Source organism: Astatotilapia calliptera, chromosome 13 (genome assembly GCF_900246225.1).
Source record: "Astatotilapia calliptera chromosome 13, fAstCal1.2, whole genome shotgun sequence".
Classification (NCBI taxonomy): Eukaryota; Metazoa; Chordata; class Actinopteri; order Cichliformes; family Cichlidae; genus Astatotilapia; species Astatotilapia calliptera.
Genome location: NC_039314.1, coordinates 8743268 through 8815356, shown reverse-complemented (window position 1 = coordinate 8815356; position 72089 = coordinate 8743268). Strand labels below are relative to the sequence as shown.

Genomic DNA, 72089 nt, shown 5'->3' with positions numbered 1-72089 from the left:
ACTTTCTACCATAATACCTTGAACCCACAATCCATCAGCTGACTCCTGGTGAAATGCAGAATAGAGGTCATCTCTCAATGTGCAGCAAAAAAAAAAAACAAAAACAAAGGACAGCAGGTGAGGGCAGGAGGGTAGGGATGTAAGCTAGCATAATGCAACTGATGATATTAGCTTAAGCTGTTCAATGTCCAAAATCTCACTAACACCACGGTGCAGTAAATACACAATGTAACTGAAGAGTCAGTTGGCAAATCTATTCACACAGAAAACCAAATTATGTTATGAGTGCCTCGTAATTAGGTTTAATGTGATATTACGGCTCTTGTGCCAAAGACAAATTCAAATGAAAAAGCGCCAATTCTTTGACAACAGAATAAAACGGCAAATCAGCTAACGGCTCTTTTTTAGCATGTTACATGGCGGCACTCTAGACGTTTAACTACATTTGGCTGAAATATGGTAAACATTAATTCAAAAAATCAAGACATACCAAAAAACGTAGAGTTGGCTGCTCGACTTGACTGAGATGGATGCATTTTTTAAACCACGATCCAAAGCCCGCGAGATGAAATCACGCGTGGTTTCACGAGTTTAACGTTGCTATCTTATTGACTTACTTCACCTGAACATGATATGAACAATTTAATACACCCTTTCTGCATATCATGTAGTTTTTACACTATATAGTTACATTTATCTTTAAAACATGAGGCAATTGTGTTAAATACATGCGAGATGCTTACATAAATCCAAGAGATGGCCAGTCCCTTTTTTTCAGTGTAGGTTGATAATTATTTTTTCATCAAATGATGTGGCATCCTCTCGTTCTTAACACCTTGCCCAGCCCACATCAGTATAAATATGCAGCATGTTTTTTCCTTTGAGACCTGATGTGTTTTCAAATTGTTCCTATACTTTATTTGAGCAGTATATAACAAAAACTCATGTCTTTCCTTCATTCCATTTCTAGAGTGTAAGAAAACCACCTGTGTGAAATCTGAAATGCCCATGGTGTTATTCAAAATGTGCTCTGGCCAGTGTTGGGGAAGTTACTTTGAAAAAGTAATTACTTATAGTTACTAGTTACTTCTTCAAAAAAGTAACTGAGTTAGTAACTGAATTGCAAGATTCTAAAATTAATTAATTACTGGGAAAAATAAGTATTGCGTTACTTTAAAAAACGTTTAACCCTCTTTGGTCCAGGATATAATTGGCCATTTTTAACTACTTTTGATTTTCCCTCCACATTTTACCTTTAAAAACTATTTACTTTGCCTTGTTTGGTATCATCCTTTCAGCACACAAACTAACATGTCTGAGTTTACAGTTATGTTTTCATTTTGACATACTGTAGTAACACAATAGATCTAAAATCAGACAAAACACATAAAATCAGAGTAGAAAAAGTATAATTTTTTACTGTAACAACCACAAACATGTTTAATGAATCATATTTCATAACTTAAAATGCAAATATAAACAGTTTTTAAAATCTTATACACAAAGTTTGCAAAAAACAAAGTTATTTGCACCCATTTTATCTTTACCTTGTTTTTATAACCATTTCAAGCTATTTGCATAACAATCAGGTGTCCTGCTTAAATAAGATGCCACACAAATTATTTGTGCCACTCCAAAAATTTCTGTTCACTATAAAGAGAACATCACAGCCTGATACCTGCAGGTCTGACAGCAGCAGGTGTATCACTCCTGATCTCTACCTGGAACAGCAGTCGCCTCATTGTTCTCACACACACATACAAAACTATACAAAGAGCAACACCATTAACTACACACTCCAAACACGCTAAACGTAACAAATCTCTCACATCTCAAAACTCCACACTCTCTCTTTTTCTGCTTTCTTTCTCTCTTCTACTCCTAAAATTTCCCCCTCTTCCTAAACAACCAAATGTCATGTTGCCATATCATTTGTCATAGGTGGACATTGTACATTTTTCCACCAACACAAAAGGGCTGTTTTGGGGTTTTGTTTGTTTTTTAATTTTTTACTCATAAGCAGGGAGTGCCTCAGCGCTGTCCTTAGACAGTAAAAGTATTCAGAAAAAAACACACGTATATATTGTTTATCATGACTCTGGTTTTACGTGGCCTATCAACACTATTTGAAAACTGGTATATATCACCTTGTCGCTTTGTCATCTGAAGTGGTCATGTGATTGGCTTACTGTGGAGATTAGAAAATTATTTTACTGTTACTATTCATAACCATTATCATTACTATTGCGTTACTTATCATTTATCATTATCATTTCATCAAAGCATTTACTGAAGCTGGTGAAAGCATTTATTGAAGATGTTCTCACAGAAGAGACATCTGTGATTATGTAGAAAGTGTCACATCACTCATAACTGTCTAGTTCTTTACAGCAGGGTGTTGAGACAACGCCGGTCTCTGCGATTCTTTTGGTCCTGGTAGAGATCACGCTGAGATGTTTCCATGTTTTACACAATCCTTTTATTACCCATTATTCTTACAGATGCATCTGGAGATCAGCACACTGCATTCTTATGCAGTCCTATGCTAAATGCTGATCTAAAGAACTCCACACAACAGTTACAGTTATAACCTCTGGTCTCCTCCGCCTACAGTAACACCCCCATAATGGAAATACACTAGTACAGTGGCCAAGGGTGCTGACCCCCTACCCCCATCTCCTTTTATGGTAGTATGGACTTGATTTTTCAAGATGAGGAAGGGAAGCTGCAAAACAATTCAGCCAAAACGCAGGCTGGGTGTTTCTATGATGTTAACCTACAATTTTCTTCCAACTGCTGCTCGTGGTGAATTGATCCAGGTCCATTTCCCCACCTGCAAGTGACACACTGAGACAACTTGATCATTCACTGTCCTGGTCCGGAGTCTGTGGACTCCGTGTTTTATGTTTAGGTTTATTAACATTCTGTGGTTTTGTTTATTTTGGGTTGGTTGTGATTATCACTAGTGTTTGTGTCCTCTTTGCCCTCCTGTTCCACGTTTCAAGTTCCTATGTTCTGTCACCCCAGTCAGTGTTAAGTTTGCATCTGTGTTAGAGTTCAGTTGGTGTGTTTCCTCTTTATTTTGAAGGTCCGTGTCTGTTTTCAGTGTTTCTAATTTCACTTCCCCTTGTGTCGTAATGTCCAATTAATTCCAGTCGTGTCTCTCTCCTGTCTTAAAAACCCCGAAAGTAAGATTTTAGTTGTTCTTGACTGAGAAAAACAAAACTCTCTTCATATTATTATTACTTATTTTCATCAACCACACTCCTATTCTGTTTTTCTTTTGTGTCCACTGCGGGAGCTGGTGACCTGCAGCATCATCCGCTCCCCCAGTTGGAGACAATTCCCTTCTCAACTTCCACACTCTTTTTTTGTTTTGTTTTCGTTACTTTTTCTTTTTCATTTTTCCCCCCCCCTTTTTTTTTACCCCATTGTTTTAAACCCACACATTAACCCTCTTAACTCACTTCTCCAACCTCTCTTTTCTTTTCTCTCCAACTGCTCTCATCTAGTTCTAGTTAAATTCTCCATCCATACTTGATCACCTTTAAATCTCAGTTAATTTTTGTTATTTATTTTCATTACCATATCACTAATCTACTGTTTATTTTATTTATTTATTTATTTTAGTTCATCTTCTCTTTCTTATTTTATTACTATTATTGTTTCACCAATAATCCCCTGTAATCCGCTCTGTCTCCCCTTTTGCCCTTCAAGGAGCACACACACACCTCAATTTTGCTCCTCCACCTCCATTTTCCCCCTCAGGGCACTTACACACACCTCCTCCATTTTGGTCCTCAGGTAGCTTACACACACACATCTTTCCTTTGTCCTCAAAGGAGCACCCCCCTCCCCAACACACACACACACCTACACACCTGTTGTTCTTCAAATTCAGCCACATGCTACTGTCTGCCACATGTCCACAATCACACTTTGCAAACCTAAGTTTTCTTACACACAAACTCACAACAAAGTAGAATTTAGGGAGGACTATTTAACCAATCTACTCCCTCGGCCTCAAACCGTTTTAGTAGAATTCGGGGGTCCGGAATTTCCCAGGCCTCAAAACCTAGTTCCAGAAACGCCATCTGAGCCTATGAATTAGTCACCTCATAGGAGGGGCAGCCACATCCAAGGACAATGGAATTTAGAAAGTCCTGCTTTCCGGGACTCCAACCCTTACTTTTAGAGAAACCAGCTCTCTTCTACACACAACTCTTATCTAAATTTATGGACTTCTGCATTCAGGACACCTTTGGGTGAAATTTATCTTAATTTCCAATATGCAGATTTGATTAAACAGGTTCTGCTTACCTTGTTTTTTGCCGGCAATAAACCTCAGTGTCCATTCCGCTTCAGCCAAGGTCCAAATGGAGATCAACTACCAAGATCCGGGTCACGGCACCAAATTGTTGAGACAACGCCGGTCTCTGCCATTCTTTTAGTCCTGGTAGAGATAATGCTGAGATGTTTCCATGTTTTACACAATCCTTTTATTACCCATTATTCTTACAGATGCATCTGGAGATCAGCACACTGCATTCTTATGCAGTCCTAAAGGCTGATCTAAAGAACTCCACACAACAGTTACAGTTATAGTCTCTGGTCTCCTCCCCCTACAGTAAACACCCCCACAATGGAAATACACTAGTACAGTGGCCAAAGGTTGCTGACACCTTGACCCCCATCTCCTTCTATGGTAGTGCCCGTTTACCCTTTGTCTGCTCCTCACCCTCAGTAACTCTTTCTACTGTCCTGAGGGTGGGGGTTGATTGCCTCCTGCCCTGTACCTCAGTTCTTTGTTCCAATCCCAGGCCTTTTTTTCCCCTATTTTGTATTCTTACACTCATTAACCGCAATATTATAATTTTGCAAGCAATCACAAACTATATTCTCTTTAACTTTGATGTACATGTTAATTTTATGAATCATTTAAAAGTTGCTTCGTCTGATTTATTTCAATCCGTGTGTTTTGAGGAGGGCATACAAATCTCGACAGGTACAACACCTGTAGGTGCTCATTTTCAGTTTCGTTTGTTAAAAATGTGAAAATCCGCGTAGGCTATGTGAAAACGAAACCTATACATACACAAGCTAGCTGACTCAAAATCAGATGGTGATTGTGTAATAAACGTATGAACATGTATTTATAAGTTACACTTTTGTTTGAATCGTGCAGCTTATCACATTTGAGTTCCATGTGTGACTGAGGGACCCACTGCTGCACATCAGCAGTGTGTGAGGAAGAGGAGGAGGAAGAGCCAGCAGCAGCTGACAGATGGAGAGAATAGACAGACTGTTCCCTGTTTGTGAAGGACTGCTAGAAAAGTTTAAAATCACTAATTGTCTGTCCTGAATCAGTCTTATTAGGTAATGTTAAAATAATTTTACCATTCCAGTGTTTTCAGTGTGGGAGAAAGTACTCAGGGCCTTCAAGTTACACACTATGAAAGGCAGCAACAAGTTTAATATTCGAAACCTAAAGTATGTATCACAGCAGAATGGAGCTAAAAATAAAGTTTGTTTTTCAGTTCTATGAAGCTTTGAGTATTTTGGATTAGTAGCACTGCTGTGTTTGTTGCATCATATTACTGTAATTGTTTATATGCTTTATATATTCTGAGGTAAGTTGATCTATAGTGTTACATCATATTCTATAAGGATGTTATGTGTTTGTATACTTTCTGCCCAGTTTGACCCATTTAGCAGAAGTCAGCCTGTTTAAGGCTCTGATATCTATTCTTTATGACTTAAAGCAGTTATGACATGGTCTGATTTTCTCACCCAATAAAGGAATATTCAATATTTTCTCTTCATTTTATCAGACACAGTTATCACAGCTTGTACATTTTATTTTTACACATATATGTAAGCATTGAGCCAAATGTAATAATGCCAACAAATGAAACGAACAATATTTGTCTGTTATATATGATACATCTATATATACACTGTCAAAAATATTTGTCTTTGAGTGAAGATTAAGGTGATAGGAAATATAAATAAATGCAATTTGAATCTTTACTGAAGCTCAGTATTTGACACAGAGTTCAAGTTCACTGCTGTAATAACTAATAATGATTACTATAATATTGGCCTATATTATATTACATTACCAAAGTGAGATGACCTTAGTCTCATGAACAACATTAGCTAATTGTTATTTACTAACTAATCTTATATGACTGTTCAGTACAGAAATGAAGCCCAACAATCATGTTTTTACAGTCCTGTGGTCTCAGCCTCAGATACTCAACAAATCAAGTGATGCCATGACAAAAATGAATGAACAAAAAAACATTTTTTGTCCTTCATTTCTGTCACAATGCTGTATGAAACGTTACTCATGGTTAGTATGGTTGTTAGGCAACCTGAGCAGCACAACGAAGGCTAGACCGTCCCATTTACCAAGCTCTCGCAGAGTAGTGATAAAACTTACATTAAGTGGTTTACTCAGTTATAAAAGGTCCTCTTTGATTGCTGAGTTGTCTGGACACAACATAGGCATTTTTTAAATATATTTATTATTTATCAGAGGTTTCACTGCACAAGACATTACACATACACTGTGTTTTTTCTTGTTTTTAAACAGAAGCAAATTATTAACTCATTGCTGTCTGAGAAACCAGAAGACCGACCTGATGCCAGCGCCGTGAAGGCAGAGCTTGAAGAGTGGACTCAGATATTCAGCACACAAAAAGCATCTCGCCAGGAAAATCAAACTGTCTGATAGTTACAAGAGAAAAGTTTCAAAAGTCACAGAAGCCTTTACAAATCTGTCTTGTTGCATCTGCTTAATGAAATGATTTGATGTACCGTGTAATATTATGTTGGGTAACTGTTAACGTGCAAAGTTAATATATGGAAGAGGTCACATCATGATTCCCGGCTATTTCAGGGAAGTTTGTATTGGATTTGGAAATGAAATGTGAAATCATGATTTTAAAATCTAACTATTCAAATCAGTTTCCCGGTGTAGGTCGTCACTTTGTAACTGTTGTTAACCTGCTGCTGTCCTGAGGAGGAGGAACTGTGATGCTACGTGTACTTCTGATGGATTCATGTTGAATGTCAGAGATAAAAAAGCACACTCCATGTGGCTCAATTTTAGAAACTTTCCTAAATGTTTTCACTCATTTTTAACCCATGAAATACAGTTTAACATTTTTTTTTCTTCCATTTTTTTCTTTTGTTCATTTTAATCTGATTGATTGCAATATCAGTCAGCTACGTGTGACTTGGAACAGCAGGAGAAAGGTCATTAATTCTGTACTAGAGGGTTGAAATAATGAAAAGGTGTATAAGAAACTGAACTAGTAAATGTCTCTCATTTAACTCTGATTGTTCTTGCAGAAACACTTGGTATATAATAATTACCAAAGATTTTCATTTTTGGTATTTAAATAATGAGCAGAGTGGCAGCAAGAATCAACACAATCAACTCACCATTGCAGTGTTATTTTAATTCAGTCACACTGGAGGGTTTCCGACTATGAAGAGCTTGTTTAAGGTTGTACCACAGCATCTCAATCTGATTAAAGTCTGGACTTTGACTGGGACATAACAAAACTTTCCTGTTGTTATTTTATAAGCATTCAGAGGTGGATTTACTGGTGTGTTTTGGATGTGCTTGAGTTTTGAGGCACAAACTAATGGGGGACATTCTCCTTCAGGATTTACTGACAGAGAGCAGAATTCATGGTTCCATCAATAACAGTAAGTCGTCCTGGAGCAGCAGAGCAGCCCCAGACCATCACATGACCACCCAGGGATGGCTCTAAAGAAGGAAATCAAGTGGGGGTGGCAAAAGTAAAGCCATTTTTTTAAACACATGTGCAAGTGGTTACATATGGTTAAAATGATTCAAATGTAGTAAGTATACACGTTTTTCATATAAATATTGTCTATAACCTAATTATTTTCTGTAGCCCACATAATTATACATTTTAGTTACATAAAACATGCGAATTTTGATTTTATGTACTGTAGCCTGTATAATAAATAAGTATGTAGCCCAATAAGTATCCAATCCAGAAAGCTACACAACATGGGTGGTTCATTTATAAACACGAGTCTAACTTAAGTTTCACACTTTTTTTGTTAGCAAAAATCTAATTGTTACATGCTTAAATTTACACAAAATGTCAGGAATCTGCACTGGCATGAACAAAAATGTAAACCTAATTTTTCATGATTTGTTCACCCTCTGAGGTCCAAAACATAAATGGCCATTTTGGACTCCTTTTGATTTTATATTTGTATTACACCTTCAAATTGCTTTATTTATTTATTTTTTCCTCACCTTGCTTTGTGTTATTCTTTTCAGCACAACCTCACAAGTCTGAATTTTTCTTTTTGCTATGTCAGCTTAAATCAGTCATGTAATTTGGAGGTACAGCACACAGAGGGTTAATAAAACCTTGATTCTATTTCTGGAGTTTAACAACAAACATTTTTCCACCAACACAAAAGGGGTGTTTTTGTTTTGTTTTTTAATTTTTTGGTCATAAGCAGGGAGTGCTTGCTACCGCTGTCCTTAGTAAACGTGACGAAAGTATTCAGAAAAAAACACCATGTATATATATTTTATCATGACTTAATTTAAAAACTGGTATATGTCACCTTGTTGCTTTGTCATCTTGAATTGGTCATGTGATTGGCTTACCACGACTACTTTATTCTTCCTCAGTCAAACAGCAGTCAACAGAGGTGGAGGATAGCGGATATATTGTACAACAGATGTTAAAGATCGAATTGACAGGCAGGAGGAAAACAGGAAGACCATAGAGAAGATTCATGGATGTAGTGAGAGGCGACATGCAGAGGGTTGGTGTGATAGAAGAAGATGTTTCTGACAGGGGTATGATGGAGTCAGCTGATCTACTGTAGTCACCCCTAAAGGGCAACCAAAAGAAAAAAAACATTATAAATATAAATAAATGCAATTTGAATCTTTACTGAAGCTCAGTATTTGACACAGAGTTCAAGTTCACTGCTGTAATAACTAATAATGATTACTATAATATTGGCCATATTATATTTACATTACCAAAGTGAGATGACCTTAGTCTCATGAACAACATTGGCTAATTGTTATTTACTAACTAATCTTATATGACTGTTCAGTACAGAAATGAAGCCCAACAATCATGTTTTTACAGTCCTGTGGTCTCAGCCTCAGATACTCAACAAATCAAAGTGATGCCATGACAAAAATGAATGAACAAAAAAACATTTTTTGTCCTTCATTTCTGTCAAACAATGCTGTATGAAACGTTACTCATGGTTAGTATGGTTGTTAGGCAACCTGAGCAGCGCAACGAAGGCTAGACCGTCCCATTTCACAAGCCTCTCACCAGAGGTGGGACCAAGTCATTGTTTTGCAAGTCTCAAGTAAGTCTTAAGTCTTTATCCTCAAGTCACAAGTCAAGTCTCAAGTAATGTCAGGCAAGTCAGAGTCGAGTCTTAAGTCACTGGTGTAAAAGTCCGAGTAAAGTCACAAGTCTGAAATTTTGAATTTCAAGTCCTTTCGAGTCTTTAAAAAAAAAAACGAAAAAATAATGTTGCAGTTATGCTAAATGTAAATATTAGACCATGTAATTTTTAAATCTGTGTTTTTCTCAACACATGACAAAATAGTGAACTTGGAAAATATACACAAATTGTGAAATTGCACCTCTTTAAAATGCAGCTCAATTAAACCTAGCTCCAAGAATAATTTTCACCGACAGTTCTGAGATAAGCTGCATGTTATTCTTGGATGCGGTTGTAGGACCGGCTTTAAAATCGCATGACAAAAATATCATACACATTTAAAAAACTGCATCACCAACGTAGCCTGGACAACATTTGCTAGTTAGATGAAGTCAGCTATCTCATCGTAGCATATTTATATGCATATTTATAATTATACGCTTCTTGGAGTGAGCGCATACACTCATGAAAGTTTAGTAACTTCCAGTCACTGCAACAAGCCCAGGTACAGTTTACCGACGGATGGGTACAGGACCTTGAAATGCACCGTGTAGAACGAAAGACCATCGTACGTATCATAAGTTTACCAGTCTCACAAATCGTCGTCATAAATACACATTCGTTAACCGTTTATTAATATAACCTTTGAGCTCAATGGTAATTAATTAGTAGTGGAAATCATTTCTGGTACGCATCACAGAAATGTAGCAGTGACAATAATACTGTATGCTGTAATCGCACTGGGCAATTGGTGATACAAAAAACTGTTTTATCCTGTGAATAAAAGTACATGTTTTTGTCAATGTACCATAATAACAGAAGCGAAACACAATATTGTGTCAGGACAATTCACTATTTATGCACAATAAATAAAGGAGCATAGCGCGACAATTTCTGTTCAGCGCCAGACTTGCTTGTAACCTATATCACCAATTATTGTTAAGAAAAATGACGCATTAACTACTACAGCAGACTGACCTTTGTGGAAATGCTTGGAGCAGACTAACCTGTGAGCTGGAGTGTTCTGGGACGTTATAATTGGTCTTTGAATGGCTGCAATCCAGGCCATCCGTCGCCTCTTTGTTACTTCGGAAACATGGCTCGAACAATTTCTCTTCAACGACGTAATCCGATAACAACCGATCTCTTTACCCGTCGGCTTCCCGTGGCTGTCATGCGACCGGCTATTGCAGTTAATAATACAACAGCTTCTTGACATTTTTGTGTTTCTTTTTATCGCTGTGTAACTGATTTCAATTGAAAGCCTGCGTACGCTAGTACCTCTTGCCACGAGTTCCCAGAATCCTTTGCGATTTTACCCCTGAATGACGTCACATTTTCAATCTCTATATAATATGCATGTTAAATTTTATATTTGGGGTGAAATATCAAGTCTTTTCAAGTAAACCGGTTCAAGTCCAATTCAAGTCCCAGGTCATTGGTGTAAAAGTCCAAGTCAAGTCACAAGTCTTAGAACATTTTTTCAAGTCAAGTCTAAAGTCATAAAATTAATGACTCGAGTCTGACTCGAGTCCAAGTCATGTGACTCGAGTCCACACCTCTGCCTCTCATTCCGCACTTCCTGGTACACGCCGTAACTAGTGTAACGATGTAAAAGAATGGATATGGTTTTGTTGTTGTTAAATTCCTGTTAAACTTGGGATCGCAACCATGGGTTTATTTTGGAACTTTTATTTTGAAAATCCGCAGCGGAAGTCTGCTACTGGTAAACGGGCTACCCCCTAAGCCTATCGTTAGTAGCAATGAAGCTTTCGCTGTGGTAAGTTCCTCTCCGTCCGCTCTCACAGAGCATGAGTTTAAAACATATTTGAAAATCCTCATTGAAGCTAATATGACAGTGCACTAACTGCATGAACTGCCCATACGGTAGTATTTGAGTAGATTTCAGGTTTATGACCGTGTTTTGCAGTTAATAGATTAGACGGTAAGAAAAATGGACACGTGGAGCTAGCGGCTAACAGCTAGAGGAGGCTGTCGTGTCTAATAATTTTGAAACTTCTCTCAATAGTTTGGGCGGAATCCTGTTGCTGAAACCCATGGTTATTCATGTCCCATGTTATTGCAGGTATGTGTACTTTGAAACTAGAGCTGGGCGATATGAGATTTTTTCATATCACGATATGTTTTTTTCATTTCAGGCGATAACGATATCTATCACGATATAAGCCAAATAACTATATTTGTAAGATTTAAATGTGCCGTTGCTCACAAGTAAAATGTGAAATAATCAGCAGCTTGTTTTTATTTAAATATTTATTTCCCATAATAAGTTCAACAGGGTAGATGTACTTAAGGAACATGAGACTTTTTCAGATAGATAAAGGCAAATATTGCAAACTACACAAAAGGCAGCCGCTAAAGCGTTTAAGTTTCAAAATAGAACAAACGAAACAGACTAAATTGTCAATTCCACTTAGAAACAAAATATTAATTCTAAAAATAAATCTTAGTTTGTTTTACAGAAGAACAGACAAAACTGACTAACCTTTGTCAATATCAAATAAACTGAGAACTAAAAGGAAATTCTCAATCTCTCCTTGTTGTATAGCTGAGCTTTTCAAACAGTTTTAACAGTTACTTTAGTCTGACAAAAGCCGAATGACGAATTAGCGCTTCCAGTCAGAGACTGAGGCTACGTCCACACGTACACGGGTATTTTTGAAAACGGAGATTTTCCGTTTTCGTTTTAAAAATAATCCCGTCCGCACATAAAGGCAGAAATGAAGGAAAACGCTGCTATGAACATGCCAAAGCAGCAGGTGGCGCTAGATTCCTAACCGTGCAGAAATGTTGGCCAATCAGAAGTCTAGAAGCCTCGGTGGGAAAAAGTAAACAAAGCTGGGGCACAGAAGCAGAACCCAGTCGTATGTGTGGAGGGACAGTAACTGTGTGTATATGTAAGCATTTAAACACTGCAGAGAGTAGAATTAACAGTAACAGTATTGTAGAAATTCATTTCACCGAAACAATAACGTGGCGCACAGTGTGACGCATGCACCAGTTTATTGTATTTCCAGACTTGCTTTCGGCACAATTTACAGTGCACGCTACTCTGTTTTTTGTCAGACTTGAAATAGCCGAAATACCTTCACACTACGGAACTTCTATGGCTCTTCCATTCGACAATCTCTCCGGCGTTGGAACCATCATCTGTTTTCTCTTCGGTCACGCTCGGTTGATTTTTCTAGTCGGCACACTCATTTCCTCCATTACGCGCTGGCTCCATTACCCGCTGGCTGCTTCCCAAACAAACACACGTGCGGCTTGGCACTTGTGCTGTACGTAACAAGTCACGCGACGTGACGCTGCGGCTGTGATTGGTTCGGCTCTGCGCTACTTAATTTGGATTGGCTGACCTTTTTTTTTTTTTTTTTTTTTTTTTAAAGAGGACAAGAGCGGCGAGGTCTATCGCGATAGCTTAATTTCTCTATCGAGTAAAAGTTATATCGCGATACATATCGTTATCGTTCTATCGCCCAGCTCTATTTGAAACATGTATATGGTTGAGCTGCAGGCTAATTCTGTTTAAGACATATTGCTTATTAAGTTTGCCCAGTAGATGGCAGCATTGTTCCATTTACTATTGTACGTAAAAGGGAATTTTGGCTTTGGTTTATTTATATTTACATGAATGTGCATTTAAGTGAATTAATTTTTCTTTTGTTATCTAAACCACAACGCAGTAATGTTTCTGTTTTATTTTCCGTGATAAGTATTGTTGCCATTTTATTTTTCAATCAATATTTGTTTTTATTTATTTGGGAAAACTAAGAGTTCCACTATACGATCATAAGCCTATAGTTAGTAGCAATGAAGCTTTCGCTGTGTTTGGGCGGAATCCTGTTGCTGAAACCCATGGTTATTCATGTCCCATGTTATTGCAGGGGAATAAATCACGCCTGAGCTCTACCCACTTCGAGTCCAGAGAGTTTTATTCACACAGCGCTGGAAAGAGAAGCTGACCAGGGGTTACATTGGTGCCGTGAGCCGTCAATCGAGTGTTTGGACGGTGGACTCCTCTCAGCAACATGGGCCAGTTTCAGCGCTGCACGTTTGTGATTCATTGTTGTTCTTTCTGACACATTTTTTTTTTAAAAAGGAGCATATATAGCATTTTTGTTTTATTCTAGTTGTTGTGATGGACATCACAGAGGAGGGATCGAGTACTCCTAATGTTGTTGGTAGGGGTAGGGGGTTGTTATGTTCCCCTTTGCGTTTGCGTTATGACACTCCTGTTAGTGGGCGTGGTTTTGTTAGGGGGGATAGTCAGGGGATCCCAGGGCCCCAGTCCAGTGAAGGGGTTGTTGTCCCTCCCCCTAGCCATGTGTCACACACGTCTCAGAACAACAGTTCACCTTCTCCTAACCCAGATACTATTGCCACGGAGATTGTGAGTCAGATGGGGGATGTGATCCAACTGGTTGGTCAGAGAGTAGCGCAGAGTATCTTAACCCAGCTCAGCCCGTCTGCTAGTACCCCCTTACCTGCACCTACGGCCACACCTTTCCATGCTGTGTCATCTACATCTGCTGTTGATGCTGCGCCGGTGCAATTTGTGTCCCACAGGAAGCTTAAGGACCCACCATGCTTTAGAGGGGATGGTTCTGATCTCATTTCTGTGAGAGAGTGGGAGGATCTGATGAGAGCCTTTATAAAGCTGGGGAGTCTGAGACCCGAAGAACAGGCTGAGGAGATTCTTGTTCATTTGAGAGGCAAGGCTAAGGATGTGGTCCAGGTTGGCATTAGAAACAGTGTCGTAGATGTCACACGTGATCCTGAGGCTATTTTTGGAATCCTGAGGAGACACTTTGACTCTGCTCAGTGCTCACCTCTTCCACTGGCAGACTTCTACACCACTCTCCCAGAGAAAGGCGAAGGTGCATTCGATTACTGGCTTAGGCTGCACCGTGCTGTTGATCTTGCTGTTGAGCGCCTGAAGGAACGAGGACAGGCATTGGGTAGCCCCAGCACTGAGGTCACCCGAATGTTCATCAAAAACTGTCCCTCCCCTGAGCTTGCCATGATCTTTAGATCAAAGACAATTGATAAATGTACAGCCAATGAGGTCCAGGAAATCCTGTGTGAGTCCCACTCTGGAGGAACGTTGAACTCAAGCAGCACGACGGCCGAGAGAGTTGCAGTGAATACGCAGCAGATATCAACAGCGTTGCCTGTCCAGCCAACAGAGAAGCACATTCAGCCACAGTCGACAGATTCAGCTGCTTTGGAGCGGCTCATAGGCATGCTTGAGAAGGTTCTTCTGCAAAGATCCTTTCAGCCTGGTTTGACCACACGGCCTAACTCCAGACGTTCCAGGATTGAGGGCCTACATGATAAGCCCTGCTCCGTCTGTCATGATATGTCGCACACAGCTTTCATGCACTGCCGAGATCACAAACTCTGTTTTCTGTGCCACTCACCTGACCACACCAGGCGTGCCTGTCCTGGATCCTCGTCGTCTTCTGCCCCTCGACGGTCGGAAAACTAGTTGATCCACATTTGAGGGAGGAAAGTGTGGATCATCTGAGTGACTCTCCCACTTGCGACAGCGATGACTTGGGATCCATGTATGAATCTCTGTGCTCCACTTCGCCACCTGGTACGACAGTTGTCTTCCAAATGACGCAAAGAATTAAGAAATCTGACAGTTTGTTTTATACGACTGTGGGGACTGTGGGCGGAGTTTCACTGAGAGCCATGATCGACAGTGGCTCTATGTCGTGCTCTATTAGTGAGGCTACTGCTACGCGGCTTTTACAGTCCTGCCCTGATCTGAAGCTCGAACCAGCTAATGACATTGTTGTTGTTGGTGCTGGGGGCCACCAGTTCCAACCTAAAGCAGTTTGTGATTTGGAAGTGACTCTTTATGGTTTCAAGCTGCTCATCCCCACGCTGGTTATTCCAGGCCAAAGTGACGACATGATTATTGGCAGTAACGCTATTAAGTCGTTGATTCATGTAATGAAGAATACGGATGAGTATTGGAGGCTTGTATCTATTTCAGGTGATGTCACCAATGATGACTGTAGACAGTTTTTATCCATGCTTTCCAATGTTGAGCGTTGGCGAGGAGGGGCGGTGCCTGATAAGATTGGCACAGTGAAGTTGAGACAGCGTGTTACGCTGGAACCCCTTCAGGAACACCTTGTGTGGGGTAAATTACCTCCCTCTTCACCTCTATCAGCAGGCTGCACTGTTATTGTTGAGCCTACACAGTCACGGTGTAGACCCAGAGACATCCTGGTTGGCCGCTCCGTCTCATCATTGTGGGGTGACAAATGGGTTCCTCTCAAGGTGATTAACCCCAGCAACAAGCGTGTGATTCTGAGGAAGAACTGTAAAATCGCTGATGTCTACCTCTATGTCGCAGTTGAAGAGCTGTCTCCCCCTGAAAAGATCATGTCTAACAGCCACTCTTTTGAACAGGGTTCTGTTCCCATAAGGTCTGTTGAACAAAGGAAGGAACTCTTGCACAGACTAGGACTACAAGACTTGGACTTAGACAGTTGTGAGGTGTCTGACAGATGGAAAGATCAGCTTCTGCAGCTTGTGGAAAAGTATGAGTCTATCTTTTCTAAGGATAAAATGGACTGTGGAGAAGCTACCGATTTTGTCCACAAAATACACCTTGTGGATGAGAAGCCTTTTCGTTTGCCTTATCGCAGAGTACCGCCGAGTCAGTATGAGAAGCTAAGAACTGCTCTGAATGAGATGGAAGAAAGGGACATAATCCGGAAGTCGAACAGTGAGTATGCATCGCCGCTGGTCTTGGTGTGGAAGAAGGATGGCAGCCTGCGCATTTGCACTGATTTCAGATGGCTCAATGCAAAGACTGTTAAAGACGCGCACCCGCTGCCACACCAAGCCGACGCCCTGGCTGCTCTCAGTGGAAATGTTCTCTTTTCAACAATGGATTTGACCTCTGGATTTTACAATGTGCCTCTCTACGAGCCTCACAAGAAATACACAGCATTCTCCTCGCCCTTTGGTCTCCATGAGTACAACCGGATGCCTCAGGGCCTGTCGAACAGTCCGGCGACATTCATGAGAATGATGATGTCGATCTTTGGTGACGAGAATTTCAGCAGCTTGCTTTGTTACTTGGACGACTTGATGGTGTTTGCGCCTGACGAGGCAACTGCCCTTCAGCGTCTTGAGATGGTCTTCTCTCGGTTGAGGAGTCACAACCTTAAGCTGGCCCCTAAGAAATGCCATCTTCTTAAGAGGTCAGTTAGATTTCTTGGACATGTCATTTGTGCGGATGGTGTGAGAACTGATCCGGACAAGGTTAACACCATTACCAACATCAGGGAAGAACAGCTTATGGAGAGCGATGGTGTGACTCCCTCCCAGAAGAAGATCCGGTCCTTCTTAGGAATGATCCTCTATTACCAACATTTCATCCCTGATTGTTCTGCGAAGGCCAAGCCCTTGTTCAGGTTACTTTCGGGACGACAGGCAATTCCCCATGGGAGGAAAGGAAAGAAGCTCAGGAAGCAACCCTCTGCCAAACCATCTCTGACACCAAGTGACTGGACATCAGCATGTCGCACATCATTTCAAATGCTCAAGATGGAACTAGTTAATGTTGTCACCCTGGCTCATCCCAACTTTAGTGAGCCTTTCATCCTGGCGGTTGATGCCTCCTTTGATGGCATCGGGGCAGTACTCTCACAGGTTTCTCCTGGCGAGACAGTGGCTCGACCTGTTGCCTTTGCCAGCAAGACATTGTCACGGTCTCAGATGAACTACCCAGCGCACAGACTAGAGTTCTTGGCGCTTAAATGGGCCGTGTGTGACAAGTTCAGCCACTGGCTGAAAGGAAGGCACTTCACTGCTTGGACAGACAATAACCCCTTGTCCTACATCTTGACAAAGCCACGTTTAGATGCTTGTGAGCAGAGATGGGTGGCGAAGCTCGCGGCATATGATTTTGATCTAAAGTATGTGCCAGGGGTTAGAAATACAGTTGCTGATGCTTTGAGCCGTGAACCATTTGTCGAGTCATGTATTGGTCATCGTTTGCTGAAAGAACCTTATGTTGCCCTGCTAGATGAGGTCAACGGGGTTGTGAGAGGTACTGTGCAGGATGCTTTTCGGCTGACTAACAACTGCCACATTGTTCAAGACACAGAGCCAGACTCACCAGACTCTGTTTCTGAGTGCGACCTTCAGAGCAAGAGGGGTTCGATCGATGCTGATGAGGTGTCAGCTGTGCTGAGTGCGCAGTGTGACCATGGTTTGACCAATGTCAACCCACCTTTATCACAGCTCCCTGAGGTGGACCCGGTCGTTCCTCTTCCCCAAAGCCAGCTCTCGAGCCTTCAGCAACAAGATCAGGCAATAAACAGAGTCCTTTTCTATGTGCGAAGAAAAAGGAAGGCTACGAGGCGAGAAGCAGCTTCAGAACCAGGTGGTGTTGGTGGACTTCTCAGGCAGTGGAAGAAGCTTAAAGTACAGAACGGCATCCTGTACAGGGTGATAAGGCATCACCGCTTGAGTAGAAAGATTTTTCAGTTTGTTGTTCCTGATAGCCTGAAGGTTCAAGTCCTCCTCAGCCTTCATGATAATGCAGGCCATCAGGGCCAGGCACGAACACTTTCCCTCGCCCGTGAGAGGTTTTTCTGGGTCGGGATGGAGAGAGACATAACCAACCATGTTCGACAGTGTGAGAGATGTGTGGTTGGAAAAACACCTGAACCTCATGCCTGTGCACCACTAGAGAACATCCAGACGTCAGAGCCGATGGAGCTAGTGTGCATAGACTTTTGGACTGCTGAGCTCAGCGATAATAAGAAAGTGGATGTCCTGGTCGTAACCGATCATTTCTCCAAGATGGCACATGCCTTCCCCTGCCGAAACCAGTCTGCAAAACATGTCGCACGCAGGTTGTGGGATGATTTCTTTTGTGTTTATGGCTTTCCCAAGAGGATTCATTCGGATCAGGGATCAAACTTTGAGAGCAGACTGTTGAAGGACCTCTTAGAGATGGCAGGTGTGCAGAAATCGCATACTACGCCATATCATCCTATGGGCAATGGGGTCACTGAACGGTTCAACAGGACACTTGGGAATATGCTGAGGACTCTCCCTTCTACAGCCAAGGCTAGGTGGCCTCAGATGTTACGCACTCTCACGTTCTGCTACAATTGCACAGTGCATGAGACGACTGGTTTGGCCCCCTTTTATGTCATGTTTGGGCGAGTCCCACGCCTCCCTGTTGACATGATGTTCCAACATGTGCTGCAAAATGATGATGTGATCAGCCACCATGAGTTTGTCTCACGGTTGCGGAAAGACCTGTTTGATGCCTCACAGATTGCCCAGAACCACGCTTTTCACGAGCAAGCGCGCCATGCCAGACTCTACAACCGCAAAGTCAAAGGCTCACCTCTGGCTGTAGGTGATAGAGTGTTGTTGGCCAGTCGTGGTGAAAGGGGAAAAAGAAAGTTAGCCGACAAGTGGGATCCCACGCCTTATGATGTTGTGTCAGTTAGGTCTGGGATCAATGTGTACAGGATAAGAGAGAGCCACACAGGCAAGGAAAGAGTTGTACACAGGAACCTCCTTCTCCCTGTTAACTTCCTGGGCTTAGGTGTGGAAGGGAGTCTGGCCTCCCGTGCTGACTTGGACGGAGGGAACCCGAACAGTGGAGATGACCAAGGGTCTGTGAGGTCAACACAGATGGATCGTCATGACAGGACACTGGACTGGCTGCTGAAAACGCCAGAGATACAGGGTCTCGCTAATGAGCCGGTGGAAGTTGAAGGTTCCCTCGACGTGGGACACCATTCTCTCTGCGTTGTGGACCCCAGCAGTGGCTCTATCGCAGCGGAGGACCCACCCCCTGAAGTTAATGCTGAAGTGTTTGAAAACTCCATTAGTGAATTCCCCTTGCCTGCTCCCGTGATCAGTGATGCTGCTCTCCGTCAAGGCTCTGAACCTGTTGCCGTGGCTCCTGTGGTTCCCATGGCTGATGTTGACTTAGATCTTGCTATTTGCACACAGCCTCAGACTATTCAGGCGGGCATGGATGGGCTAGCTATCACTAGGTATGGGAGAAGTGTTAGGCCTCCCAAGAGACTGATTTGTGAGATGGCAGCGCAGAAAGTTGAGGAAACTTCTTCTGTTTCAGGGTCAGTTTTTGCATTTCTGACTAGTATGTTTTAGCTCTGAGGGAATTGACTTGGTTTCATGTATCTTTCGACTTATTTTTTTGTGTGGTCCAGGATGTGATTTGGAGTATTATTTCGGGTGCTCTTATATGTGATGTTAAGGAGGTGTAGATGGCATCTTCTCTAGTCTGTTGAAGGTATTGGGCTTGGTACCACCCAATGTCTCGACACTTTTATATAAAACGATTCTGTATCGACAATGATTAATATTAGTGTATCGATTTTACCCCGAAGCACCTGCTGTTCATAGTTCTTTTGTTTCTGGCCCTTGATACTCCCTTGAACTGGTTTGGAGTTTAACAGAATTTAAGGGGGGTGTATGTAACGATGTAAAAGAATGGATATGGTTTTGTTGTTGTTAAATTCCTGTTAAACTTGGGATCGCAACCATGGGTTTATTTTGGAACTTTTATTTTGAAAATCCGCAGCGGAAGTCTGCTACTGGTAAACGGGCTACCCCCTAAGCCTATCGTTAGTAGCAATGAAGCTTTCGCTGTGGTAAGTTCCTCTCCGTCCGCTCTCACAGAGCATGAGTTTAAAACATATTTGAAAATCCTCATTGAAGCTAATATGACAGTGCACTAACTGCATGAACTGCCCATACGGTAGTATTTGAGTAGATTTCAGGTTTATGACCGTGTTTTGCAGTTAATAGATTAGACGGTAAGAAAAATGGACACGTGGAGCTAGCGGCTAACAGCTAGAGGAGGCTGTCGTGTCTAATAATTTTGAAACTTCTCTCAATAGTTTGGGCGGAATCCTGTTGCTGAAACCCATGGTTATTCATGTCCCATGTTATTGCAGGTATGTGTACTTTGAAACATGTATATGGTTGAGCTGCAGGCTAATTCTGTTTAAGACATATTGCTTATTAAGTTTGCCCAGTAGATGGCAGCATTGTTCCATTTACTATTGTACGTAAAAGGGAATTTTGGCTTTGGTTTATTTATATTTACATGAATGTGCATTTAAGTGAATTAATTTTTCTTTTGTTATCTAAACCACAACGCAGTAATGTTTCTATTTTATTTTCCGTGATAAGTATTGTTGCCATTTTATTTTTCAATCAATATTTGTTTTTATTTATTTGGGAAAACTAAGAGTTCCACTATACGATCATAAGCCTATAGTTAGTAGCAATGAAGCTTTCGCTGTGTTTGGGCGGAATCCTGTTGCTGAAACCCATGGTTATTCATGTCCCATGTTATTGCAGGGGAATAAATCACGCCTGAGCTCTACCCACTTCGAGTCCAGAGAGTTTTATTCACACAGCGCTGGAAAGAGAAGCTGACCAGGGGTTACACTAGTACACGAACTGCGCTTACTCCAGAGCGTGAAGTCGCTGGATTGGGACACAGCCTTTGTGAAGAAACTGTAAGTTTGCTTTTTTCCTCCTTTAACAGTTTGACTCTTTGCTTCTGTGATGTCTGGACCAGATGTTCAGCTCTTAGTTCAGGATAAACTTTGATCACTGTTGTGTTTGAAGACAAATCCACATGATTATAAATTATTGATTGATTTGAATCAAACAGTTTTATTTTATTCGCGTGTTTGATTGATTACTTCATAAACAAACGGTGCCTTTTTATTTCTTGGAACGAAAACATTGTCTCACTATTAAATCACATACATCAGTGTCCAACTGTTTTCTGTCAGGCCTTTCAAAATAAAATGACATAAATGTTAGTTGTAATGTATTTGATTGCAATCGGGTTATAAATCATTGTGTTCCTGTTTGATTTGCATCAAAGAATCAGCCAACAAACTGGAGTAATAGCCTCTGAAAATCTGAAAACAAAGACAAAGTTGCTCCACACTGATAGGCCCAGATGAGGCACATCCTCATTTTTCAGGTGTGAGTCAGACAGTCAGACAGTTGAAACCATATCAACAACAATCTTTATTTATAGAGCACATTTAAAAACCAGCGGTATACCAAAGTGCTTAACATAAGAGACAGAGAAGTAACACGAGTATTATAAGGCCTTAGCAAAGTATCAAATATACTCACAGGTCAATGCCACTAATACACAGGGGTAATATAAAATGCATATCAAATAAAAACATAATTAAAGCGAAAGCCATAAAAAAAAAAATATATATATATAAGGAAAAATAGAGTAAGTCTAAGAGTCAGGTGCGAGCATTAACAAGCAGGAAAGGCGAGATTAAACAAATAGGTTTTTAACCGAGATTTAAAAGATTGGATGGAATCGGATGCCCGGATCACAATCGGAAGGTTATTCCACAACTCTGGTGCAGCCAGGGCAAACGCCCGGTCACCTCTAGACTTCAGCCGAGATCTAGGCTGCACCGAGAGTAACTGAGTAGATGATCTTAATGCTCTGGCAGGAACATACGATTTAAGGAGTTCATTAAGGTAGCTCGGTGCTGTGTTGTTGGTAATTTTTAAACGTAAGCAGCAGTATTTTAAATTGGATGCGGTATTTATGTCAAAACAACTTAGCTCTTATCATGTTCCTGAACCTCCTAAGCTGGCTCTCTGAGAGGGTGCTCAGGTTTTTTGAGAATACCAACACAGAGTGGAAAAATCCTCTCACTCCCTCTTCTCCCAGCTGGCTGGGTCACTTAAATACTCAGCACCAATCCATCTGTCAATCTCCTGCATCCTCCCCTCACTCGTAAACAAGACTTGAGATACTTAAATTCCTCCACTTGGGTAGTAACTCATTGGGTATTCCACCATTTTGGGTGCTGAATCTCATTTCCATAACAAATGAGAGGTGAAGGCCACCACCTGATGAAGCCAAAGGAACCACACTAACTGTGAAAAGCAGAGATGACATTCTGAGACCACCCAAGCGGAAACCTTCTGCCACTTGGCTACACCTAGAAATTCTGTCTATAAAAATTAAGAAGAGAATCAGTGACATAGGGCAACACTGATGGAGTCAATCACCCACTGGGAAATAGTCTGACTTTTTGCCAGCAATGCGGCAAAAAGGCCACAAAACACATGTAGACTGGTTGGTGAAACTCACATGCACCTAAGTATCCTTGAGAGAATAAAGAGCTGGTCCAGTGACTGGGACGAAAACTCCGTCTTTCCTCCTGTATCCACAGTCAACTGATACTCTCTTGTTCTTTCAGATGAAAATGCCCTCTCGTTTTTTACAGATAAATGATGGCGACGTCTGTTGCATCACAACTCCTGGAAATGCTGGAGAATCTGGGAGAGGAAGAGCTGAGAAGTTTCCACTTTTACCTGCAGAATGAATCTGTAGATGGTCTCCCAACCATCAGAAGGTGTCGTTTGGAGATTGCAGACAGGATAAAAACAGTAGATGTGATGATACAGAGTTATTCAGATGATGCACTGAAGGTGGCAAGGTCGATAATTATGATGATAAATGGTAAGTGAAAAAAAGACATGAAAACAACAAAATAAACACAGGTTTATTTTAATAAGCATGTTGAGAGTCAGGTTGTGTCAGTTTATGTTTTTAAATTTCTCACGTTTCTCCTGAATTAGAGGAAATGTCCTAAAGGTTTTTTTGTTTGTTTTTTGTTTAAGCCATGCAGGTTATTTCTAGTTTTATTTATTTTTCACCAATCCCAGTTACTCCCTTAATAAATAGCATGCCATTAATTTGTTAATTGTCCAGCCAAACTTTTAATACATTAAATAATAACATTTCTAAAAAGATTATCCTGTTATCCCTGTTTTACCTTCACCTCTCCAAAAACTGCATCAAGAAATTCACACTTTTGATTTCTGATATTTAAGAAATTCATCTTGCTTTTAATTTCATTTTCATAAACTGACTTTCTTAGAAAACATGCTATACCCAATGTTATGTTTTTACTTTGTCTAGTTTTTATTATTGAGCTTAAATAAAGTTATAAAACAGTTAGTTCAGTGGTTCTTAACCTGGGTTCGATCGAACCCTAGGGGTTCAGTGACTCAGTCTCAGGGGTTCGGCAGAGCCTCCGCCATGACATGCATGGCTCATTTTGTGCACCAGTAAAAAAAAATCACATTTTATTTTTCACTAAAGAGGGGTTCAGTGAATGCGCATATGAAGCTGGTGGGGTTCGGTACCTCCAACAAGGTTAAGAACCACTGAGTTAGTTACTACTGCAGTTCTCTGTGCTGTACATAGTTAGCAATTCAATTGAAATACCTTTTTTAGGTGTTGCCCACTGACTCAATATTTTTCTTTCTATTTTCTTTTTAAATTTAAAAATTAAGGAAGGGTGCTGAATAGCGGTCTCACTCAGGGCAGCAAAGTAACCCAGAAACGGTAAGTAAAGTTCAAAAATCCATTTTCTCTGTCACTCAATAAACTTCTCAGATGCAGACGTGGACAAAATCGTTGGTACCCTTCAGTCAAAGAAAGAAAAACTCATAATGGTCACAGAAATACCTTTAATCTGACAAAAGTAATAATAAATAAAAATTCTATAAATCTTAGCCAATGAAAGTCAGACATTGCTTTTCAACCATGCTTCAACTGAATTTGACAGGTACAACACCTGTACGTGCTCACTTTCAGTTTCATTTGTTATAAAATGTGAAAATCCGCGTAGGCTACGTGAAAACGAAACCTATACATACTCAAGCTAGCTGACTCAAAAGCAGTCACAGAGACAGGGAGGAAGAAGAAGACAAAATTTAATCTTGGGTGGTGAAGCGTTTTTGAGCCTTAACATGTGGAAATACATAAAGACTCAGCAGGGATGAACCGTTTCTGAGCAGACACGATATTTGTGCACCGCCAATTTAAGTTTGCCGATGCAAAGATTTTTCACTAGAAGTGACCAGAAAGGACAGTATGAGTAAATCAAATGAGTAAATCAGAGGGACAGGGCAAGGTTGAGATGGTTTGGACATGTACAGAGGAGGAGGATAGTGGATCTACAGTGGCTTGCAAAAGTATTCGCCCCCCTTGAACTTTTCCACATTTTGTCATATTACAGCCACAAACATGAATCTATTTTATTGGAATTCCATGTGAAAGACCAACACAAAGTGGTGTACACTTGAGAAGTGGAACGAAAATCATACAAGATTCCAAACATTTTTTACAAATAAATAACTGCAAAGTGGGGTGTGCGTAATTATTCAGCCCCCTTTGGTCTGAGTGCAGTCAGTTGCCCATAGACATTGCCTGATGAGTGCTAATGGCTAAATAGAGTGCGCCTGTGTTTAATCTAATGTCAGTACAAATACAGCTGCTCTGTGACGGCCTCAGAGGTTGTCTAAGAGAATAATAGGAGCAACAACACCATGAAGTCCAAAGAACACACCAGACAGGTCAGGGATAAAGTTATTGAGAAATTTAAAGCAGGCTTAGGCTACAAAAAGATTTCCCAAGCCTTGAACGTCCCACAGAGTACTGTTCAGGTGATCATTCAGAAATGGAAGGAGTATGGCACAACTGTAAACCTACCAAGACAAGGCCGTCCACCTAAACTCACAGGCCGAACAAGGAGAGCGCTGATCAGAAATGCAGCCAAGAGGCCCATGGTGACTCTGGACAAGCTGCAAAGATCTACAGCTCAGGTGGGAAAGCCATTGTTAACAGAAAACCATAAGAAGTTCCGTTTGCAGTTTGCCACAAGCCATGTGGGGGACACAGCAAACATGTGGAAGAAGGTGCTCTGGTCAGATGAGACCAAAATGGAACCTTTTGCGCAAAATGCAAAACGCTATGTGTGGCGGAAAACTAACACTGCACATCGCTCTGAACACACCATCCCCACTGTCAAATATGGTGGTGGCAGCATCATGCTCTGGGGGTGCTTCTCTTCAGCAGGAACAGGGAAGCTGGTCAGAGTTGATGGGAAGATGGATGGAGCCAAATACAGGGCAATCTTGGAAGAAAACCTCTTGGAGTCTGAAAAAGACTTGAGACTGGGGTGGAGGTTCACCTTCCAGCAGTACAACGACCCTAAACATAAAGCCAGGGCAACAATGGAATGGTTTAAAACAAAACATGTCCATGTGTTAGACTGGCCCAGTCAAAGTCCAGATCTAAATCCAATTGAGAATCCCTGGCAAGATCTGAAAACTGCTGTTCACAAACACTGTCCATCTAATCTGACTGAGCTGGAGCTGTTTTGCAAAGAAGAATGGGCAAGGATTTCAGTCTCTGGATGTGCAAAGCTGGTAGAGACATACCCTAAAGGACTGGCAGCTGTGACTGCAGCAAAAGGTGGTTCTACAAAGTATTGACTCAGGGGGCTGAATAATTACGCACACCCCACTTTTCAGTTATTTGAAAATTTGAAAGTTATTTGTAAAAAATGTTTGGAATTGTGATAAATTCGTTCCACTTCTCATGTGTACACCACTTTGTATTGATCTTTCACATGGAATTCCAATAAAACTGATTCATGTTTGTGGCTGTAATGTGACAAAAAGTTGGAAAGTTCAAGGGGGCCGAATACTTTTGCAAGCCACTGTACTGTACAACAGATGTTAAAGATCGAATTGACAGGCAGGAGGAAAACAGGAAGACCATAGAGAAGATTCATGGATGTAATGAGGGGCGACATGCAGAGGGTTGGTGTGATAGAAGAAGATGTTTCTGACAGGGGAAGATGGAGGCAGCCGATCTACTGTAGTGAGGGCAGCCAAAAGAATCAAAACATTTATGCAATCGAGATTCAGTTTTTCACACAACTAGATATATTGCTTCCCAAAGGCTGAAACTTGCAAAAGAACACCTCTGGGACATTATGTTTCAGTCGATCTGTTACCACCAGGTTGTGCCTCAAACTGTCCAGGAGCTCAGAGATCTGGTGACCTAGTCCACATGTGAGAGGAGAGCCCAGCATTAATATAATGACAGTATGAATAGCAGCATAATATAATGACAGTGACGGTATGGAATAGGTTCAATTGTTTTTGTGCTTATTTACTACGGTGATAGCTCTGGGAAAGAAGCTATCCCTGAATCTGTTTGTCCTGGTTTTATGTGACCTGTACCGTCGGCCTGACGGTAATAGTTCAAACAGTTGGTTGCTGGGGTGAGAGTGGTCCTTGATGATATTGCCAGCTCTGCTGAGGTACCGAGAGTTTGCAGTGACCTCCAGGCTGGGCAGAGAGCAGCCAGTGATCTTCTGGGCTGTGTTGATGACCCTCTGCAGTACTTTCCTGTCTGCAGCTGAGCACCCTGCATACCATGTTGTTATGCCGTACGTTAGGATGCTCTCTATGGTGGCTCTGTAAAATGTCACCAGCAGCCTCTCCTCCAGGTTGTTCCTCCTGAGCACTCTCAGAAAGTGGAGACGCTGCTGGGCCTTTTTAACCACCGCTGTAGTATTTGCAGTCCAGGAGAGGTCATCAGATATCTGCACGCCCAGAAACCTCATGGAGCGTACCCTCTCCACACAGCTCCCGTGAATGTAAAGTGGGGCCGGGTCTGCTCTGCCCTTCCTGAAGTCCAAGATAAGTTCTTTAGTTTTCGTGGTGTTCAGTTGGAGGTTGTTAACTGAACACCACTCAGTCAGTCTGTTGACCTCATCTCTGTAGTCCGACTCATCCCCCCTTGAGATGAGTCCAACCACTGTGGTGTCATCCGCGAACTTTATGATGGTGTTTGAGAGATGGGTAGGGGAGCAGTCGGATGTGTAGAGCGTAAACAGGAGGGGACTCAAAACACATCCTTGTGGAGACCCGGTGCTGAGTGTGATGGTGCTGGACCGGTGGGGGCCGAGTCTGACAGACTGTGGTCTATTTGTCAGGAAGTCCTTGATCCAGAGGCAGATGGGGGTGGAGAGTCCCAGGTGAGACAGTTTCTGGACCAGGATCTCCGGGATGATATGATTGAATGCTGAGCTGAAGTCCAGAAAGAGCATTCTCACATAGCTTCCTCGGTGCTCCAGGTGACTCAGCGCAGTGTGGAGCGCTATGGTGATAGCGTCCTCGGTGGAACGATTTGTCCTGTAGGCAAATTGGTGGGGGTCCAGAGTGGGAGGCAGACCGGCCCTGATGTGCTGACAGACCAGTCTCTCAAAGCACTTCATCACTACAGGCGTAAGTGCAACAGGCCTGTAGGAGCATGATGTTGTTCGTGCATAACAGCATACAAACTACTGAGTTCCATTTTGAGTCGCTGCAGTGAAACTTCAGTAAGTTCACTGGCGTGCTGCATTATTTTTTCACTTAAATTTTCTGCATATCTATGAAGTCAGCGCTCTGTAGGTTGATAATTTTTTTTTCATCAAATGATGTGGCATCCTCTCGTTCTTAACACCTTGCCCAGCCCACATCAGTATAAATATGCAGCATGTTTTTTCCCCTTTCAGACCTGGTGTATTTTCAAATTGTTCCTATACTTTATTTGAGCAGTATATAACAAAGCTCTCATGTCTTTACAGATTCAACCCGAGTCCAGTCACAGATGGTAAAGCCTACCCCAGTGGTGAGGGGAAGACCAAGAAGGAAGCAAAGCAAAATGCAACAAAAAATGCTCTGGAAAGCCCGTCTAAGCTTGGTCATCGGGATTCAGTGGAATCTGTAAGATAATGTTCATTTTTGCTCGAGAGAAATGAAAACCCAACCTGGGGCAATTGTCTCTCTGATGCATTTCTTGTTATCTTGACAGAGAAACAATGCAGCTTCAGTTCAGATGGTTCTTAGCTTTACAGAGACAGATTTCAAAGGCCTTGTTAACCACTATTGTCAGAAAACCAAACGTTCGTTGATGGAGGCGAGTGCGACAGGATGGTAGTCGTTAAAGACAACTTCTTTGGTACAGGAATGATGGTGGAGGCTTTGAGGCAACCACAACCTGGCTCAGTGATGTATTAAAGATGTCTGTGAAGACATCTGTGAGTTCTGCAGCACAGTCTCTCAGTGCTTGTCCAGGGATGTTACCAGGACCAGGGGCTTTGTGGGTATTGATCCCGCCAAGGGATCTCCTCATACTGTCTGGGGATAGTGTCACCACCCAGTTGTTGGAGGGGGGAGTCTTCTGTGCAGGGGCGGAGAGAGAGTCTTCTGCGCAGGGGTGTAGCTCTGTGCCTCAAAGCGAGCGAAGAATTGGTTTATTTTTGCCTAACTAGAACATGCTTGAGAGAAATGAAAAACCAACCTGGGGCAATTGTCTCTCTGATGTATTTCTTGGTATCTTGACAGAGAAACAATGCAGCAGAAGCTTCAGTTCAGACGGTTCCTAGCTCTGAGGACACCAGCTTTACAGAGACAGATTTCAAAAGTCTTGTCAACCGCTATTGTCAGAAAACCAAACGTTCCCATTCATATGTTGAAGTGAAGAAAGATGGCCAACAGACAATCTGTTCTTTACAAGTAATTAAAAGGACCAGCTTGGAGGGATAAACTTACTGATATTACTAGATGTGGTTGTATGCCCTAGTTCTTAAAGAGTATACAGCTGATCAGAGCAAATTTTATCCTTTTAATCGATGTATGCTTTTTATTCTTTAAGGAGGATGCCAAAGACAAGAACGTGGGAAATGGCCAGAATGAGATGCCAACTGTATCACGGTATTTTAAATAAGGAAAAAGAAATAGTACTAAGAAACTGCTATTCTGATTTAACTCATGTTTTTGTTGTATTATGTCCTGAGAGAAAGGTTTAAATCCATCCATCCATCGGCTTCCGCATATCCTTTTCAGGGTCGCGGGGGGCGCTGGAGCCTATCCCAGCTGTAATAGGGCAAGAGGCAGGGTACACCCTGGACAGGTCGCCAGTCTGTCGCAGGGCCAACACACAGGGACAGACAACCATTCGCACTCACATTCATTCGCACATTCACACCTAGTGACAATTTGGATTATCCAATTAACCTATCCCCACAAGCTGGTTTAGACTATGGTCTTAAATCTCCCTCGCTGCTCCATGATAGACAGAATCAAGCATTCTGAGCATTCTATATACTGTAAATCAAATCCCCATAATCAAGTACAAACATAAAGGTGAAAACAACAAGTCTATTTCTTGCCTCAAAAGATTAATAGGACTTTCAGATACTTACTCAGTCTGTACAGTTCTTGCTGTAGTGATATTATAACCCAGATTGTTTATATATAAAATTAATAACAGTAGCACTTTAACCTTCCATCAGTTCTTTTGTTACATTAAGGGAGGTAGCAAGTGATTTATTCTATCCTTACACACTGATAGTTGCAAGATAAATAACTTTGAAACCATTCAGTTTTTTCTAACAACACTGCACTGACAAGTCTTTACTTTAAAATTTCATAATAAATGGTGTCAAATACCTCATTTAGATCAATAAAAATAGCTTCACAATGTTGCCTGTTATGTACCAAAAAAGAAAAGTTTCAAATTATCTGGACCTCTTGATTTCCTAGAACCTAAAACTTTGAGGGTTTTGTGGACATCAGATGCTCGTTAAAGGAACCAAACATGTCAGCCTTGCCAGAAATGTGATTTTAGTCTTTGTCTATATGTGGGTGAGGTCTAGACCAGTCCTTCAAATTTTAAAAGGGTTATTGATATTATTTTAAATCTCCATTAGACAATGATCTGCTTTGGCTTTTATTTTGTTTTTCAAGTTAACAGATCATGCAGGGAAATTAATTAAATTCAAGTCAGTGCCGTTTAAAAAAATCCAGTTGATTTTTTTTCAATGCATTTGTTTTAAAACCACCAAAACAAAGGAAAAGAAGAAAATGAAAGTCTAATCTTAACTTGAATCCATAACAAAGGCCATTCGAGATAACCACTCATTCAAACCAGTTTGTAACTTGTTTTATTCATACAAAACTTTATGAATCTACAAAGAAAGATACATTTGAAGAAAAGGGAAAAAACATACCAGCAAATAGCTAGTGGCGTTGCTCTCAGTAAGAATCAATATTATGTATATAATTAGTACCTCATCAAAAGAACAAATAGAAGAAGAAAAACAGAGCTCAGCTGATACCTGTAAATCTTAGCCTAATCACAGATGTTATCAGTATCTGCAGTTTTTCAAAAAACAAATTGGCCAATGAGAGTATCAGTTGGGCTCCAACATATTTGTTGTGAACATCTGCTTAGAAAAACTCTTGCGAGGTTATCAGTACCTCTCCCTGCCTTTTGTCCATTTTAATTTGCAATTCATTGACTGGGGTTCATTTGCAACTCACAGCAAACTTATAATTAAATACACTTTACATAGTGATAAAAAACAAACAAACTAATAAATCATTCCTATGACTGACTATTTATTTTAAGAACTCTTAAACCTAGCTGAAAGGTAAATATAAGGAATAGATTACCATCACAAAGACTGATCAGGAATCAGAATCAGTAATCAGAAGGGTTTTATTGCCAAATGTTGAGCAGGTTTACAACATTAGGAAATTGCTGCGGTTGTCATGGCTCGGCTGTGTGGCAGGCAGGATGAGGACCCAATCGCAAAACTCACAGACTCAGGGGATGAACTCAAAAAGCAGCTTTATTGCTGACAAAAAGATAATAGGAGATACAAAACTAAACTGGGAAAAACTAACATAAAGCTCACCAGGAAACACAGGGGGAATCACACACAGCATGAGGGAGAACGCGACACAGAACTGAGGGAGACGCAGACATAAATACACAGAGGATTAACGAGGGAAGTGGGAGCACACGGGGAACACAGGTGACACTGATAATCATAACAAGACACGGCAGGAGTGAACGCAACACTAACGGGAGACGGGCAAAGTAAAACAGGAAGTACAGAGGTTCAAACAGGAGGAGAGAGAGCACGGGGAGAACGCAGACATAACGGGCTGGGGAAAACATAGAATAAAACACAAGGAGGGGAGACGAGGGCTCACAGATACATAGAGGGGCACACAGGGAATAAAAGTCACAAGGGGAAAACACACAAGGAACAAAATACAAAAATACATGAAAACTAAGAATACTGGGCCAACATAGCCCAGGACCATGACAGCGGTGCTTCAGTGCAAACATACTGTCATAAATGCTTAAATAGACATGAAAATAAAAATAAGAATTAAAAGAATTAAAAGCACATGACAGTGCAGTGTCATGTGTTTGTGGTGCGAACAGTCATACGGTTATTGTTCATGTGTCCAACAGCAGAGGGGAAGAAACTGTTCTTATGGCGAGAGGTTCTGGTGCGAATGGACCGGAGCCTCCTGCCTGAGGGCAGCAGGTCAAACAGACTGTGTGAGAAGGGTCAGCTGAGATCCGAGCTGCACGCCCCAGTGTCCTGGAGGTGTACAGGTCCTGCAGAGATGGGAGTCTGTAGCCAATCACCTTCTCAGCAGAGCGCACAACACGCTGCAGTCTCTGTTTGTCCCTGATAGTGGCTCCAGCGTACCACACGGATGATACAGAGCAACCTAAAGCTGGCTGGCTAAAAGTGCTTTGCTCTCAGAATGACTTGTAGTAGTGAGTAGTTGAAAGGTTGATGTGCACTGGATCACAGTTTAAGGCATATATTTCTATTTGTGATGAGGACTAAGGACAAAGCACTTCTTTTCCACAGTAAAACTGTCTCATGAAAAAGAAAAGGAAAAGACAGAGTTTTTCTAACCCCATCTTTGCACTAAATCATTCACTGAAAAGCTTTTATAATGCTATGATCATAATATAACTTGGATTAAAATAATTCAATTGATGAAAGATTTTAAAGATTTTTCTGGACACTTTCAACAATTTTAAAGAGATTTAGAGAGTTGCAGTCAGTTCCAGTTGAAGTCCCTCATGAGAAATATTTCCTGAAGACTGAATTTAGATTAGCACTTCATTAAAGAGGTTAGCACACCGTTGACAGCTGAGGGTGTTTTATACTAATCAACAACTAATGTAGATTTTTTTAAACTATCAAAACCTGAAATTGCTTACTCAGAGAGAGGCAAAATTTACATAGAATTTGTGTTTGACAAATATCGCAATCTCTATTGATAACACTATTGGTAATGCATTGGTTTAACAAGGTTTCAGGTTAAACATTAACATTAGCATCAGTAGAATGTGTCCACACATGAAGCAAACTTATTTGGAACATAAGCTATGTACATTCAAGTGAGGCCTTATCTAGATTTAAAATCCAGAGGAGTGTTAAACCTTTCACTAAAATTGGGGCCAGTATTTGGTTTAACATTCCCAGAAATAACAAGTAACAGAGCAGTTGAGCACCTCTGCTTAAAAGATTTTCTAGGACATTATTTTTTATTATTTAAATCTATGATAAAATCATGGCATCTGTGTGAAAGAAAAGTAAAATTCTCCTGAAGGACCATGACACAAATCATACGGGTCAAGTCCACAGAGGAGAATAGTATGGGGATAGGTAATAGAATAGACCTTTATTATCCCATGGATGATAAATTTGGGTGTTACACAGCTTTTATAGCAGGGGGAAATATAAAATATAAAAGGAAGACACAAAGTGGTCCTATATACATAATCAACTGAAGATCGTATATAATGTACAGAAATATATATAGAAAAAATTGTACGGAGATATGTATAAAATGTGCAGTGAACAAACAAGATGATGAGTAAGATAATCCAAAGGATGTTAAACTGTGTTATAGAGTCTGACAGCTGCTGGTAAGAATGACCTGCGGTAGCACTCATTCCTACACTGTGGGTGTAAAAGTCTACTGCTGAATGACTCAATGGTCTGAGTCCCATTAGCTGTACATGATCCATTTCATACGGTATTACAATTTAAGAGCACTGAAAAGGAGTCTCAGCCTTTGTGATGGCGTTAACTACAGATCCACAAAAGTAGCAAACGCAGGTCGGAAAGGAGCAATATCATTTATGTATTCTTTCGTGTTGGGTTTTGGGCCCGTCAGGCATTTTGCCAGTCCAATTCCATAAGGTGAGGAGGCATCATGGCCAAAAAGTCACTGTTGCACAGACCCCTGTGGTCATTTATGCAAGTCTACCTTTTTTGTATGAGAAAGGAGGATTTATCCTTCCTTTAGAAGGAAACATCCGAATTGGAAACAGTTGTTTCTTATGGAGCTACAGCTTGACATAGCTTGAGGTCAACTTGGAGAACTTTTTAGCTTCAGCAGCAATCTAATGACCACAGTCTAATTATCAGTTCAATGCAGGATTTTTAATTATTAGTCAAGGGTAAGTGTCAAGTAACCGTGCCGTGTAGAAAAACCTGCCAAAATCACTGGTAGTTTTCAGAAACATCGAAATCAGTCAGCACACACACAGACATGCTGCCATCTAGGATTTTGATTTCTGAAGTTTATAAGAGCTTTCTGTATTTGATCATTACGTTACATTGTTGCATAAATGTGTTGTTGCTGTCCACAGGTTTACTTTAGAATTTGAACCCTTGGATCATCTTGGTAAGGGGGCCTTTGGTTCTGTTTACAAAGTAAGACATAAACAGTTGAAGATAGAATATGCTGTGAAGGTCGGCTGCTATAAAGAGTTAAGTATGCCACAGTAGGATTCCAGCATTCAGTGTTATATGTACAGTACTTGTGCACTTTCTGTACTGACACTTTTCTTATTGTGTTTCAGAAAATCTCTTCGAGAGGTGAGAACATTATCAGACCTCTTCCACCGTAACATTGTTAGATATTACACGTTCTGGATGCAGGATACTGGATACGAGTGGGACCTTAGAGACAGTTATGACAGTTACGCCTCTTCACAGTGAGTCCTGTGGACCTACTTTTATATATTAACTTTTTGTTAAAAGGTTAAAGTTAAATATTTACATCACTTTTTCCTTTTCTTTTTTACATTTTTAGCACTGCAGATAACCCCGAGACAAAGTTCCTGTATATTCAGATGGAGTTATGTGCCAAAAACACACTGAGAGACTGGATTGATGAGAAGAATAAAGAGAGTGAACAAGACTCCAAGCGAAGAGAAGAAAGTCTGAGAATTGCTCAAGAAATAGTTTGTGGAGTCGAGTATATTCACTCCAAGAACCACATCCACAGAGACCTTAAGGTGAGACAATGCAGCGAATTTCAAGACAAAATAAAATTGTTCTGCTGAAATTAGAAGGTACTTCAAGTGTGTGACCCCTTAATGTGTCCTCTGGTTTACTATGACAAGGGTCTTTAGGCGCCCTGAGACACATAACAGACTTTTGTTGACTATTTTTAAATCTGCTTTTAGGGCATTCATGAAACTATCAAACAATAGATTGTGCAACATCATTGCTAATTTTTTGGTCCCTAGAAATGATCAAATAAATAAACATAAATATACCTCTTTGATAATTTTGCTCAAACATACCTCATGTTCTTCTTTTGAATGCAAAGCCTGCAAACATCATGTTTGGAGTGGAAGGAGAAGTGAAGATTGGGGACTTTGGTCTGGTCACCAGTGATGATGATGATGAAGAGAGAACAGTGTGCAAAGGAACTCCATCTTACATGGCTCCTGAACAAGTGAGATGGTCTATACTGACAATAATGTTTACTTCTTGTGTTTCATTGGTTAACAAATAGGATTTTATAATTGGCCTAAGTACTACATGTGAGCCTTTCACACTTAAAGCTCAGTCTCACCTCTCTTTAGTGCTGAGAGCTGTAAAATCATCAGCTTTTCTTCCCGCAGAATTTTATTTTACCCTCAAATTTAAGCAATTAAACTGAAAGATGAAAAGATTTTTTTAATTCAAGCATAACTGTAACATTTAGCACAGTGATTGAGAAAAATATGACATCACATACATTTGTCCTTTGTCTGTTTGTCTATCACAGAAGACTGAGAGGAAGTACGACAGAAAAGTGGACATGTTTGCTTTGGGGCTGATATTCTTTGAACTCCTTTGGAAACTTTCTACTGGCTATGAAAGAGCAAAGGTGAGATTCACTGCAGTCATGTTAACCATTGTGCATATGCATGGAGTTATTATATACCAATAACTAGGTACCTGTAGGTTGTTTCTTCTGGCACAGCTTTTTTGTGTGTTTTAAATGTTTTCATTCTTCAAACAAGTGTAATTGGAACAATTATTGTATAAACTAACGTCCTCTTTCTTCTTTAATCACTTCATTAACACCAGATTTGGCCTGGCGTCAGAAGGCAGAGGTTCCCTGAAGAGTTTTCAGTGACTTTTACCAAAGAGGTAAATTACCATATTCATACTATGCTTACATTTTGACAGGATGGTCATCAGCAGAGTAGTGATAAAACTTACATTAAGTGGTTTACTCAGTTATAAAAGGTCCTCTTTGATTGCTGAGTTGTCTGGACACAACATATATATTTTTTAAATATATTTATTATTTATCAGAGGTTTCACTGCACAAGACATTACACATACACCGTGTTTTTTCTTGTTTTTAAACAGAAGCAAATTATTAACTCATTGCTGTCTGAGAAACCAGAAGACCGACCTGATGCCAGCGCCGTGAAGGCAGAGCTTGAAGAGTGGACTCAGATATTCAACTCACACAAAGCATCTCGCCAGGAAAATCAAACTGTTTGATAGTCACAAGAGAAAAGTTTCAAAAGTCACAGAAGCCTTTGCAAATCTGTCTTCTTGCATCTGCTTAATGAAATGATTTGATGTACCGTGTAATATTATGTTGGGTAACTGTTAACGTGCAAAGTTAATATATGGAAGAGGTCACATCATGATTCCCGGCTATTTCAGGGAAGTTTGTATTGGATTTGGAAATGAAATGTGAAATCATGATTTTAAAATCTAACTATTCAATCAGTTTCCCGGTGTAGGTCGTCACTTTGTAACTGTTGTTAACCTGCTGCTGTCCTGAGGAGGAGGAACTGTGATGCTACGTGTACTTCTGATGGATTCATGTTGAATGTCAGAGATAAAAAAGCACACTCCATGTGGCTCAATTTTAGAAACTTTCCTAAATGTTTTCACTCATTTTTAACCCATGAAATACAGTTTAACATTTTTTTTCTTCCATTTTTTTCTTTTGTTCATTTTAATCTGATTGATTGCAATATCAGTCAGCTACGTGTGACTTGGAACAGCAGGAGAAAGGTCATTAATTCTGTACTAGAGGGTTGAAATAATGAAAAGGTGTATAAGAAACTGAACTAGTAAATGTCTCTCATTTAACTCTGATTGTTCTTGCAGAAGCACTTGGTATATAATAATTACCAAAGATTTTCATTTTTGGTATTTAAATAATGAGCAGAGTGGCAGCAAGAATCAACACAATCAACTCACCATTGCAGTGTTATTTTAATTCAGTCACACTGGAGGGTTTCCGACTATGAAGAGCTTGTTTAAGGTTGTACCACAGCATCTCAATCTGATTAAAGTCTGGACTTTGACTGGGACATAACAAAACTTTCCTGTTGTTATTTTATAAGCATTCAGAGGTGGATTTACTGGTGTGTTTTGGATGTGCTTGAGTTTTGAGGCACAAACTAATGGGGGACATTCTCCTTCAGGATTTACTGACAGAGAGCAGAATTCATGGTTCCATCAATAACAGTAAGTCGTCCTGGAGCAGCAGAGCAGCCCCAGACCATCACATGACCACCCAGGGATGGCTCTAAAGAAGGAAATCAAGTGGGGGTGGCAAAAGTAAAGCCATTTTTTAAACACATGTGCAAGTGGTTACATATGGTTAAAATGATTCAAATGCAGTAAGTATACACGTTTTTATATAAATATTGTCTATAACTTAATTATTTTCTGTAGCCCACATAATTATACATTTTAGTTACATAAAACATGCGAATTTTGATTTTATGTACTGTAGCCTGTATAATAAATAAGTATGTAGCCCAATAAGTATCCAATCCAGAAAGCTACACAACATGGGTGGTTCATTTATAAACACGAGTCTAACTTAAGTTTCACACTTTTTTTGTTAGCAAAAATCTAATTGTTACATGCTTAAATTTACACAAAATGTCAGGAATCTGCACTGGCATGAACAAAAATGTAAACCTAATTTTTCATGATTTGTTCACCCTCTGAGGTCCAAAACATAAATGGCCATTTTGGACTCCTTTTGATTTTACATTTGTATTACACCTTCAAATTGCTTTATTTATTTATTTTTTCCTCACCTTGCTTTGTGTTATTCTTTTCAGCACAACCTCACAAGTCTGAATTTTTCTTTTTGCTATGTCAGCTTAAATCAGTCATGTAATTTGGAGGTACAGCACACAGAGGGTTAATAAAACCTTGATTCTATTTCTGGAGTTTAACAACAAACATTTTTCCACCAACACAAAAGGGGTGTTTTTGTTTTGTTTTTTAATTTTTTGGTCATAAGCAGGGAGTGCTTGCTACCGCTGTCCTTAGTAAACGTGACGAAAGTATTCAGAAAAAAACACCATGTATATATATTTTATCATGACTCAATTTAAAAACTGGTATATGTCACCTTGTTGCTTTGTCATCTTGAATTGGTCATGTGATTGGCTTACCACGACTACTTTATTCTTCCTCAGTCAAACAGCAGTCAACAGAGGTGGAGGATAGCGGATATATTGTACAACAGATGTTAAAGATCGAATTGACAGGCAGGAGGAAAACAGGAAGACCATAGAGAAGATTCATGGATGTAGTGAGAGGCGACATGCAGAGGGTTGGTGTGATAGAAGAAGATGTTTCTGACAGGGGTATGATGGAGTCAGCTGATCTACTGTAGTCACCCCTAAAGGGCAACCAAAAGAAAAAAAACATTTATGCAATCGAGATTCAGTTTTTCACACAACTAGATATATTGCTTCCCAAAGGCTGAAACTTGCAGAAGAACACCTTTGGGACATTATGTTTCAGTTGATCTGTTACCACCAGGTTGCGCCTCAAACTATCCAGGAGCTCAGGGATCTGGTGACCTAGTCCACCTGTGAAAGCAGAACCCAGAGGACACCAGCCGTTGTATCATTACGAGCATGATGTTGTTCTTGCATAAAAGCATGTGGGGGCCATACAAACTACTGAGTTCCATTTTGAGTCGCTGCAGTGAAACTTCGTGAGTTCACTGGCGTGCTGCATTGTTTGTTTTTTTCACTTTAATTTTCTGCATATCTATGAATTCAGCTCTCTGTAGGTTGATAATTATTTTTTCATCAAATGATGTGGCATCCTCTCGTTCTTAACACCTTGCCCAGCCCACATCAGTATAAATATGCAGCATGTTTTTTTCCTTTGAGACCTGATGTGTTTTCAAATTGTTCCTATACTTTATTTGAGCAGTATATAACAAAAACTCATGTCTTTACCTTCATTCCATTTCTAGAGTGTAACAAGGAACCACCTGTGTGAAATCTGAAATGCCCATGGTGTTATTCAAAATGTGCTCTGGCCAGTGTTGGGGAAGTTACTTTGAAAAAGTAATTACTTATAGTTACTAGTTACTTCTTCAAAAAAGTAACTGAGTTAGTAACTGAATTGCAAGATTCTAAAATTAATTAATTACTGGGAAAAATAAGTATTGCGTTACTTTAAAAAACGTTAAACCCTCTTTGGTCCAGGATATAATTGGCCATTTTTAACTACTTTTGATTTTCCCTCCACATTTTACCTTTAAAAACTATTTACTTTGCCTTGTTTGGTATCATCCTTTCAGCACAAACTAACATGTCTGAGTTTACAGTTATGTTTTCATTTTGACATACTGTAGTAACACAATAGATCTAAAATCAGACAAAAACATAAAATCAGAGTAGAAAAAGTTATATTTTTTACTGTAACAACCACAAACATGTTTAATGAATCATATTTCATAACTTTAAATGCAAATATAAACAGTTTTAAAATCTTATACACAAAGTTTGCAAAAAACAAAGTTATTTGCACCCATTTTATCTTTTACCTTGTTTTTATAACCATTTCAAGCTATTTGCATAACAATCAGGTGTCCTGCATTAAATAAGATGCCACACAAATTATTTGTGCCACTCCAAAAATTTCTGTTCACTATAAAGAGAACATCACAGCCTGATACCTGCAGGTCTGACAGCAGCAGGTGTATCACTCCTGATCTCTACCTGGAGACAGCAGTCGCCTCATTGTTCTCACACACAATACAAAACTATACAAAAGACAACACATTAACTACACACTCCAAACACGCTAAACGTAACAAATCTCTCACATCTCAAAACTCACACTCTCTCTTTTTTCTGCTTTCTTTCTCTCTCTCACTCCTAAAATTTCCCCCTCTTCCTAAACAACCAAATGTCATGTTGCCATATCATTTGTCATAGATGGACATTGTACATTTTTCCACCAACACAAAAGGGCTGTTTTGGGGTTTTGTTTGTTTTTTAATTTTTTGCTCATAAGCAGGGAGTGCTTGCTAGCGCTGTCCTTAGACAGTAAAAGTATTCAGAAAAAAACCACACGTGTATATTGTTTATCATGACTCTGGTTTTACGTGGCCTATCAACACTATTTAAAAACTGGTATATATCACCTTGTCGCTTTGTCATCTTGAAGTGGTCATGTGATTGGCTTACTGTGGAGATTAGAAAATTATTTTACTGTTACTATTCATAACCATTATCATTACTATTGCGTTACTTATCATTTATCATTATCATTTCATCAAAGCATTTACTGAAGCTGGTGAAAGCATTTATTGAAGATGTTCTCACAGAAGAGAACATCTGTGATTATGTAGAAAGTGTCACATCACTCATAACTGTCTAGTTCTTTACAGCAGGGTGTTGAGACAACGCCGGTCTCTGCGATTCTTTTGGTCCTGGTAGAGATCACGCTGAGATGTTTCCATGTTTTACACAATCCTTTTATTACCCATTATTCTTACAGATGCATCTGGAGATCAGCACACTGCATTCTTATGCAGTCCTATGCTAAATGCTGATCTAAAGAACTCCACACAACAGTTACAGTTATAACCTCTGGTCTCCTCCCCCCTACAGTAAACACCCCCATAATGGAAATACACTAGTACAGTGGCCAAGGGTGCTGACCCCCTGACCCCCATCTCCTTTTATGGTAGTATGGAGCTTGATTTTTCAAGATGAGGAAGGGAAGCTGCAAAACAATTCAGCCAAAACGCAGGCTGGGTGTTTCTAATGATGTTAACCTACAATTTTCTTCCAACTGCTGCTCGTGGTGAATTGATCCAGGTCCATTTCCCCACCTGCAAGTGACACACTGAGACAACTTGATCATTCACTGTCCTGGTCCGGAGTCTGTGGACTCCGTGTTTATGTTTAAGTTTATTAACATTCTGTGGTTTTGTTTATTTTGGGTTGGTTGTGATTATCACTAGTGTTTGTGTCCTCTTTGCCCTCCTGTTCCACGTTTCAAGTTCCTATGTTCTGTCACCCCAGTCAGTGTTAAGTTTGCATCTGTGTTAGAGTTCAGTTGGTGTGTTTCCTGCTTTATTTTGAAGGTCCGTGTCTGTTTTCAGTGTTTCTAATTTCACTTCCCCTTGTGTCGTAATGTCCAATTAATTCCAGTCGTGTCTCTCTCCTGTCTTAAAAACCCCGAAAGTAAGATTTTAGTTGTTCTTGACTGAGAAAAACAAAACTCTCTTCATATTATTATTACTTATTTTCATCAACCACACTCCTATTCTGTTTTTCTTTTGTGTCCACTGCGGGGAGCTGGTGACCTGCAGCATCACCCGCTCCCCCCAGTTGGAGACAATTCCCTTCTCACACTTCCACACTCTTTTTTTGTTTTGTTTTCGTTACTTTTTCTTTTTCATTTTTACCCCCCCCCCTTTTTTTTACCCCATTGTTTTAAACCCACACATTAACCTCTTAACTCACTTCTCCAACCTCTCTTTTCTTTTCTCTCCAACTGCTCTCATCTAGTTCTAGATTAAATTCTCCATCCATACTTGATCACCTTTAAATCTCAGTTAATTTTTGTTATTTATTTATCATTACCATATCACTAATCTACTGTTTATTTTATTTATTTATTTATTTTAGTTCATCTTCTCTTCTCTTATTTTATTACTATTATTGTTTCACCAATAATCCCCTGTAATCCGCTCTGTCTCCCCTTTTGCCCTTCAAAGGAGCACACACACACCTCCATTTTGCTCCTCACCTCCATTTTCCCCCTCAGGGCACTTACACACACCTCCTCCATTTTGGTCCTCAGGTAGCTTACACACACACACATCTTTCCTTTGTCCTCAAAGGAGCACCCCCCTCCCCACACACACACACACCTACACACCTGTTGTTCTTCAAATTCAGCCACATGCTACTGTCTGCACATGTCCACAATCACACTTTGCAAACCTAAGTTTTCTTACAACACAAACTCACAACAAAGTAGAATTTAGGGAGGACTATTTAACCAATCTACTCCCTCGGCCTCAAACCGTTTTAGTAGAATTCGGGGGTCCGGAATTTCCCAGGCCTCAAACCTAGTTCCAGAAACGCCATCTGAGCCTATGAATTAGTCAACTCATAGGAGGGGCAGCCACATCCAAGGACAATGGAATTTAGAAAGTCCTGCTTTCCGGGACTCCAACCCTTACTTTTAGAGAAACCAGCTCTCTTCTACACACAACTCTTATCTAAATTTATGGACTTCTGCATTCAGGACACCTTTGGGTGAAATTTATCTTAATTTCCAATATGCAGATTTGATTAAACAGGTTCTGCTTACCTTGTTTTTTGCCGGCAATAACCTCAGTGTCCATTCCGCTTCAGCCAAGGTCCAAATGGAGATCAACTACCAAGATCCGGGTCACGGCACCAAATTGTTGAGACAACGCTGGTCTCTGCCATTCTTTTAGTCCTGGTAGAGATCATGCTGAGATGTTTCCATGTTTTACACAATCCTTTTATTACCCATTATTCTTACAGATGCATCTGGAGATCAGCACACTGCATTCTTATGCAGTCCTAAAGGCTGATCTAAAGAACTCCACACAACAGTTACAGTTATATCCTCTGGTCTCCTCCCCCCTACAGTAAACACCCCCACAATGGAAATACACTAGTACAGTGGCCAAAGGTGCTGACACCTTGACCCCCATCTCCTTCTATGGTAGTGCCCGTTTACCCTTTGTCTGCTCCTCACCCTCAGTAACTCTTTCTACTGTCCTGAGGGTGGGGGTTGATTGTCCTCCTGCCCTGTACCTCAGTTCTTTGTTCCAATCCCAGGCCTTTTTTTCCCCTATTTTGTATTCTTACACTCATTAACCGCAATATTATAATGTTGCAAGCAATCACAAACTATATTCTCTTTAACTTTGATGTACATGTTAATTTTATGAATACATTTAAAAGTTGCTTCGTCTGATTTATTTCAATCCGTGTGTTTTGAGGAGGGCATACAAATCTCGACAGGTACAACACCTGTAGGTGCTCATTTTCAGTTTCGTTTGTTATAAAATGTGAAAATCCGCGTAGGCTATGTGAAAACGAAACCTATACATACACAAGCTAGCTGACTCAAAATCAGATGGTGATTGTGTAATAAACGTATGAACATGTATTTATAAGTTACACTTTTGTTTGAATCGTGCAGCTTATCACATTTGAGTTCCATGTGTGACTGAGGGACCCACTGCTGCACATCAGCAGTGTGTGAGGAAGAGGAGGAGGAAGAGCCAGCAGCAGCTGACAGATGGAGAGAATAGACAGACTGTTCCCTGTTTGTGAAGGACTGCTAGAAAAGTTTAAAATCACTAATTGTCTGTCCTGAATCAGTCTTATTAGGTAATGTTCAAATAATTTTACCATTCCAGTGTTTTCAGTGTGGGAGAAAGTACTCAGGGCCTTCAAGTTACACACTATGAAAGGCAGCAACAAGTTTAATATTCAGAAACCTAAAGTATGTATCAGCAGCAGAATGGAGCTAAAAATAAATGTTTGTTTCAGTTCTATGAAGCTTTGAGTATTTTGGATTAGTAGCACTGCTGTGTTTGTTGCATCATATTACTGTAATTGTTTATATGCTTTATATATTCTGAGGTAAGTTGATCTATAGTGTTACATCATATTCTATAAGGATGTTATGTGTTTGTATACTTTCTGCCCAGTTTGACCCATTTAGCAGAAGTCAGCCTGTTTAAGGCTCTGATATCTATTCTTTATGACTTAAAGCAGTTATGACATGGTCTGATTTTCTCACCCAATAAAGGAATATTCAATATTTTCTCTTCATTTTATCAGACACAGTTATCACAGCTTGTACATTTTATTTTTACACATATATGTAAGCATTGAGCCAAATGTAATAATGCCAACAAATTAAACGAACAATATTTGTCTGTTATATATGATACATCTATATATACACTGTCAAAAATATTTGTCTTTGAGTGAAGATTTAAGGTGATAGGAAATATAAATAAATGCAATTTGAATCTTTACTGAAGCTCAGTATTTGACACAGAGTTCAAGTTCACTGCTGTAATAACTAATAATGATTACTATAATATTGGCCATATTATATTTACATTACCAAAGTGAGATGACCTTAGTCTCATGAACAACATTAGCTAATTGTTATTTACTAACTAATCTTATATGACTGTTCAGTACAGAAATGAAGCCCAACAATCATGTTTTTACAGTCCTGTGGTCTCAGCCTCAGATACTCAACAAATCAAAGTGATGCCATGACAAAAATGAATGAACAAAAAAACATTTTTTGTCCTTCATTTCTGTCAAACAATGCTGTATGAAACGTTACTCATGGTTAGTATGGTTGTTAGGCAACCTGAGCAGCGCAACGAAGGCTAGACCGTCCCATTTCACAAGCCTCTCACCAGAGGTGGGACCAAGTCATTGTTTTGCAAGTCTCAAGTAAGTCTTAAGTCTTTATCCTCAAGTCACAAGTCAAGTCTCAAGTAATGTCAGGCAAGTCAGAGTCGAGTCTTAAGTCACTGGTGTAAAAGTCCGAGTCAAGTCACAAGTCTGAAATTTTGAATTTCAAGTCCTTTCGAGTCTTTAAAAAAAAAACGAAAAAATAATGTTGCAGTTATGCTAAATGTAAATATTAGACCATGTAATTTTTAAATCTGTGCTTTTCTCAACACATGACGAAATAGTGAACGTAGAAAATATACACAAATTGTGAAATTGCACCTCTTTAAAATGCAGCTCAATTAAACCTAGCTCCAAGAATAATTTTCACCGACAGTTCTGAGATAAGCTGCATGTTATTCTTGGATGCGGTTGTAGGACCGGCTTTAAAATCGCATGACAAAAATATCATACACATTTAAAAAACTGCATCACCAACGTAGCCTGGACAACATTTGCTAGTTAGATGAAGTCAGCTATCTCATCGTAGCATATTTATATGCATATTTATAATTATACGCTTCTTGGAGTGAGCGCATACACTCATGAAAGTTTAGTAACTTCCAGTCACTGCAACAAGCCCAGGTACAGTTTACCGATGGATGGGTACAGGACCTTGAAATGCACCGTGTAGAACGAAAGACCATCGTACGTATCATAAGTTTACCAGTCTCACAAATCGTCGTCATAAATACACATTCGTTAACCGTTTATTAATATAACCTTTGAGCTCAATGGTAATTAATTAGCAGTGGAAATAATTTCTGGTACGCGTTACAGAAATGTAGCAGTGACAATAATATTGTATGCTGTAATCGTACTGGGCAATTGGTGATACAAAAAACTGTTTTATCCTGTGAATAAAAGTATATGTTTTTGTCAATGTGCCATAATAACAGAAGCGAAACACAATATTGTGTCAGGACAATTCACTATTTATGCACAATAAATAAAGGAGCATAGCGCGACAATTTCTGTTCAGCGCCAGACTTGCTTGTAACCTATATCACCAATTATGTTAAGAAAAATGACGCATTAACTACTACAGCAGACTGACCTTTGTGGAAATGCTTGGAGCAGACTAACCTGTGAGCTGGAGTGTTCTGGGACGTTATAATTGGTCTTTGAATGGCTGCAATCCAGGCCATCCGTCGCCTCTTTGTTACTTCGGAAACATGGCTCGAACAATTTCTCTTCCACGATGTAATCCAATAACAACCGATCTCTTTACCCGTCGGCTTCCCATGGCTGTCATGCGACCGGCTATTGCAGTTAATAATACAACAGCTTCTTGACATTTTTGTGTTTCTTTTTATCGCTGTGTAACTGATTTCAATTGAAAGCCTGCGTACGCTAGTACCTCTTGCCACGAGTTCCCAGAATCCTTTGCGATTTTACCCCTGAATGACGTCACATTTTCAATCTCTATATAATATGCATGTTAAATTTTATATTTGGGGTGAAATATCAAGTCTTTTCAAGTAAACCGGTTCAAGTCCAATTCAAGTCCCAGGTCATTGGTGTAAAAGTCCAAGTCAAGTCACAAGTCTTAGAACATTTTTTCAAGTCAAGTCTAAAGTCATAAAATTAATGACTCGAGTCTGACTCGAGTCCAAGTCATGTGACTCGAGTCCACACCTCTGCCTCTCACTTCTGCACTTCCTGGTACACGCCGTAACTAGTACACGAACTGCGCTTACTCCAGAGCGTGAAGTCGCTGGATTGGGACACAGCCTTTGTGAAGAAACTGTAAGTTTGCTTTTTTCCTTCTTTAACAGTTTGACTCTTTGCTTCTGTGATGTCTGGACCAGATGTTCAGCTCTTAGTTCAGGATAAACTTTGATCACTGTTGTGTTTGAAGACAAATCCACATGATTACAAATTATTGATTGATTTGAATCAAACAGTTTTATTTTATTCTCGTGTTTGATTGATTACTTCATAAACAAACGGTGCCTTTTTATTTCTTGGAACGAAAACATTGTCTCACTATTAAATCACATACATCAGTGTCCAACTGTTTTCTGTCAGGCCTTTCAAAATAAAATGACATAAACGTTAGTTGTAATGTATTTGATTGCAATCGGGTTATAAATCATTGTGTTCCTGTTTGATTTGCATCAAAGAATCAGCCAACAAACTGGAGTAATAGCCTCTGAAAATCTGAAAACAAAGACAAAGTTGCTCCACACTGATAGGCCCAGATGAGGCACATCCTCATTTTTCAGGTGTGAGTCAGACAGTCAGACAGTTGAAACCATATCAACAACAATCTTTATTTATAGAGCACATTTAAAAACCAGCGGTATACCAAAGTGCTTAACATAAGAGACAGAGAAGTAACACGAGTATTATAAGGCCTTAGCAAAGTATCAAATATACTCACAGGTCAATGCCACTAATACACAGGGGTAATATAAAATGCATATCAAATAAAAACATAATTAAAGCGAAAGCCATAAAAAAAAAATATATATATATATAAGGAAAAATAGAGTAAGTCTAAGAGTCAGGTGCGAGCATTAACAAGCAGGAAAGGCGAGATTAAACAAATAGGTTTTTAACCGAGATTTAAAAGATTGGATGGAATCGGATGCCCGGATCACAATCGGAAGGTTATTCCACAACTCTGGTGCAGCCAGGGCAAACGCCCGGTCACCTCTAGACTTCAGCCGAGATCTAGGCTGCACCGAGAGTAACTGAGTAGATGATCTTAATGCTCTGGCAGGAACATACGATTTAAGGAGTTCCTTAAGGTAGCTCGGTGCTGTGTTGTTGGTAATTTTTAAACGTAAGCAGCAGTATTTTAAATTGGATGCGGTATTTATGTCAAAACAACTTAGCTCTTATCATGTTCCTGAACCTCCTAAGCTGGCTCTCTGAGAGGGTGCTCAGGTTTTTTGAGAATTTGGAAAAATCCTCTCACTCCCTCTTCTCCCAGCTGGCTGGGTCACTTAAATACTCAGCACCAATCCATCTGTCAATCTCCTGCATCCTCCCCTCACTCGTAAACAAGACTTGAGATACTTAAATTCCTCCACTTGGGTAGTAACTCATTGGGTATTCCACCATTTTGGGTGCTGAATCTCATTTCCATTACAAATGAGAGGTGAAGGCCACCACCTGATGAAGCCAACAGAACCACACTAACTGTGAAAAGTAGAGATGACATTCTGAGACCACCCAAGCGGAAACCTTCTGCCACTTGGCTACACCTAGAAATTCTGTCTATAAAAATTAAGAAGAGAATCAGTGACATAGGGCAACACTGATGGAGTCAATCACCCACTGGGAAATAGTCTGACTTTTTGCCAGCAATGCGGCAAAAAGGCCACAAAACACATGTAGACTGGTTGGTGAAACTCACATGCACCTAAGTATCCTTGAGAGAATAAAGAGCTGGTCCAGTGACTGGGACGAAAACTCCGTCTTTCCTCCTGTATCCACAGTCAACTGATACTCTCTTGTTCTTTCAGATGAAAATGCCCTCTCGTTTTTTACAGATAAATGATGGCGACGTCTGTTCCATCACAACTCCTGGAAATGCTGGAGAATCTGGGAGAGGAAGAGCTGAAACGTTTCCACTTTTACCTGCAGAATGAACCTGTAGATCATTTCCCAACCATCAGAAAGAGTCGTTTGGAGAATGCAGACAGGATAAAAACGGTAGATGTGATGATACAGAGTTATTCAGATGATGCACTGAAGGTGGCAAGGTCGATGATTACGATGATAAATGGTAAGTGAAAAAAAGACATGAAAACAACAAAATAAACACAGGTTTATTTTAATAAGCATGTTGAGAGTCAGGTTGTGTCAGTTTATGTTTTTAAATTTCTCATGTTTCTCCTGAATTACATTAGAGGAAATGTCCTAAAGGTTTTTTTGTTTGTTTTTTGTTTAAGCCATGGAGGTTATTTCTAGTTTTATTTATTTTTCACCAATCCCAGTTACTCCCTTAATAAATAGCATGCCATTAATTTGTTAATTTTCCAGCCAAACTTTTAATACATTAAATAATAACATTTCTAAAAAGATTATCCTGTTATCCCTGTTTTACCTTCACCTCTCCAAAAACTGCATCAAGAAATTCACACTTTTGATTTCTGATATCTAAGAAATTCATCTTGCTTTTAATTTCATTTTCATAAACTGACTTTCTTAGAAAACATGCTATACCCAATGTTATGTTTTTACTTTGTCTAGTTTTTATTATTGAGCTTAAATAAAGTTATAAAACAGTTAGTTACTACTGCAGTTCTCTGTGCTGTACATAGTTAGCAATTCAATTGAAATACCTTTTTTAGGTGTTGCCCACTGACTCAATATTTTTCTTTCTATTTTCTTTTTAAATTTAAAAATTAAGGAAGGGTGCTGAATAGTGGTCTCGCTCAGGGCAACAAAGTAACCCAGAAACTGTAAGTAAAGTTCAAAAATCCATTTTCTCTGTCACTCAATAAACTTCTCAGATGCAGACGTGGACAAAATTGTTGGTACCCTTCAGTCAAAGAAAGAAAAAAAACTCATAATGGTCACAGAAATACCTTTAATCTGACAAAAGTAATAATAAATAAAAATTCTATAAATCTTAACCAATGAAAGTCAGACATTGCTTTTCAACCATGCTTCAACTGAATTATTTTAAAAAATAAATGCATGAAACAGGAGGGCATACAAATCTCGACAGGTACAACACCTGTAGGTGCTCACTTTCAGTTTCATTTGTTATAAAATATGAAAATCCGCGTAGGCTACGTGAAAACGAAACCTATACATACTCAAGGTAGCTCACTCAAAAGCAGTCACAGAGACAGGGAGGAAGAAGAAGACAAAATTTAATCTTGGGTGGTGAAGCGTTTTTGAGCCTTAACATGTGGAAAAAAAAAAAAAAGACTCAGCAGGGATGAACCTTTTCTGAGCAGACACGATATTTGTGCACCGCCAATTTAAGTTTGCCGATGCAAAGATTTTTCACTAGAAGTGACCAGAAAGGACAGTATGAGTAAATCAAATGAGTAAATCAGAGGGACAGGGCAAGGTTGAGATGGTTTGAACATGTACAGAGGAGGAGGATAGTGGATGTACAGTGGCTTGCAAAAGTATTCGCCCCCCTTGAACTTTTCCACATTTTGTCATATTACAGCCACAAACATGAATCAATTTTATTGGAATTCCACGTGAAAGGCCAACACAAAGTGGTGCACACGTGAGAAGTGGAACGAAAATCATACATGATTCCAAACATTTTTTACAAATAAATAACTGCAAATTGGAGTGTGCGTAATTATTCAGCCCCCTTTGGTCTGAGTGCAGTCAGTTGCTCATAGACATTGCCTGATGAGTGCTAATGACTAAATAGAGTGCACCTGTGTGTAATCTAATGTCAGTACAAATACAGCTGCTCTGTGACGGCCTCAGAGGTTGTCTAATAGAATAATAGGAGCAACAACACCATGAAGTCCAAAGAACACACCAGACAGGTCAGGGATAAAGTTATTGAGAAATTTAAAGCAAGCTTAGGCTACAAAAAGATTTACCAAGCCTTGAACGTCCCATGGAGTACTGTTCAGGTGATCATTCAGAAATGGAAGGAGTATGGCACAACTGTAAACCTACCAAGACAAGGCCGTCCACCTAAACTCACAGGCCGAACAAGGAGAGCGCTGATCAGAAATGCAGCCAAGAGGCCCATGGTGACTCTGGACAAGCTGCAAAGATCTACAGCTCAGGTGGGAAAGCCATTGTTAACAGAAAACCATAAGAAGTTCCGTTTGCAGTTTGCCACAAGCCATGTGGGGGACACAGCAAACATGTGGAAGAAGGTGCTCTGGTCAGATGAGACCAAAATGGAACCTTTTGCGCAAAATGCAAAACGCTATGTGTGGCGGAAAACTAACACTGCACATCGCTCTGAACACACCATCCCCACTGTCAAATATGGTGGTGGCAGCATCATGCTCTGGGGGTGCTTCTCTTCAGCAGGAACAGGGAAGCTGGTCAGAGTTGATGGGAAGATGGATGGAGCCAAATACAGGGCAATCTTGGAAGAAAACCTCTTGGAGTCTGAAAAAGACTTGAGACTGGGGTGGAGGTTCACCTTCCAGCAGGACAACGACCCTAAACATAAAGCCAGGGCAACAATGGAATGGTTTAAAACAAAATATATCCATGTGTTAGAATGGCCCAGTCAAAGTCCAGATCTAAATCCAATTGAGAATCCCTGGCAAGATCTGAAAACTGCTGTTCACAAACACTGTCCATCTAATCTGACTGAGCTGGAGCTGTTTTGCAAAGAAGAATGGGCAAGGATTTCAGTCTCTGGATGTGCAAAGCTCGTAGAGACAGACCCTAAAGGACTGGCAGCTGTGACTGCAGCAAAAGGTGGTTCTACAAAGTATTGACTCAGGGGGCTGAATAATTACGCACACCCCACTTTTCAGTTATTTGAAAATTTGAAAGTTATTTGTAAAAAATGTTTGGAATTATGATAAATTCGTTCCACTTCTACACCACTTTGTATTGATCTTTCACATGGAATTCCAATAAAACTGATTCATGTTTGTGGCTGTAATGTGACAAAAAGTTGGAAAGTTCAAGGGGGCCGAATACTTTTGCAAGCCACTGTACTGTACAACAGATGTTAAAGATCGAATTGACAGGCAGGAGGAAAACAGGAAGACCATAGAGAAGATTCATGGATGTAATGAGGGGCGACATACAGAGGGTTGGTGTGATAGAAGAAGATGTTTCTGACAGGGGAAGATGGAGGCAGCCGATCTACTGTAGTGAGGGCAGCCAAAAGAAAAAAAACATTTGTGCAATCGAGATTCAGTTTTTCACACAACTAGATATATTGCTTCCCAAAGGCTGAAACTTGCAGAAGAACACCTCTGGGACATTATGTTTCAGTCGATCTGTTACCACCAGGTTGCGCCTCAAACTGTCCAGGAGCTCAGAGATCTGGTGACCTAGTCCACATGTGAGAGGAGAGCCCGGAGGACACCAGCCGTTGTATCATTAGGAGCATGATGTTGTTCGTGCATAAGAGCATACAAACTACTGAGTTCCATTTTGAGTCGCTGCAGTGAAACTTCAGTAAGTTCACTGGCGTGCTGCATTATTTTTTCACTTAAATTTTCTGCATATCTATGAATTCAGCTCATCAAATGATGTGGCATCCTCTCGTTCTTAACACCTTGCCCAGCCCACATCAGTATAAATATGCAGCATGTTTTTTTCCTTTGAGACCTGGTGTATTTTCAAATTGTTCCTATACTTTATTTGAGCAGTATATAACAAAGCTCTCATGTCTTTACAGATTCAACCCGAGTCCAGTCACAGATGGTAAAGCCTACCCCAGTGGTGAGGGGAAGACCAAGAAGGAAGCAAAGCAAAATGCAGCAAAAAATGCTCTGGAAAGCGTGTCTAAGCTTGGTCATCGGGATTCAGTGGAATCTGTAAGATAATGTTCATTTTTGCTCGAGAGAAATGAAAACCCAACCTGGGGCAATTGTCTCTCTGATGCATTTCTTGTTTTCTTGACAGAGAAACAATGCAGCTTCAGTTCAGATGGTTCTTAGCTTTACAGAGACAGATTTCAAAGGCCTTGTTAACCACTATTGTCAGAAAACCAAACGTTCCCATTCATATGTTGAAGTGAAGAAAGATGGCCCGTCTCACGTTCCTCAGTGAGTATACGCCAAACTCTGTCCTTTCAGTTGAATCTTCAGACACCAACACCGGACTGATGTTCAACAATATTAAACTGTCAATGTAATGATCTAAAACATTCCCATTTTTTCACAACACAGTTTTTTCTACAAATTAATAATTGACGACAAGGAATATCCTGTGGGTGAAGGGAATAGCATCAAGGAAGCCCAACAGAAAGCAGCAGAGTTAGCCTGCTCTGCTCTTCAGGAACAGCCAGACTGGGACATCAAGGTATTTTCATATATTTCATCTTAATTAAATGCTTCCCTTTGGAGGAAATATGCATAAAATAAAGGATTTTGCTGTGTGTTTTAGGTGTCCATCAGGCCAACAGCATCGGAAGATGGTGCTCCACCTGAATCATTAGCCTCATCAGTTACACAGTAAGGCACTTACTGACACCAGCACTATATTATAACTATATAAAATGAGCATAGCATGCTAACAATGCCCCTCTTCTTCTCCCTAAGGGAGTCCATTGAGTCCTCATTGCAGGGCCTGACTATAGACCAGGTTTGTCATTTCTCATAATATTTAGTAAAAACTATGATACTGAAAGATTAAACGACATTTATAAAAGCCTACTAAATTTAAAAAAAAAAAAAAAAGCAATGCGACACTAGTGAGTATCATTAATCTTCTCTCATAAGTGGAAAGATGCGAAGTTGGTGTTATATTCAGAGTCAGGACTTTTCCACATTTAAAATCTATAAAATATCTTCACTTTATTCCCTAACAATGCTGTTGAAAATGAGAGCAATGAAAACAATACAAGGAACACATCAACCGAGTCAAGGTATGAAAAGCCTTTGGTGCAAGGCTTTAATATAAATGATGTACAATCATGTGCAAGACACTGCTTTTCACCTTCATGCCTAAACAACTTTGTATTTGCCTGCAGATTTTTATCAGACTTCAACTCTATAGAGCATCTCTTGCTGCAATACTAGGCCGGATTGTTAACTTTACTCCTGTTGTAGGTCTCATCATTGTTGCTGATGTGACCTACCACAGTTGTGTCATCTGCAAATTTGATGAATAGGTTGGATCTATGTGATGGTGTGCAGTCGTGCGTCAGCAGAGTGAAGAGAAGGGGGCTCACCACACATCCTTAAGGAACCCCAGTGTTCAGTGTTTTAGTGCTGGAAGTGTTGCTGCCGACCCGTACTGTCTGCTGTCTTCCTGTCAGGAAACCCAGCAGCCAGTTACACAGCGAGGTGGTGATGCCCAGCAGATCCAGTTTGTGAATGAATTTATGGGGAATGGTCGTGTTGAATGCTGAACTGAAGTCTATGAACAGCATTGTAATGTATGAGTCTTTAGTGTCCAGATGTGTGAGGGCTGAGTGAAGGGCAGATGAAATTGCATCATCGGTCGAGCGGTTTGACCGGTATGCGAACTGGTATGGATCCAGGTTGGGGGAAAGAGAGGTCTTGATTTGATGCATGAGTAACCTTTCAAAGCACTTCATAATGATGGAGGTGAGTGCGACAGGATGGTAGTCGTTAAAGACAACTTCTTTGGTACAGGAATGATGGTGGAGGCTTTGAGGCAACCACAACCTGGCTCAGTGATGTATTAAAGACATCTGTGAGATCCACAGCGCAGTCTCTCAGTGCTTGTCCAGGGATGTTACCAGGACCAGGGGCTTTGTGGGTATTGATCCCGAGAAGGGATCTCCTCATACTGTCTGGGGATAGTGTCACCACCCAGTTGTTGGAGGGGGGAGTCTTCTGTGCAGGGGCGGAGAGAGAGTCTTCTGCGCAGGGGTGTAGCTCTGTGCCTCAAAGTGAGCGAAGAATTGGTTTAGTTTTGCCTAACTAGAACATGTTTGAGAGAAATGAAAAACCAACCTGGGGCAATTGTCTCTCTGATGTATTTCTTGGTATCTTGACAGAGAAACAATGCAGCAGAAGCTTCAGTTCAGACGGTTCCTAGCTCTGAGGACACCAGCTTTACAGAGACAGATTTCAAAAGTCTTGTCAACCGCTATTGTCAGAAAACCAAACGTTCCCATTCATATGTTGAAGTGAAGAAAGATGGCCCGTCTCACGTTCCTCAGTGAGTATACGTCAAACTCTGTCATTTCAGTTGAATCTTCAGACACCAACACCGGACTGATGTTCAACAATATTAAACTGTCAATGTAATGATCTAAAACATTCCCATTTTTTCACAACACAGTTTTTTCTACAAATTAAAAATTGACGACAAGGAATATCCTGTGGGTGAAGGGAATAGCATCAAGGAAGCCCAACAGAAAGCAGCAGAGTTAGCCTGCTCTGCTCTTCAGGAACAGCCAGACTGGGACATCAAGGTATTTTCATATGTTTCATCTTAATTAAATGCTTCCCTTTGGGTGAAATATGCATAAAATAAAGGATTTTGCTGTGTGTTTTAGGTGTCCATCAGGCCAACAGCATCGGAAGATGGTGCTCCACCTGAATCATTAGCCTCATCAGTTACACAGTAAGGCACTTACTGACACCAGCACTATATTATAACTATATAAAATGAGCATAGCATGCTAACAATGCCCCTCTTCTTCTCCCTAAGGGAGTCCATTGAGTCCTCATTGCAGGGCCTGACTATAGACCAGGTTTGTCATTTCTCATAATATTTAGTAAAAACTATGATACTGAAAGATTAAACGACATTTATAAAAGCCTACTAAATTTTAAAAAAAAAAAAAGCAATGCAACACTAGTGAGTATCATTAATCTTCTCTCATAAGTGGAAAGATGCGAAGTTGGTGTTATATTCAGAGTCAGGACTTTTCCACATTTAAAATCTATAAAATATCTTCACTTTATTCCCTAACAATGCTGTTGAAAATGAGAGCAATGAAAACAATACAAGGAACACATCAACCGAGTCAAGGTATGAAAAGCCTTTGGTGCAAGGCTTTAATATAAATGATGTACAATCATGTGCAAGACACTGCTTTTCACCTTCATGCCTAAACAACTTTGTATTTGCCTGCAGATTTTTATCAGACTTCAACTCTATAGAGCATCTCTTGCTGCAATACTAGGCCGGATTGTTAACTTTACTCCTGTTGTAGGTCTCATCATTGTTGCTGATGTGACCTACCACAGTTGTGTCATCTGCAAATTTGATGAATAGGTTGGATCTATGTGATGGTGTGCAGTCGTGCGTCAGCAGAGTGAAGAGAAGGGGGCTCACCACACATCCTTAAGGAACCCCAGTGTTCAGTGTTTTAGTGCTGGAAGTGTTGCTGCCGACCCGTACTGTCTGCTGTCTTCCTGTCAGGAAACCCAGCAGCCAGTTACACAGCGAGGTGGTGATGCCCAGCAGATCCAGTTTGTGAATGAATTTATGGGGAATGGTCGTGTTGAATGCTGAACTGAAGTCTATGAACAGCATTGTAATGTATGAGTCTTTAGTGTCCAGATGTGTGAGGGCTGAGTGAAGGGCAGATGAAATTGCATCATCGGTCGAGCGGTTTGACCGGTATGCGAACTGGTATGGATCCAGGTTGGGGGGAAGAGAGGTCTTGATTTGATGCATGAGTAACCTTTCAAAGCACTTCATAATGATGGAGGTGAGTGCGACAGGATGGTAGTCGTTAAAGACAACTTCTTTGGTACAGGAATGATGGTGGAGGCTTTGAGGCAACCACAACCTGGCTCAGTGATGTACTAAAGATGTCTGTGAAGACATCTGTGAGATCCACAGCGCAGTCTCTCAGTGCTTGTCCAGAGATGTTACCAGGACCAGGGGCTTTGTGGGTATTGATCCCGAGAAGGGATCTCCTCATACTGTCTGGTGATAGTGTCACCACCCAGTTGTTGGAGGGGGGAGTCTTCTGTGCAGGGGCGGAGAGAGAGTCTTCTGCGCAGGGGTGTAGCTCTGTGCCTCAAAGTGAGCGAAGAATTGGTTTAGTTTTGCCTAACTAGAACATGTTTGAGAGAAATGAAAAACCAACCTGGGGCAATTGTCTCTCTGATGTATTTCTTGGTATCTTGACAGAGAAACAATGCAGCAGAAGCTTCAGATCAGACGGTTCCTAGCTCTGAGGACACCAGCTTTACAGAGACAGATTTCAAAAGTCTTGTCAACCGCTATTGTCAGAAAACCAAACGTTCCCATTCATATGTTGAAGTGAAGAAAGATGGCCCGTCTCACGTTCCTCAGTGAGTATACGTCAAACTCTGTCCTTTCAGTTGAATCTTCAGACACCAACACCGGACTGATGTTCAACAATATTAAACTGTCAATGTAATGATCTAAAACATTCCCATTTTTTCACAACACAGTTTTTTCTACAAATTAAAAATTGACGACAAGGAATATCCTGTGGGTGAAGGGAATAGCATCAAGGAAGCCCAACAGAAAGCAGCAGAGTTAGCCTGCTCTGCTCTTCAGGAACAGCCAGACTGGGACATCAAGGTATTTTCATATGTTTCATCTTAATTAAATGCTTCCCTTTGGGTGAAATATGCATAAAATAAAGGATTTTGCTGTGTGTTTTAGGTGTCCATCAGGCCAACAGCATCGGAAGATGGTGCTCCACCTGAATCCTTAGCCTCATCAGTTACACAGTAAGGCACTTACTGACACCAGCACTATATTATAACTATATAAAAATCCTTGCAGCACTGTGTACAGTGCAGGCTATGAAGTAATTGTATCATCTTTTTCTAGGAACAACAGTGAATCATCTTCACAAAACACCAGATTTGGCCTGACGTCAAAAGGCAGAGGTTCCTCGAAGAGTTTTCAGTGACTTTTACCAAAGAGGTAAATTACCATATTCATAACGTACTTAAATTTCGACAGGATGGTCATCAGCAGAGTAGTGCTAAAACTTAGATTAATTGGTTTACTCAGTTATAAAAGATCTTGTTTGATCGCTGAGTTGTCTGGACACAACATATGCATTTTTTAAAATATATTTATTATTTATCAGAGGTTTCACTGCACAAGACATTACACATACACTGTGTTTTTTCTTGTTTTTAAACAGAAGCAAATTATTAACTCATTGCTGTCTGAGAAACCAGAAGACCGACCTGATGCAAGTGCTGTAAAGGAAAAGCTTGAAGAGTGGACTCAGATATTCAGCACACAAAAAGCATCTCGCCAGGAAAATCAAACTGTCTGATAGTCACAAGAGAAAAGTTTCAAAAGTCACAGAAGCCTTTACAAATCTGTCTTGTTGCATCTGCTTAATGAAATGATTTGATGTACTGTGTAATATTATGTTGGGTAACTGTTAATGTGCAAAGTTAATATATGGAAGAGGTCACATCATGAATCCCGGCTATTTCAGGGAAGTTTGTATTGGATTTGGAAATGAAATGTGAAATCATGATTTTAAAATCTAACTATTCAAATCAGTTTCCCGGTGTAGGTCGTCACTTTGTAACTGTTGTTAACCTGCTGCTGTCCTGAGGAGGAGGAACTGTGATGCTACGTGTACTTCTGATGGATTCATGTTGAATGTCAGAGATAAAAAAGCACACTCCATGTGGCTCAATTTTAGAAACTTTCCTAAATGTTTTCAATCATTTTTAACCCATGAAATACAGTTTAACATTTTTTTTCTTCCATTTTTTTCTTTTGTTTATTTTAATCTGATTGATTGCAATATCAGTCAGCTACGTGTGACTTGGAACAGCAGGAGAAAGGTCATTAATACTGTACTAGAGGGTTGAAATAATAAAAAGGGTGTATAAGAAACTGAACTAGTAAATGTCTCTCATTTAACTCTGATTGTTCTTGCAGAAGCACTTGGTATATAATAATTAGTGTTGGGCAAGTTACTTTGAAAAAGCACTTAATTATAGTTTCTAGTTCTTTTAAAAAGTAACCGAGTTAGTAACTGAGTTACAATATTCTAAAAGTAATTAATTACTTGAAAAGTAACTATTGCGTTACTTTAAAAAACGTTTAACCCTCTGGGGCCCAGGGTATAATTGGCCATTTTTAACTACTTTTGATTTTCCCTCCACATTTTACCTTTAAAAACTATTTACTTTGCCTTGTTTGGTATCATCCTTTCAGCACAACCTAACATGTCTGAATTTACGGTTATGTTTTCATTTTGACATACTGTATTAACTCAATTGATCTAAAATCAGACAAAAACATAAAATCAGAGTAGAAAAAGTTATATTTTTTACTGTAACAACCACAAACATGTTTAATGAATCATATTTCATAACTTTAAATGCAAATATAAATTGTCAATTTTAAAATCCTATGCACAAGTTTTGCAAACAACAAAGTTATTTGCATCCATTTAACTTTTACCTTGACTTTTTAAATAATCATTTCAAACTATTTACAGAACAATCCGCTGTTCTGCATTCAATAAGATGCCACACAAATTATTTGTGCCACTCCAAAAAAGTACTTTCTGTCCACTATAAAGGAGAAAATCACAGCCTGATACCTGCAGGTCTGACAACAGCAGGTGTATCACTCCTGTTTCTACCAGGAGACAGCAGTGATAATAATTACCAAAGATTTTCGTTTTTGGTATTTAAATAATGAGCAGAGTGGCAGCAAGAATAAACTCAGTCATGCATTTTTGATAACTGGCAATGAGTCACATAACTGCAGAGGAATTTTGACCCATTCTTCAATGCAGTGTTATTTTAATTCAGACACATTGGAGGGTTTTCGACTATGAACGGCCTGTTTAAGATTGTACCACAGCATCTCAGTCGGATTTAAGTCTGGACTTTGACTGGACCACTCCAAAACTTACCTTTTGTTATTTTATGACCATTCAGAGGTGGACTTGCTGGTGTGCTTTGGATGACTGTCCCATTGCACAATCCAAATGTGCTTGAGCTTTGGGGCACGAAATGATGGCCAGACATTGTCCTTTAGGATTTACTGATTGTGATGGCCAATCCATGGTCACACTCTAAAAGTCGGTAACTCTTATGTATTCTTTATTTTTTCATTTAAAATAACACACTTAAGTTTGCACTAAGATTATTGATTGGTTTAAATACCTTGGTTCTATTTGTAAGCGCGCACATTTATTTTACTTATGTATTCATAACATTCCATTACTTTTGTTTTATTTGTGACTGATCTATTTCTTTTACCTGTTTCTTACCTGCCATCATTCCTGGGAGCTGCCAGAAAAAAAGATTGTGGCCAGGGTTTAAAGCAGTTATATACAAAGAGGGGATGGTTGGACCACACCACCACTTCCTGCTGAAGGGGGAAGAATGTGTATTTTCTTTCATTTAAAAAAAAAAAGCTTTTGTATTTAACTAAATATTTGAGTTTAGGTTTAGTGGTTTTGATTTTCTTCTTTGGTGTTTAGTTTATTAACAGACTGGACTGTGCTCCATTGTTTTTGTTGTTTTCGATTGGTTTTTGTTTAGTTGTGTGTTGTGTCCAGTGTTGGGTAAGTTACTTTAAAATAGTAACTTAGTTACATTACTAGTTACTTCTCTCAAAAGTAACTCAGTTACTTCAAGTTACTCGTTACTTTCAAAGTAACTAGTTACTAGGGAAAGTAACTTTGGTTTTACTCAGAATTCTCTTGTTAATGTGTTGCTTCCATAACTTTGCCAGTCTTCTAGCTTGCTTACTTGCCACAAGTGCACTGTGCCACCTACCAATAGAAAGGAAAAGATAATGTGCATATTTCCACGAGAGAAATCCCACGCCTGGACCATCATTGACTGCTGCCATGATTCTAGCCTACGTCACAGCGTCATGTGCGCCTTTTACATCCAACACAGAAACTGCAGTCGTGGTGCTTTCGATTGTACTCAGAACTCGGAAATTCTGCCTTCTGAATAGGAAGATGTTGGTAACACCAGACTGCAGATGAGCTGCATACAGAGCTGCACTGGGACAGAAAATTGGCCCGGACATTTTGACTAGAGACCGGCCCACCATTATAGGAAAAATCATAAAGCCTTTGAATGAAAATAAACGCTGTTGTGACAGTGATGTACACTGTTTTGATGGTATATATGCATCAATCTATCAATCGTTTTGTTGTAAGATTCAGATAATTATTTTTTAAAAGCTAGATATTTTAAATGAGAATAACATAGAAATGTATTTCTTTGTGCCCACCTCTCCCTGTTAATGCCCTACCTGGCCCCCCTGGCAAAACTTTGCTAGATCCGCCCCTGCACAGTTACCAGCTGTCAGCTACCTAAAAAAGGATCCTGGTGTTATTTGTCTCTCAGAAACAGTTCATAACTTCCCTTCAACTCATTCATGTCACCTAAAGGGTAAACCTGTTTCTCCATCACCTGTTCAGCTCTGATGATTCAGTAAGGACATCTCCTGGTTTCATCTTCATGTTTCCCTCTCACCAGATAAACAAACCGATATCATGACCAGCAGCTTTTTTGCAGCTGTGGCTCCAGCAAACATCAGCTGATACTAGAAATTAATATTAAATTCTAACAACAGCTGATCAAGCTTAAACGTGCTGCTGTTGTTTAGCGCGACATCTGCTGGTTTCCTCTTTCGGCGCAAAGTGAGCGATAAACAAACAAGAGAGCCAATCAGCTGATCATTGATCAGTTTTCATGATTGAAATAGAAACAGGAGAGGGAGGGGGGAGAATGAGAGGAGAAGAGGCAGCTGTGCAGCAAAGACACAGAATAACTCCAGCTTTGTGCCTTTTTCATTGTAGCTGAATTACGGGACAAACTGTTCCTTTTCACCTCAATAAGAAACGCGTAATATTTTCTCTGAATACCAGACGGGACGGTTGGCAACTCTAACAACTTATGAACAAAATAAAGTTCAACAACATTAACTTCATAGCACCCACCCAGCTGTATAGAAACTCCGTCATGCTAGCTAGCACGCAGTACGGAAAAAGTCAGAATAACGAAAATACACTCCCTAGCAGATCATTACATGGAGAAACCTTTGGAATGCAAGCATGCTGATCCACACAGGTATGCACACAGGTGTACACATGGGTATTCACAGACGCGGACTACAGCTTTCTTAGCTGCTGCCTCAAAGCACACTGTGTGCTGTCTACCTTGCGTGCTGCACAATATCGTTTATTATTTAGTAACTATTGATATCTACTGCTAGCTAGTTTATTGTGATGGTGGGTTTTTTTTCTTATTATGTTGCTCTTTGTTGTTTGCTGTCTCCTCTGTTTTTTTTTCTCCATACAGGTGACCCAGGAGTTTTGTTTTTTTTGTTTGTTTGTTTTTTTCTCTCTTCCCCCCCTTCTCACCGTCTCTTCTCCCCTTTGGTTTTCTTTCTTTCTCTCCCCCTCTTTCTTTCATTCTTTCTCCCTGTCCTATCCCACAGTCATGTCTGTCCCGTTTGTAGCAACTGAAAATAAAATAAATTCATAATTATAATAAAGGTCAATCAAATGGACCAATATGGCAAGGCCATGATGATCCACTTGGTAAAATAAATCCGCTTGGCATCTTTCTTGGCCTCAAGACAACAATTCTGATGGCTATAGATCCAAACGGGACAAAAAAAAAAAAAAGAATAACGAAAATAAACTCCACCTAAACTTGGTTTATATCTGACCCAGAGAGACTGGAGGTCATAACTTCTTACCTGAAGTTCAGTTCTCTTTTCCTTCTGCGTCCCCTTTCTCCAGCCCGAGAACGTGTTGCTTTCTCTCATCCACCTGCTGGCCTCCACCACTTGCTAATGTTACTGAATCTGTGGAAGCTCCGCGATAGCCACCACACGAAGTAACGAGTAACGACCCTATCTAAATCCCAGTAACGACTAACGCGTTCCTGATTTTGGCATAATAACTAGTTACCGTGCTCGTTACCACAATAATAACGTAGTTACTGTAACGCGTTACTTAATAACGCGTTAGTCCCAACACTGGTTGTGTCATAGTGGTCTGATCAGCCATTACCCTTGTATTTCATTTCTTGTTTTATGTCCGTATGTTTGTTTGGGCAGTCGTTGAGTTTAACTTCACAGTTCTTTGCCTGAGTTTAGTTTTGTTTCTTTGACCTCTTTTATGAGCTCAACATCTATTGTTTGTTAATATAATATTTCTGGTTAAATAAATGAAAACCCTCTTTTTCTTAGAATTCCGGTGACGACTCCTGCTTTTTCAACTCGGTCCATCGCACTGATATAGAGCAGAATTCACAAGTCATCCTGGAGCAGCAAAGCAGCCAGACCATCACACAACCACCACAATGTTTGACTAATGTTAAATTTGTTTGATCTTAAATATTTAGTTGTGACAAATATTCAAAACACGAGAAGTCAGGAAAAGGGCAGATACTTTTTAAAGCACTTTATATTTACTCTGGTCAGCAGACAGTAATGAGAGAAACCTTAAAGCCACTTATGGAATATCCTTTCCTTTACCACCCTGATAGCATGATGGCATCACAAACCTATCAATAAAACAGGAAAACTACTGCAGGAATTTCATTTAGCAAGCAGAAGCAAATAAGTAGGTTAATGCCATTCAAACCTGGCCTGCAGTCATTAAGATGAGCTCACAGAAACACCAAAGACCAAAACATAGTGTAATGTTCTTGGTTAGACTAGTAGAAGTGATCAGGAAGGAAGGACATGGATACATGTTTCATTTTAAACAGAAGAGCATAACAGTAACCAACTTTTTCCTTACTCATCAGGGATCATTTAAGGATTTGTACTGAGCTCTCTGCTGAGATCTTTCATGATGTTCATGATGCAGTTTTTCCAGTATTGGTGGAATGATGACTTTTTGTCCCCAAAGAATAAATCTTTTTTCTGCTGACAGCTGTTGTCTGCGTACAAAATAAGGCTTAAGTGCTTTATCTTGCCCACCGCCGTAGGGTGATGCATCACAAACTAACTTCAATGGCAGATTTGTGCTGTAATGCACCAACACTTTGTTTTGCAGCAGTAGACTTTTTGCATCTTTAAATGCCTTTGCACATTCCATGGTCCAAAACCATTTAGCATCTTTTTCTCAACAGGTTATGCAAAGGCTGAAGAATCTTGGGTGGATTTTCCAGAAATTCACTGGAGTAATTTAGAAGACCCAAGAAAGACTTCAGTTCAGTGACATTTGTTGATTCTGGTGCACCAGAACTGCTACTTTTTCCTCTAAAGGATGCAGTCCATCTTTCTCAATATGATCTCCCAGGTACTCCACACTGCTCTGAAGAAGATAGCACTTGGAAGGCTTCACTCTGATGCCATGCTTCTCCAGATGTGTGAATACTTCCTCCAACCTTAAATTGTTTCCTTTCAGATGAAGCAGTGATGAGAATGTCATCCAAAAAGCAGGTCACATGATCCATCCCTTGAAGGATTTGGTCCGTCACAGACTGGAAAAGAGCAGGAGCACCGGAAACACCATAGCTGAGGTGACTGTACTTATAGACACAGTTGTGTGTGTTGATGACCAGATACTTCTCTGACTCTTCATCTAATTGTAGCTGCTGATAGGCACGAAAAAGGTCAGGTTTAATGAAAGATCTTCCTCCAGCTAAAGTAGCAAACAAATCTTCAGTATTAGGAAGTGGATATCTCTCCTCTTCAATACACTGGTTGACACTGACTTTGTTTTAGCCAACTGACTGATTTTACAGGAAAATGAGTGACATGCGTCTGATAATACTTGTCTGATAACACCGACACAGCTGCACCAGCAACATGGTGGTGTTCTTGTTTCCCAGTGCAACATTCACTGTGTATCCGTATTCACTGGAGGTGATGGAGTAGACTGAATATACTCCAAAAAGCTCAGCTTCATCATTCCTACTTAAGCATTCATCCTGTGTTTCAACATACTGAGTTTGCTGATTTTTTTTAATTTCAACAAGCACGTGCAATGTGTCCTATTTTTGCACAAACATGACACTTTTCCCTTTTAAATTTGCACTCATGTGCTGAATGTTTTCCCCCACATCGATAGCATGGTTGCTTTGATCCTGTGTATTTTTTAGGTCCCTTCAAGATGATTATTTTGTTATTACCCTCTTGTCTGTTCTGTCCTTTCCATGCTTTGTTGGAAAAATTTGGAGCATTTGTCAAGGCATTTGCATAGTGATGTTCATGGTGTCCTGAGAACTCTATCGTATTCTTCGAAGCAAGTTCATTTTATTCGTCAACACGACCCACATGCATTGCCATGTTAGCTCCTCAATGCTACTGCTAAAATCTATTTAGTTGCAGAAGAATACATCTTTTTTTCTTACGTTTGAACACAGTCCCTCTACAGCAGAGGTCTCAAACTCTGGTGGCAGTGGCGTGTCTAGAAAAGTTTTCTTGGGGGGGCCAGGTAGGGGCACAGATTTGGAGAGGGGTGGCAGATGTAATTGGCAGATAATGTTTAAAAAAAATTCTACCAACCGTTAACCATAATTCAATAATCCTGTAAACTTAATAACTGAATGCACTTTTAACTCTTATTAGAATGAGATTTTAACCACTACAGTGCAAAGTTTTTAGATACTGCGTTGATAAAGTACAAGAGATTTAATCAGTGCTTTGTCAGTGTTTACTCAGCATTCAAGGACAGCAATATTTGCATAGTATTTTTACTGACATATAGTGCACATATGTTTTGGGCAAAAACATTTTTTAATATTAAAATATGAACATTTGTAACAAACAATTGACAAATTAGCCAATTCCAATGTAAAACTTTATCTGCCTGTTAAAAAAAGAAGATAATCTTCTCACAAACTGGTGTTTGATTTTGAAACAGGAAAAAAGTGGAGAAACAACTGAAAAGACTAACATTTGAATAAAACCTGAAAGCAAGTAAATACTTTCTATGCTGGCTTATGGTCAACTTTGGTAATATTGATAAAGAACAACACTGGCTGATGATGAAATACAGTCAGCTGGCATGGTGACACTGCCAGTATTAACCTGCAGGGCTGGACTGGGACAGAAAATCGGGCATTTTGACTAGAGACCGGCCCACCAGGTATAGGGCTTTGGAGCGTGATGTCACGGGGGTGGGCGTGGAAAGGATTTTGGCCCGATCCGCCATTTTGGGGGTCTAAGTGTGGTCGGCTGCAATGTTCGATCGCACAACCGGCACGGGAATAAGCTTGAAAAGGGTTTATCTTTTAATTCTTTCCCAACCTGGAAGCAACATGAGCAGCTCGTGTATCGATGTTACCAAACGAAGGCGTCCAGCCTGGATAGCAGCTGTGAGACGAGCTGACGTGCAGCTCTCTTCCATCTCCAAATATCTGTTGGTGCTCCAGACATTTTCATTCCGGTAAGTTCTCAATATGTTCATATCTCTCTTTATAGCCTATTAGTTTTATTTTTGATGCGCTCTGAGGTCATAGCAAATTAGAACAAACAGCCTACTGAGTGCAGAACTACCTTCTATTTAAAGAGTTGCTAATTATTTGGCATTATTGCAGCAAACCAGCCGATGAAATGGATGAAACATCGTGACTGGTTTCCAGCGCTACACGAATTAGAATTAGAATTAGAATTCAACTTTATTGTCATTGCACATGCACAGGTACAGGGCAACGAAATGCAGTTTGCATCCATCCAGAAGTGCTTTAGTGATATAGATATATTACAATATATATTAGCAATAATATAGATATGTGAGTATATTACAGAAATGGGTCTATTATGGTATGTTATAATGTACACGGTATGAAGTATGTTGTGAATATTCTATAACTATAAGTATGTACAGGCTGTAGTGAGTACAAGCTATGTACAGGATATGAACAGGATATAAATATGAAAAACTATACAGAATATGAAATAAATAACTTTACAGAATCTGGGATATACAGCTATACAGAAATGGGAACTATGCAAGTTGTAAACAGTTGTAGGATTAAAGATTATCGAATGTACAGAATGATTATTTACACAGAGCTATACAGTAGTGCAGTTAAGATAAGTGAGGGTGTAGATAGTTTCTACAGAGGCTATATAAAGTGCTAGTGGTTGTGAGTGGTGGTTCAGTCCATGTTATTATTGTGTTTGAGGGTACAGTTGTCCATTGTGTGTGTGTATGTTCAGTCCATGAGTTTAACGTGGGTCAGATGTCAGGAGGCAGAGTTCAGGAGTCTGACAGCTGTGGGGAAGAAGCTGTTCCGGTACCTGGTGGTCTTAGTCCGGAGGCTCCTGTGGCGCCTCCCAGAGGGCAGGAGGGTGAAGAGTCCATGTGATGGGTGACTGGGGTCTTTGATGATTTTCCCAGCCCTTTTCAGACACCGCTTCCTGTAGATGTCTTTTATGGCAGGAAGTGGTGCTCCGGCGATGCGCTGGGCAGTTTTCACGACCCTCTGCAACGCCTTCCGGTCCGAGGCAGAGCAGTTCCCGTACCAGACTGTTATACAGTTGGTCAGGATGCTCTCGATGGTGCAGCGATAGAAGTTCACCAGGATGTCTGAGGACAGGTGGTTCTTCCTCAGAGTCTCAAGAAGAAGAGGCGCTGGTGAGCCTTCTTGACCAGCTTGGAGCAGTTGGTCGTCCAGGTGAGATCCTCGGAGATGTGGACTCCCAGGAACTTGAAGCTGCTCACACGCTCCACAGCCGTCCCCTTAATGTGGATGGGTGGATGTGGGTCAGCATTCCTCCTGTAGTCCACGATGAGCTCCTTGGTCTTCTCGGTGTTAAGCAGCAGGTTGTTTCTGTCGCACCACTCAGCCAGACGATCCACCTCCTCCCTGTAGGCGGCCTCATCGTTGTCACTGATGAGGCCAATCACCGTGGTGTCATCTGCAAACTTAATGATGGTGTTGGAACCATCAGCAGGTCTGCAGTCGTGGGTGAAGAGGGAGTAGAGGAAAGGGCTCATCACACAGCCTTGTGGTACACTGGTGTTCATTGTGATGGTAGATGAGCAGCGGTTATCCAGCCGGACATGTTGGGGGCGGTTGGTCAGGAAGTCCAGTAACCATTTGCAGATGAGGGAACTGATACCCAGGTCTGTCAGTTTCCTGATGAGTTGTGAGGGGTGGATTGTATTGAATGCTGAACTGAAGTCTATAAACAGCATTCTGGCGTAGGTGTTGTTGTTGTCCAGGTGTGAGAGGACAGAGTGCATTGCGATGGAGACTGCATCCTCTGTGCTCCTGTTCCGGCGGTATGCGAATTGGTGGGGGTCCAGGGTGGGGGGGAGACAGGATTTGAAGTGTGCTAGGACCAGTCGCTCTAAGCACTTAGTGATGATGGGGGTGAGTGCTACTGGGCGGTAATCATTGAGGCAAGATGGGTTGGAGTTTTTGGGTATCGGGACGATGGAGGTGGATTTGAAGCAGGCCGGTACCACAGCGTGGGCCAAGGACAGATTGAATATGTCTGTGAGCACTCCTGCAAGCTCCCCAGAACACGCTCTGAGAACACGCCCGGGGATGCCATCAGGGCCTGCAGCCTTGTGGACACGAGGGACCTGCTTCAAATATACCACCATGCCAATCAGATTACTTCTTCCATGTGAGGGTGAAGAGGTGACCCTTCTGGATAAGATGGTGAAGGTTTGCTGCGTTTGGTGAACAGTGTCATAATAAAACCAGGGAAAATGAAACCTGCTCCTGTTAAATATTCTTAAGTCTTTTGCTGTATAAATAGCAGTATTTTTTCAAAAGATACAGTAAATAAAGTAATGTTAGTAGTGGGTGATATTATGTAAACACTCATGATTTTGTGTGAACATTTTGTCATTTGTAAACTATCAATGACATGGATTCTACATTGTACCTGATGTGATGTTCTATAAAGTGGTTTCAATAAAAAAAAAAAAAAGAGGCAAAAATTAGTTTGTTTCTTTATTCAACATTTGAACAGTGGGACTCAGTCAGTACATATTCAGTAAATGCAAATTATTTACACAGCAGTGCACTACAGGCATAAATCTAGACCCCTAGATAAAACATCATGGCATTATAGCAGTGACAACTCCTCCACAGTAGCAGGTGGGATTTTTCTGTTTTGAGGCTCCTTTTACCTTTCAATACAGATGGTCTGTCTATGTTTTGATCAAGAACCTTTTTTGGGCAGCTGAAGAGGAGAAGTCTATCTTATGGCCAATCTCTGGCTGTATCTTGGTCATATTACCCAGCAAAACCCAGTATGCAGGTTCATCTGTAACAGTCCTTATGCCACAGATCAACACTGTTCCGTCTACTTTAGACAGAAGAGCAGCGACGTGGGTGCAGGTCTCTGCGACTCCGGCCATACAGGTGGAGCGGGCGGCTTCAACCTTCCCTGTGATGCTCACAGTGACCCATGGCTGCAATGCTGGTTCATTCAGTCTTAGAGTGCAGCACCTGAAACACACACAGACAAAGTTCATTTAAAGACAAGAACTATGAGCCAAGGCCGACACAAATGTGTTTTATCTACTTTATCATAAATGTAACAAAGTGTCAAGAAAGTTAGCACACACATGTAATTATGCATTTCTTTATGTGTCCATCTATAGAACGCTGCAGGTTATAGTGTAAATCTGCCTGTTCTGTCAGAAACCTGCCAGCAGAAAATGAACCTAAAGTATGTAATGCAAGGATGTCATCACTTTAGAGATGGAGAAAGCATAAAGTGACAATTATGAATCACTTAATATGATAAGGAGATTCTGCAGGTCATTAATCAATGTATAAAACTAAAATAAAATGTATTTTTAGTGACACAAGATACAAATATGGAAGCAAGATGTATAATTAGAATTATAATAAACATGAATAAATCATAAGATAAGGTAAGATAAGATAAGATAACCTTTATTAGTCCCACATTGCAATTTCTTTAACCATAAAGAATAACTAAATCCTTCAGGACAATGTCTCATCAATGCACTGAACTCACTATGTTATCCCTCTAACAGCCTCCACATGTGCTCACTGTAATTTCCCCTCATGAATGAATTTATGCTGCACTAATGTGAATGTTTGCAGGGAAATCAAACGCATTTCACACGCAGTACTCGAGCTGACTTACCTTTGTTTGAATGACGACTTGTACGCGCTGATTCCACAGATAAGGTATGAAATATATCAGGCTACGTCAATAGCGGTTGGTCTTCAGGGTTTCTACTCCACGGCCGTATTTCATACGGGTCCACATTTCCAATGCACGCTATTTTCTGCAAGTACCGCCGCTTCGCCTCTGGACGCAATCGGTCTCTATACAGTCTATTCTCTATTGAGCTGCTTTTAAGCATCTTGTAATCGTCGTTCCAACACAGTGTGTTTGATTTGATTCGTAGACCCCGAAAATGGTGCCGCGCTCCCACAATGCATTGCGGCGTGACGTCAACTCCAAAGCCCTATTAAAGCCATAAAGCCTTTGAATGAAAACAAATGCTGTTGTGACAGTGATGTACAGTCTTGTTGGCATATGTATGATTTCTATACATTTTACGTCAGATAAAAACTTTGGTTGTAAGATTTAGAGTTACCAGCTGTCAGCTGCTTAGAAAAGGATCCTGGTGTTATTTGTCTCTCAGAAACAGTTCATAACTTCCCTTCAACTCATCCATGTCACCTAAAAGGTAAACCTGTTTCTCCATCACCTGTTCAGCTCTGATGATTCAGTAAGGACATCTCCTGGTTTCATCTTCATGTTTCCCTCTCATCACATAACCAAACCGATATCATGACCAGCAGCTTTACAGCTGTGGCTCCAGCAAACATCAGCTGATACTAGAAATTAATATTAAATTCTAACAACAGCTGATCAAGCTTAAACGTGCTGCTGTTGTTTAGAGCGACATCTGCTGGTTTCCTCTTTCTGGCGCAAAGTGGGCGATAAATAAACAAGAGAGAAAAGCCGATCAGCTGATCATTGATCAATTTAATGATTGAAGTAGCAACAGGAGAGGCAGGGGAGAGAATGAGAGAAGAAGAGGCAGCTGTGCAGCATAACGACAGAATAACTCCTTTGTGCCTTTTTTTCATTATAGCGAAAGTCCGGGACAAACTGCGTCTCTTCTCAGCTCAATACGAAACGTGTAATATTTTCTCTGAATGAGGGACCATCCCATTTTTTTAAGGAGCCGTTGGCAACTCTACTAACCTTATGAATAAAATAAAGTTCACTATCAGTAACATCATAGCACCCACCCAGCTGTATAAAAACTCCGTCAAGCTGGCTAGAACGCAGTACGAGTTATTGTAACTGACGGTAAAAAGTCAGCACAACGAAAATAAACTCCACCTAAACTTGGTTTATATCTGACCCAGATAGACTGCAGGTCATAACTTCTTACCTGAAGTTCAGTTCACCTGACACTCGGACTGGCGGCTGCCTCGGGTCTCTCCTCCTGCCTCCCCTTCCCTCATCCACCAGCAGGTGGTTGTTTGGTGGTGGCTATGGCGGTGGCTTCCCTCATCCACCTGCTGGTGGATGAGGGAAGCCACCGCCATAGCCACCACCAAACAACTGAGTTATTTTTACACATCAACCTGCATCTGGCCAATCCACCACCTCTCATTGTTCATGCCATTACAAAAAAAAATAAGTCACCGGGCATATGCCCGGTATGCCCGATGGCCAGTCCAGCTATGTTAACCTGCAACCAAATCTGCAGCTCCATACAGTAGTGATGTGTCCTGTGTGTCGAAGCTTCGAATCGCGCGTCGGGTAATCGCGGGGGCGTTTTTCTGAAGCGCGTATCGAGGCTTGCGTTGATTACGTATGCAGTGACGTTCGAGGCCTCGCGGGCAGTCCGTACCACGTGACTGATTCGGGAACTGGTTCACCGGTTCGCGCCAGATTCGAAATAAAATGGGCAGCAAAACACAGCTGATTCCCCCATCACATCGTGTTGTGGAATTGGATTACGTATGTGTTACATAGCTACTGGAGTACTGGACACAAATTTCTTTATCCAAACTTGTATAAACTTGCTGTGGTTTTTCTTGCAACCCCTGCTTCATCTGTGCCCTGTGAGAGGATATTTTCAAAAGCAGGAGAAATCCTCTCAAAAAAGAGGAACCGTCTTAAGCCCAGCACTGTGGAAAAGCTGCTATTTTTGAATAAAAACAAATGAAAACTTTTCCCTAGTGTCATGAGCACTGTTATAAAGTCACAAGCACATTCACATCACAACTCCCTCCCTTTTTGTTTCCATGTACATTCCTGTGTTAAGCTGCCAATTTATTATACACAAACATTAATTAAATTAATATAATATAAAATTAGTATAATATTAAATATAACTAATATTTAGAGTTCAGTTATTGGTGTCATGAACAATAGTAATTCCTTTATTCATTCAACTTGAAGTGCCACACACTAGTTTGTGTCATTATTGAGATGTACATAAGCATGATTACGCAGTTACACAATCATCCCAAAACCTGTGTACTGATAGTTTCCACTTTCTCTTTTGTATCAGACATACTGAGACAATATTCGGGATAAATAACCATGAAAAACAATTTATTTATTCAGTTTAGCGGTTTACACATCACATCATTATAATCATTGAGCCCGTTTCACTTGAATTGTCCACTTGATGACGCAGTAGAGCAAATGAATCATCACAATGCTTCGAACCATGAGTCGACCAGTTGGATGGGAAGCTTCAGTTCATCATGAGGCTTCATCTCACCATCACTACCATACAGCAATGTTACGACTTAGATTATATCTTATAACTCATAACTCTTATGTTAGCTGCCCTCAGTAGCATACTGTCTGAAATATTCCACAGCTGCAATAATTCTTTAAGTGTTATTTTTTCCTTGGTATTCTAATTTCACCGAAGTTTACTAAACTCAACAAACTTAATATTACTTACCGGGACATTTATTCTGTCCTCATTTTCTTTCACCGAAAAATTGTTTCCTGCAGTGCCGTCTTTCGTGCTTGGCTCTCCTACCTTTGCTAACGTGATGCACGTAGCGCAGAAGCCGATGCTGCATTCACTTACACTCGGATATCTCAGCTTCACCATGAAAACATAATCGGACATTTGATATTTGATTGAATTTTATTGTTTTGCCTTTGGGGTGGCACCTGGGGTGGCCAGTCTGGTTGGGGGGGTGGCCTGTGCCCCCCCCCCCCCAGGCCACCCCGCTGGACACGCCACTGTCTGGTGGCCAAAAACATGAAGAGCAGCTAGAATCTAATATTCATA

General features: G+C 40.3%; 1 protein-coding gene across 1 annotated transcript; it reads left to right on the top strand.

The window, feature by feature from the left end:
• The first annotated feature begins 45999 nt into the window (after positions 1-45999).
• On the top strand, positions 46000-57550 carry LOC113034717 (uncharacterized). The gene is made up of 17 exons (XM_026189624.1): positions 46000-46078; positions 47833-48068; positions 48696-48747; positions 51648-51786; positions 51875-52017; positions 52141-52273; positions 52358-52425; positions 52513-52555; positions 53940-54103; positions 54227-54359; positions 54444-54511; positions 54599-54641; positions 56036-56199; positions 56323-56455; positions 56540-56607; positions 56711-56806; positions 57033-57550. The coding sequence occupies exons 2-16, from the start codon at positions 47837-47839 to the stop codon at positions 56790-56792; spliced, it is 1665 nt and encodes a 554-aa protein (XP_026045409.1). The 5' UTR covers positions 46000-46078; positions 47833-47836; the 3' UTR covers positions 56793-56806; positions 57033-57550.
• The last annotated feature ends 14539 nt before the right edge of the window (positions 57551-72089 follow it).

Excerpts from the sequence above, each read along its gene's own strand:
- LOC113034717 (XM_026189624.1), top strand. The coding sequence starts at position 47,837 with ATGATGGCGACGTCTGTTCCATCACAACTCCTGGAAATGCTGGAGAAT. Across the intron at positions 51,787-51,874 it reads ATCGGGATTCAGTGGAATCT|AGAAACAATGCAGCTTCAGT; the intron begins GTAAGATAATGT and ends TTTTCTTGACAG. Across the intron at positions 56,200-56,322 it reads GGCCCGTCTCACGTTCCTCA|TTTTTTCTACAAATTAAAAA; the intron begins GTGAGTATACGT and ends TTCACAACACAG.